This window comes from Equus caballus, chromosome 16, assembly GCF_041296265.1.
Source record: "Equus caballus isolate H_3958 breed thoroughbred chromosome 16, TB-T2T, whole genome shotgun sequence".
Lineage (NCBI taxonomy): Eukaryota > Metazoa > Chordata > Mammalia > Perissodactyla > Equidae > Equus > Equus caballus.
In genome coordinates, this window is record NC_091699.1 from 29,344,068 (window position 1) to 29,414,701 (window position 70,634).

Consider the following 70,634-nt stretch of genomic DNA (forward strand, 5'->3'; position numbering starts at 1 on the left):
TGCCCGGCCCGATTTATCACTCCAGCCACAGAGCTCCTCGCTAGTCCTAGAACATGCAGGCACATCTTGCCTCAGCACTTTGCCTCTGCTGTTCCCTCTGCCTGAAATGCTCTGCCTGCTGATATGCACATGGCTCCCTTCTTTACCTCTTTCAGGTCATGGCTCAAACGTCACCTTTGTATTGAGGCATCTCCTCACCACTTATTTAAAATGACACCCCCCCTCTTCTCTACCCTCCTGCGCTTTTGATTTTTCTCCGTAGCACCTATCACCATCTAACAGACTGTATCATCTTTCCTAGTCACCTAGTTTGCTAGGTCCCCCTGTGCTAGAACGTAAACCCCATGAGGAAGGAGATTTTTGTCTGTTTTGGTCACTGCCCCTGGGATAGTGTCCAGCAAATAGTAGGTGCTCAAGAAATCCTTGCCAAATGAAGGCATGGCTATTGGCTGTTATGATCAGGAGGCCGGTCAGGAAGCTATTGAGCTACTCCAGGTGAGGGCAGGCTGTGCGTAGAGGTTGAGGGGCAACAAGCTTAAGAGAAACATGGGCTGTGGGATCTGGTGGGGGAGGGGCAGTAATGATGCCTCCTGGTGTTCTGGCCCAGGGGAAGCAGTTCCACCCCTGGAGACACAGGAGGAGGAGCCGGCTGTAGATGGAGGGGAAGATGGCGTATTAGTATGGGATAGGCTTGAGATGCTGCTGGGATGTCCTGGTGAGGTCCAGGCCACTGAGAGAGATGAGGACTGGAGGGGTAGGGAAAAGTTCAGCATGGAGGAACCCTGGGAACTCCTGAGAGTGGAGAGAGCAGAGCCTCTGGGCAACGGACAGTGAGGACAAAGAAGGAACAGCAGGAGTCACTCACTCCCATGACCACAGGAGTCAGGCAGGTGACATTAGGGAACAGTGGGGCCTGTGGCAAACAGAAGTGCCCATGCCTCTACTGGAAGATGACGTAGCCTCCCTTGGCTTCCACTGGCTTGTTACCACGTGGGATGACAGGCCCAGGGTTGTAAGAGCTTCTGGTTGTCTAGGGAAGCCAGAAATCTGGATATTTATGTGAAATTTCTTGTTTTTCTGAGACAGCTCATTTGAACTTTGAGAAAGTGCTCTATGGGCAAATAATCTACATCTGCGAGCTTGATCCACCCCACGGGCAATCAGTTGACAACCTCTGGGGTAAGGTAATGAGGTAAAGGTCTGGGGGCAGAACCTCAGGGGAGGGGGTCGCAGGGGTGCTGCCTGGCCAAAGGCACAGGAGGTGGGAGTTCTAAGCAGGCAGCTGGTCGGAGTGCTGAACATCGTGGGGAGGGCCATGAGTTTGAGGACAAAAACTGGGCCCTCACAGGTCACAGGGCCAGAGCAGGTTTGTGCAGTGGGTTTGGGAGCCATCCTTTCTGTCCCAAAACATTTCCACCTTCCTTACAAGGGACACTGAAGGGGAGACCAATGGAAGTTTCTTTGCTTCAGACCAGGGCTGCCCCTAGAAGAGAATGGGGCTCGGCCAAAGCATCCAGTGTGAGGCCAGCTCCCCCAGCCCACGGCAAGGGAGACTGAACTGTGGACATCTCTCGGAGGCCTCCTGGGATATTACGAATCACAGTCATTTTGAAATTAAACGTTAATGATGTTCAGAACAGAAGAGTAAGTTTCTTTGCTCCCAGCCCCACCTCTGTACCCAGTGCGAGGCCTGGGGTGGACGCCCCGGCCCCTCCACCTGCGCGTGTTGCTGTGGAAGCCTGTAGCGCTGGCCGGTGGAACTCCCCATGTTGACAGCAGTGCTCTCCATCTGGGCCACCCGATCCAGTAGCCACTGGCCACATGCGGCTACGAGCACGTGAAATGTGTTTAGTGTGACTGAGCAGCTGGGTCTTTTATTTTATTTAATTTAAAATAATTTAAATTTAAATAGCCTCGTGGGGCTAGCAGCCGCCCTACTGAACAGGGTAGGTCTAGAGAGTTGGAAGAAACTGTCATGATTCTAGAGACAAGACTCTGCCCTTTTTCAGGCCGCCCGCAGAGGAGGGAAGCCAGTGGGAAGCAGCTTTCTGGGGAGCTGTCAGTCACATGGGGTGGCTCCCTCCACCCGAGGGCTAGAGAGCCAAGCAGAGGCTGGGCCTGCCTTCCTCTGGCCTGCGTGGCCACCTCGGCCTCTCTCTCTTCTGTTTCTCACGGATGTCTCTGCCACTCCGGTCTTATCAGGCCCAGCAGACAGCTGAACATAAGGCCTGGGCTCAGTGGCCTGGAGAAGCCCTTGTAGGTCATGGGCCATGCCACATGCTTCAGCTCAGTGGCCTACCCCAGGCCTCTGCCTGCCTGGGTACCAGCCCAGCTCACAAGGAAAGGGCCACTTTGAGTTTTCCTTCCTGGTCTCTCACGTGAGTTTGCCTTCCAAAGGGCCCTTCTTGGACAGAAGTGTGTATGGCAGAGGGAGAGAGAGTGGCTGTGGTTTGGCAGAATCCAAGGATTCCTGAGTTCCTAGAATGTTTACATCTAATAAGGTCGCAAATCCCTAACAATGGGTATTTTCTTATTTTTGCTTCCGGCATTCTAATTAAAAAAAAAAATCATGTATAAAGTATAAACACATTCCGTTTGTAAAAGATTAAAATAATTCAGAAGTTTTTCCCGTAGGTAAAATTGCCTATGGTCTTCCTCCCTTCCTCCCAGTCTACCTTCTGTGTGTACCCTTCCCCCCTCCCATGGGTGGTTTTCCCCCTAAAAGAGATCCTATTGAATATATTATTCTGTGACTTTTCTCACTGACAGTGCCTATGGGACTCTTTCTGTATCTGTTAATGGAGATAGGCCCCACTCCTCTTTAACTGCTGTGTAGTATTCCACGGTACCCCGTGTGGTGTGGTTTATTTAACGGCTCCCTGTTGATGGCTATAGTCTGCCCTCCATATCCCAGGTTCTGCAGCCGTGAATTCAGCCAAAACGGATGGGAAAGCCTATAATGACTGCATTTGTACTGAACGTGTATAGACTTTTTTTTCTCGTCATTATTCTCTAAACAATACAATGGAACAACTATTTACATAGCATTTACATTGTATTAGGTATTATAAATAATCTAGAGATGATTTAAAATATATGGGAGGAGGGGCATAGATTATATGCAAATACTATGACATTTTGTATGGGAGACTTGAGCATCCCAGATTTGGGTATCCAGGGAGCCCTGGACCCAATCCCTCGAATACAGAGGGACTACCGTATTTGGGGTTTTTTCTTCAGGTTTCAACAGCACACACTGTGTTGCAGTGAACATTCTTGCACATACCTCTTTGTGCACGAGTGTGAGCATAAGCAGACACGCACACACATGACAGGGGTTGTGTAGACTGCATTACCCATCTGTAAGCATTCACTCCACCCCTACTCCAAACTTCACGGGAGGTGTAGGCCTCCCTGCCCCACTGACACCGGGCTTGGCCACAGGACTGGCTCTGCCCAATGGAATGGGGGCAGGCGTGATGGTGGCCAGTTCTGTGCCTAGGCCTTCAGGGGCCTGGAATGTTTCTGCTTGTCCCTCTTGTGCTTTGGCTATCACCAGGAGAACAACATTACCCAGGGAGCTACAGGTCCCAGGAGGACAGGAGACAAGGCCTGGAGCTCAGCCCAGCCATGCCCAGCCTGGATCAGCCCCGCCTGCTGAACTGCAGGCAAGTGAGCCAGAAAACAAATGCTGGTTCTGTGCAGCTGAAATTTCCAAGTTGTTACACAGTAAAAGTTGCCTGACACAGGAGCGAAAACTGGGAGAGCTTTTAGTATCTATCAAAATGTTTAATGACATGCCCTTTGACCCAGTGTCCTAATTCCAGGTGCTGGGCTACTGGAACACTCCAGCTCGAAACATGTGAACAATGATCTTTAGACCGACTCCCGTGTGGTAAGAGACGGTGTGCGCCCTGTCCCATGTGATAGATGGGGCTGTCCAGGCATTGAGGCGTGAAATCACTTAGCAGGTCACACAGGGTGCCCCTGGGGGACTAGGAAGACTCCGGAGCTGCGCTGCCCCTCCACTGGAAGCAACAGCCCCAGGGGTCAACAGCCCCCATAGCAGCATGTGTGTGGGCACCACCTGGCCTGTCTGCGGCCACAGATCATTGACTTGAGAGCCCCGCCGTTTTATCATCTTGGGAGCCTTTTCCAAGCAGGACCCACAGCCCCCCTACAAGCAGCTCCAATCCCCAGGGGGCTGCCAGGGGCTTAAGATTGGCTGTGAAAACTCGTAAGATAGAAAGCCCGGGGAAAGAAGAATTTCCCATCGGATTGAAGTTGACTGTTTTCCATTCAGCCCTCAGACAGCCAATCTTTTCACCAAAGAACTGCATTTTTCAAACTCTTTTTTCCCCCTGGTCCTCCAGCGGCCTCTTAGATGGGATGGCGGGAAAGCCTCCCTGGGTGAGAAGATGCTCAGGGCCAGTGTTGGGGTTCGCCACCTGGGCCCCCCACCTCCTTCCTCAGCCACTCATGGAAGGCCAAGGGGAGGAAAATTGACTTAACACAGGGGCTCCGTGGACACCTCCGCAGAGAAGTTCGTCTTTTGTTGGGGGGAAGCCCAGACCGGATCTCGGAGCTGGGAAATAGATCTGTTTGCTCGCTGTCCCCACTCGCCTCTCGGTTCATCTGTCTCTGTTAGCTCAGTGCTGATAATTCTGTCGAGTTGGAGCGCTCGCCTGGCTTGGCAGTGAATTGAGTCGAGAAGGTTTTTCCATGAAGAAACATAGATGCCGTTGTCAGAGTTGGGGCGGGGGAGGGGGAGGTGGCTTCACGTAGTGGGTTGGAGCCATCGGGGTCTTCAGGCCCAGCAGAGAGGATGCGCACCTGTGCATCAGCTTGTGGCACCTGCTCGCCTGCAGGGAAGAGATGAGCTGAGAAAACGGTACTGTCCTGGCTGTCTGGCTGGAGAGAACCACTGCATCTTTCTGTATCAGGCATTAGAGGAAGGCCTCATTCATTTTTAAACTGTTGCAGAGTGTTCCATTGTAGGCATGTGGTGTGGCAGCCATGATGGCATAGGAGGTGGCCATTGAGTGAATGAGTGTGGGCACAGGGCTGGTGGTCCACAGGCCGATCAGTGATTTAGGAGGTGCTGAGCACAAAGCCTTGCCCAATTCGTATACCAACATTCACCTCCGGGCCAGCACAGTCTCTTCCTACAAGGCAGGTGCTGTCACCATTTTATAGATGAGTAAACTGAGGCACAGAGAAGTGAAGAAACTTGCCCAAGATCACACAGCTAACAAGTGGGAGAGCCAGGATGCAAACCCAGGCCTGACTGACCCCAAAGACACCCATGCCTGTAACTACCGCCTCTCTAGATGGCCCAGGACTCTGGAAATTTGCCCAAGTCATGCTGTGGATAGAGAAGATAAGAAAACGTGGAGTCTCTTGGAGTCCCAGGTCTTACGGTAACCTCCCTGTCCACACTCAACAGCTTTAAGTGGCCAGGGTGGGACTCTGGCTGTGGTCAGCAGCCTGATCTGAAGCCCTTGGCTTTTGGTTCGCTTTTGCCTAAAGTAACCAGATAATTGCAGCTGAAGCGAGTCACTCAGCTGGAATTGCAGAAGCCAAGTGCCTCCCTACTGGACTTGCTCTTCTGCAGTCTTTGCTCTTCTGTTACCCTCTCTGGAATGATCACTGCCAAAGCCAGGACCCAGGGCCCCAGCATCATCTCTTTGTCTTGGGGCACAGCTCGGGGTACACATGATGCCAACTGAGTTCTCCCCAAACTCTGATACAACCCAGAGCTGGAGCCAGCTGGGGTGGTCCCTCTGCCTGGCAGCTCCTGGCAGACATGCCGCTTGGGGCTCCAGCACACTCACTCCTCTGCATCCAGCACTCCTGGGCTGGGCCAACACTAATATTTACATTTGATGGCAAGGCTGCAGCCCAGGGCCGCTCCCCAACCCTGTGGTTCTCCTGGGCACAGGGGATGGATCTGCAGAGTCGGGGGTTGGAGACAGCTTATGTGGGCTGAACGGGAGTCATGGGGGATGGCAGGCAGGAAATTAGACCCAAGTCCTCAAATAGCAAAAATAACTATACTGATAACAATAGCAATTATTTACAAAGTACTTACTATATGCCAAAGGCTGGGATAAGTCTTCCCTATGCATTTTCATCTTAGTTCTCATCCGAGTGCTTCAAGGCAGGTGCATTATAGTTTTAAAGGCTAGAAAACAGAGGCAAAGTCAGTGGCATGCCCAAGGTCACACAGCTAGTAAGCGATGGGCCTGGATGGCCAGCTGAGTCAACGAGCCTTGGGAATTCTAAAATCAAATGCTGACGGGGACCAGGCATTTAATGCAGTGAGTGAAGCCTGGTAAGCTTAAGACGATAGGGAGTGGTGGGGCCTGGGGCACACTGGAGAGGGACCCCCTTACCTAATGCTCAGTTCTAGCTAGTTGTTGCCACAGGGAAATGCAGACCTAGTGGGGCCAGCTCGTCTGATTTTCAAGAGAAAATCTTAGCATGTTTGTTTCTATAATCAGGGGGAAAATACATATTTATACATCTACAGGTCTTTATTTGAAGTCTTCCAATTTTTAAACGTTGGCAACACATTCTTTTTCTAAAAACAACACAGTGGGAGCCAAGTCAAACACGGCTTCGGGTGGTACCTCTGCTCTCTCTGCAAAGCCCAGCTTGTTCACCCCTGCGCTCTGCTTCCTTCATGCAGAAAGCAAGAGGGAGACTTCAGCTCAAAGGCCTTCTGTCTGGACCGTCACCCTGGAGCCACTTTCGGGGTGGATACATGGGGGAAACGTCACCCTTAGAGCCAGACATTCAGGGCCCCACTGGCCCCCACGCAGCAGAAGGCCTTGCTCCGGCCCACCTCCCGCGGCCCTCCTTCCTGGGATGAGGAGGTTCTGCTGAGGCGAGGGCACGTGCCCACCCAGAGCTCACATCCCCTCCTCTGCACCAGCCTCCGGGCCCTGGGGACCCCAGAATTCCCTGCCCCAAAGCCTCGAGCCCTCTTTCAGGACCAGTGGATCAGTTTTCCGTTGCTAGAAAGGAAACCACTTAAACTGCACAGTGTGAAACCACTATCATCTCATTGTGAGAACTCCCTCCCACGGTCCTGGGCCTGTCGGGGGTTGGGGGGGTGGGTGTAATCATTCTCCCCTGGGTTGCTCCTGACGTCCAGTCGGACGGTGGCTGGGGCCACAGCCATCTGGAGGTTCTTCACCCACACGTCTGCGGTCGATCTTACGGTCGGCTGAGGCCTCCGCCGGGGCTGCCGGCCAGAACATCTGCGCATGGCCTCTCCATGGGGCCCGTGCTCCCTCACCTTGTGGCCAGTGGTTCTAGAAACAAGTGTCCCAGGAGGGAGACCCAGGAGGAAGCCGAATCACCTTTCAGGACCCGCTTCCAGAGGCCCTTCTGTCATGTTATTGGTAGAGGCAGAAACAAAAGTCTGGCCAGGTCCGGGGAGGGATGGGGGCAAGGTTGATGGCCGCGGGGCTAGGTTACACGGTAGAAGAGTCCACGGCGTGGGAGATGTTTCTGTGGCCATTTTGGAGAATATTTTCTGCCCTAGCCTGCATGTTTCTCTTCCCCCGAGCACCTCCCGAGGATGCAGGGCAGTGGTGAGGCCAAGGGGCCGCCGCAGGGGGCTGGGAGTGGATGGACGGGGCGCAGGCTGGCTGCGCACGCGCGGCGCACGCGGACCTCGACCCTGCCGTTAGGGACAGGCTGTCTGGAGGGCGGGGCAGGCCCTCTGGATTTGCTTTGAGGAGTCCCCACCGAGAGCCACACGTGGAAAGGCAGAGGTCGGCTCCTAGGGGATCCGAGTGACAGCCGCTGCTGAGCAGGAAGGGCCCGTGGGGAGGCGAAGAGAGATGGAGATAAATGACCTGCTGTGTGTGCACCAGCCTCCTGGCGAACTCGTCTTGACAGTGTGGAAAGGAGGTCAGCACTCGCCGGGGGTCGTGAGGGAAGCTAGGTGGTGCTTCCTCGCAAGAACTTGGCTTTGCTCGGGGGACAAGACAAACACACACAAGCCAGCCATCAAGAAGCGAAAGGCACAGGGTAAACGTAGGTCAAACTACAGGCCTTCGCAGAAGGAAGAGGTCGGAGGGCGGGTTCTCAAACCTGCCTGCAAATCAAAATCACCTGGGGAAGCCTGAGGACATCCTGGTGCCCAGGGTGCCCAGCTCAGAATTCTGATGCAGTCCGTCTCTTCGGGGCCTAGGCGTCGGGCCCCGGGGGGGGGGGGGGGGGGGGAGTCTTAAAAAGCTCCCCGGTGATTCTACTACCCAGCCGAGTTTGCAATTCACTGAGCCAAAGGAGAAGCAGCTGGAGGGGCAAGGCCCCCAGGCCTGGTCCAGGGAATAGCTGGAAGAGGGAGGAGTGGGAAGGCATTCCAGGTGTGCAGAACAGCTGGTGCAGGAGCGAGGGCGCGGACAGTCATTGCAAGATTAGGATGTAGTAGCTAAGGGTGGATATTCTAGGGTGCTCGTATGATTAATAATAATAATAAAAGAAAACGGCCGATGGATGCCTGCCACCATGTTGTGAACTTACCCATACAATCTCGTTAGGTCCTCACTACAACCTTGTGAAGTGGGGATTTTCATTCCCGTTTTGCAGATGGGAAAACTGAGGTTGAGACAGACTATCTGACTTACCTGGGGCTAACCCAGAGCTGGGATTTGAACCCCTGACTCTCTGATTCTGAAAGTGGTGCTTAGAGGGTCCTCAATACAAGCATGGGAAATTCTGCACTTGATCTAGAGGTAACAGGGCACCGGTGTAAACTGAGGTCAAGCAGGTGGTGTGTTGGAGTGGGTACCTGTGAGGTGGTGAGCACGGGGGGGGGGGGGGGGGGGGGCGGCCAGAATGTAGGGAATGTGTGTGTGTGTAAGAGAAAGCGAGCCAGTGAGCGAGAGAGAATGGTGGGGAGGTGTCCTAGTGGAGTGAGGGTGGCTCCTGGTCCCAGCTCTGGGGGCTGGAGCAGCCCCTTTCAAGCTGTCGCTCCCTTTGCTCAGCTGAGGCCTGGGCAGCTCCCCAGCATGGGCAGCCTTACGGAGCATCTCAAGTCTCTGGCCTTTGCATGGGCCGTTCTCTGCCTAGAACTGTCTTGCCCTCTTCTCCATCTGTCCCACTGCTGCTCACCCTTCCACGTGTAGCTGGGACATCGCTTCTTCAGTACAAACTGAGTTTGAGTTTGAACTCTGCCACTTATTAGCTGTGTGTTCTTGGGCAAGTCACTCAACCTCCCTGATTCTCAGTTTGTTCATCTGTAGAACAAAAAAAGTAAAACTAGTCCTTGTCTCAGAGGCTGCTTTCGAGGGTTCAGCATCACCACGTATGTAAAGCTCTTAGGGTGGAGCCTCCTTCGCTCGAGGGCTCCCAGAGGTCAACGCCCATATCTGCATTACAGCTGCTGTTTGTCTGTCTCCGTCCTCCTCGAGACTGTAAGTCCCTGAGCAGAGGCTGTCCCTGGCCTCCACTGGAACCCGTGCCCAGCAGGATGCTTGGCATGCATGGCACTTGGAGGGTCCTTGGTGCAAATGTGGGAGATCCTGCACCTACCTGGAGCTGGCCTGATCTAGGGATGGTAGAGATTGCTAGGTGCGATCCCACCCAAATTGCTACCCCTTCTCCCCTCCATGTCAACAGAACCCCAGTGTTGACGGGAGCAGTAACGTATCCGTCTCAAGGAGCGCCCTCTCCAGGATCTTGCAGCCCATGTGGCCCCGGGATGCAGTCTGGCCAACAAGCTGCCTTAGGTTGGGTTCCCAGAAGCAGAATCTTTAAGTCCGAGGTTTAAGAGCTGGCACTTTATTTGGAAGGTGACCCAGGAAGGATTTGTGGAAATGAGACAAGGAAGAGAAGATGCCAAACGCAGAGTGTGTGAGTGAGCAAGTGATGGCTGGAGCCAACTGGGGCTTGATCCCGCTGGGAACCTCTGAGACATGGTGTAGAACAGGCCCCATCTTTTCCCACCTGGGCTATTTATCCACCACCTGCTGTCTGTCATTGGTTGAGACTTCTCCCAGGTACCCTTAACTCTGCACTTCTGGCCTGGTCTGTGTGGTGACCTGAGCAAGCTCCTGGGGCAAAAGGAAGGTGTTTGTAGAAGGACATTCTGTGGTGCCCAAATGACGAGTGCCAAGGGGACACGGAGGGGCAGGCACCAACAGTGTCTGTGACAGAAGTGTTTAGTGCTAAGACGTTGCAAAGGACTTCCAGAAAAGCCCATGAAAGGGAGGTTGACTCAGCTGATGTGGGCCCTTTTGCCACTTTTCCTCTTTTTCATTTTTATTTATTTATTTTTTTGGCGAGGAAGACTGGCCCTGAGCTAACATCTATTGCCAATCTTCCTCTTTTTGCTTGAGGAAGATTGTCAGTGAGCTAACATCTGTGCCCATCTTCCTCTACTTTGTGTGTGGGATGCTGCCACAGCACAGTTTGATGAGTGGTATGTAGGTCCGTGATCGGTCTGTGCCTGAAATCCAAACCCGTGAACTCTGGGCCACCAAAGTGGAGCACGTGAACTTAACCACTATGCCACTGGGCCGGTCCCACCACTTTCCACTTTTTCAGACTATAGATTCAATTGCTGGCACTGTGGCAACCATCATACATCCATGAGGCAAAGGCCACCAGAACCATCAAGACCTCTCTGTTCTGACATCTTTTAGTTATTAAACAAGTTACTACTGGACCTTATGTTATACAAGAAAAATAAGCCCTCTCTTTACAGTTTAAGGCAGCCATTGATATTTGGATTATGTTACTTGCAGGCTAACCCAATCTTAGTTCAATAGATAGTAAATGGTGAAGAATGAATGAATAAAACCTGGGCAGGGATGGGTAAGACGGAGACTACCTTTTGCTTACAGAGATGCCCAGCACGTCAGACAATATTCCTAGACTGTAAGTTCCCGAGGGCTGGAGGATGATCATTTTAGCTCGTTATTTTATCCTCAGCCTGTGCAGAGGAGACTTGCAGTAATTGTTTCCTGAATAAATGAATGGCCAATGATCCTTGGAAAGGAGAGAGAGCCACAGATGCTCCAGACACAATTTATTTGAGTTTACGTTTATGAAAAGTCTTTTCATACACCAGATTATTGTTCTTTTTTGCTAGAGGGAGAAGGGTTGGGGAGGGGAGAGAAGGGAGGGCAAAGGAGCCAGGATCAAGTATTAAAAATTGAGTAGGTTAGACTTCCACTCTCTGACCTTCAGCTTCCTCATCTGTAAAATGGGGCTAATAACCATACCAAACCGAAGTGTGTTATAAGGATTCAATGAGATAATGTATGACCCATGATTAGCAGAGTCCCGGGCACATAGTAGGTCTTCAATAGAGGATACTTTATTATTATTATTGCTGCTGTTGTGGTTGTTGTTACTAATAGGTACCTCTACTGGGCTCTGTGGAAAATGAATACAACATGGTCCCTGTGCTCAGATAGCCAACTATCCGATAGGAGGGACTCGCTGTATTATGAGGGAGGATAAATACAATGATTTCCATTTTATGGCTGGAGATGTAGATTCCGAGGACTATAAAATGTACCCAAGATCAGCTGACTGATTTGTGGTGGGATTCTCCCCCTGCGCCATGTAGGGACTTGGGAGGAACACAAAAAGTGCTATTAACCTTGGGGCGAATTCAGCAGAGAAATTCTGTGATTTGGTCTTGTGCGCAGGGCCAACCTTTGGCTGGGGTTCCAGTGGGCTCTGAGACAGTGGCTCCAGTTCCATCTCTCTGTACTTAGTTCTCTCCTGTTCTCCAGGCCTCAGAAGCCTCCAGGGGCCCATTCCAGCTCTGAACTTGAAAATGCATTTGTTAAAAGGAGCCAAATTGGGATGAAATGACTAAGGAAGGTGCCCTTTTGCAGAGCTGTGGATGGAAATGTCTTCCAGATCAGGACGAGGTGCTCTATTTTCCAGATTGGTCCCTAGAAGCTTCTTGATTCTCAGGATTGTCTTGGTCTGCTGATCTCAGAGTTATTTTCACCAAGACTCTGGACCACCGTGAACTCTCAGTGGCCGGTCCCACTCGCTGATGGGGAAAGAGAAGAATTCCCCTGTCACCTGGTTAGGAGCCTTTCCCAACTGGGTGAAGATGTTTCCAAAATATTTCTATGGTAATTGATGGAGTTATTAAGATTTATTGAGTAAATAACGCTCCCATTCAAAAGAAGCTCAGGCTGAAAGCACATCTAACTTCCATAGGTGGGCTTCCTTGTTGCGCATCAGAAACCCTACCAATTCCCATGGTCTCCATCACAGACTCTGGGACCACCACACTGTCTCGTGGGTAAAGTGACTTCCCTCATGGCGGAGGCCTCAGAGAGGAGATGGACGGGGCAGTGGGCTGAGTGGCTTGCTCAGTCTCAGTGTGGAGACATCCGTCCCAACCCAGGCCATGCTGGGCTCTGCGTTTCTCCCAGCATCCCCTTTGATAGCTGGATGTCTTGGGGCACAAAGCAGGGTGCTACTCCCTCCTCCAGCATCTGACCCACACCCACGGGCATAGCTCTACTTTCGTGAAACAAATAAACACAAATCATCATCACAAGTCTTGACATAACTATTTGAGAGCGTGTGGTGGGATGATACATGTTTTTGCTCCTGGTGTTCCCACCTTGCCCCCTCCTCCATTCTGCCAGCTGTGCATCCCCAAGGCGATGAGTCAACAGAAACTCAGAAGACAGACTGTCAGCTCTCGGCTCTGGAGTTTCAAAACCTTTGGCCTCAGGGGGATGAGAGGGACTGAGGCATAAATAATGGATGTGGGAGGAGAGTCGGGGAAGAGGGAAACTTCTGCACCTGCAGATGGAAAGGATTCCCCTGGCTGGGGGAAAGGAGAGAGATGGAGGGGAGGCAGGGCCACGTGGGCACAAGCGGACTCAGCTTCCAGAACCACCCGGCTCCCCGTGGAGGGAGCTCTTCTGTCATCGGCCAGGGGTGCCAAGGGAGCTCAGTCAGCACCTTCACATCTGCAGTCTCTTCTTGTGGTCACTGCACACCATCCCCACAGGAGCTACGTGGGTGTCCTTCCTGTGGATGGCAGGTGAGGACCTCCTTTTGGGGTGGCCAGCACACTGGCCCAGAGGGGCACCTCCAATAGTGTCTGAGGGCTTGCCTGTCGCCTAGTGTTTATCCTATGTGGATGTTCCCATTTCAGTGTCTCAGGACATGTGTAAACTGTAGGGGTGGGTTAGGGCCCTGGACACCTGCAGGGGTAGAAGTGATGGAGGAGACAAAGCCGCTCATCACTCCTGCCCCATTGGAACTGGCTGAGGTGCACCTGCTGAGGTGGGGCAGGGTGACCCCATGGCTCTTAGAAGCTCTTTAGCTACAGAAGCTCACAGCGTGTGGAGGGAGGGACGAGATGGGCTGTGGGCTCATGCACGTCCCTTAGTTCCAGCTGTAACTCCACTTTTTCTGTTACTGTTTGGAAATCCTAACTGGGTGAACTGTGAGAGAGAAGCCATTTCTTCCTTCCTCCCTTGCGGAAGCTCTGGGGACCTGGTCTGTTTTCTCAGCTCTGCCACTTCTCCCCGGGGACTCTCCTCCCCAGCCAGGCTGCCCAAGGGGTGGAGCCTCCCACCAGCCCCTGCCCTGCGCAGCTCCCCACCCCCCACGCAAGTTCACAGCCTTTCCATTTAAAGAGTTCATTGCTGCAGGAAACAGATGGGAGTAACAAAAATAATAAACAGTGAGAATTTCAAAGGTTCCGGAAGCTTCGAGTCATGGTCTCAGGCCTGTAGTTAAAGACTTCCTTCTGAGATGGGTCCTGAAAATGACTGCAGCCATGGTCACTTGAGCTCCTGGCATGGCCAGGCAGGTACTGGCAGCATTGCAGGCTGCCAGCCGCTGGACTGGTCTGGAATGTCACGGTGGTCCTGCAGAGGGACGGTGTCGTTCCTGCCATTTCACACATGTGAAAATTGAGCTCAGAGAGCAGGATTTGGCCACGTGATTTACGGGGCCCACTGCAAAATGAAAATGCAGTGCTCTTGTTCAAAAATTATTAAGAATTTCAAGACGATGACAGCAGAGCGTTAAACCGAGCACGAGCCCTTCGGATCGCGGGGCCCTGTGTGACCGCGTGGGACAGGGGTTGTGGCAGAGCCATTAGACAGCTTACCCAAGGACACCAACCAGTGAGAGGCAAACCCAGGTTTCTCTGCAAGGTCGAGCACAGCCTGAAACTGAATTTTGCCGTCTCCTGTTTACCTGCCGGCATCTCCACTGCCTCCTTCCCACCCACCACAGCTCCTGGAGGCTTGGCTGTGACCCTTATTTCTATGCCTTAAAAAGAACAGTGAAAAGCAGAGCATGACTTGAAGACACGGACACTACACAAATCCTGGTGTTGTTCCGAGAAGCCCTTTGGCTTGTGCTAAAACGGGAGCCGAAGACACGATTGGGCATTGCCCCATCGCTAGCCTTCGCCATTCAATTAACTTGACAAGGAAACATTTTTGAGACAGATGATTCTCATTTTCAATGCCGTTTGAAAGTCCCTGGGGGCAGGAAGAATAGTCAAGCTTACTCACTTCAGGAAGTGGTGTCTTCACTTGGATTTATGTGGACTTTATTTTAAGGGACCGCAGCGGGCTCAGCCCACGTAGATGCGCCTCCCTGGTGGGACGAGTATAATAGGTTTACAATATACATTTGATGCAGTAGCTTAAAACATGTTATGAGAGCATATATTGGTATTTTATTCTATAATCACAGTGGTTCTCAATGGAGGGAGTGACTTAACCCCCCAGGGGACATTTGGCAATGTCTGGGGACATTTTTGTTGTCATGGCTGGGTTGGGGGAGCTGCTACTGGCTACTAGTGGGTAGAGGCCAGGGATGCTGCTAAACCTCCTGCAATGCCCAGCACAGTGCCCACAGCAAAGAATGATCCAGCCGCAAAGGTCCTAAGCCACAAGGCTGAGAAGCCCTCACCAGCAATCACAACTCATCTTGGAATTTTCAAGGAAGGAAATAGGTCTCTAAGCCTCAGACCCCAGTTTGTAAAAATCTACCCTTAGGAAAAAAAGTTTTGAGAGATGCCAACTGAATTTGTGACCACTATCTAAGAACTAACTGGGCCCCGAATCAGGAGTCAGGTGAACCTCGGGTAATCCTCCCAACAACCCCGAGAAGTTTGAATGGTTACCCCATTTTGCTGATGTAAAAACTGTGGCTCAGAGAGGTTGTTAGGGAAGGACTTCCTGGAGGTGGGGTTCCCCCCAAGATGCCGTCACAGCATCACACACAATGGCGGTTTCTTTGGCCCTGAGAGATCCATTTTTGTCTCTTGGCCCTCCACTTGTTTTGGTCACCCTACCTGGCTCCGGAAGCCCCCTCCTTGCTTTTGCTCACAGCGGCTCCTTTTTTTTCCTCTGCCTCGCACCCACCCATCTCTGCTTCTTGAGTGTGTGTATTCACAACACCTGGACTACGCTTTGAGGGACCCACACTCCTCCTAGGAGCTTGGGAAGAACTGGGGATGGGGCAGGCAACCCAGGTGACAGCACCCAGTGTATTAATGGTCCCCAGGGACCGATTTGGGATAGTCACATGACCAATCTAAGCCAGTGAGAAGCTAGGAGAGGTTTGCTGTCCTCTTGCCACAGCAGGGGACCCAGCCTAAGGGGGGGCCAGACACAATACAGGAGGCCCAGGTAAATGTGAATTTCAGATTAACAATAAATAAAAAAATTTTAAGTCTAAGTATGTTCTACTAAATATTTGGGACATGCTTATACCAAAAAGTGAGACATATTTAAACTGAAAAATTTTCCTTTTTATCTTCAATTCGAATTAAACTGACATTCTGTATTTTTATTTGCTAAATCTGGCAACCCATCAGAGGAAGCTAAAGATAGGATGGTTCCTGGTGAGCCGTTAACCTTACTTAAAGCCAAACTACCCAGAGACTTATAGCTGAGTGATTGGTAAGGAATTTTCTGGACTTTCTCAAAGTCTTGGCCTTAGGGGGCATGGAAAGAAAGCTTCCGAAGGGTGTCCTGTGCATCCTTCTGTCCTTCGCAGTGCTCAGTGTCCAGGGACAATAAAACCTCCTTGACTACAAGGCTCTGTGCTTGGCTCCCTTATACCACGGACCTTTATTTCTTTTCTTTTCTTTTTTTTTTTTTTTGGTGAGGAAGACTGGCTCAGAGCTAACATCTGTTGCCAATCTTCCTCTTGTGTTTTTCTCCTCCCAAAGCCTCAGCACATAGTTGTATATCCTAGTTGCAAGTCATTCCAGTTCTTCTATGTGGGACGCTGCCACAGCATGGGTTGATGAATGGTGTGTACGTCCGTGCCCAGGATCTGAACTGGTGAATCCTGGGCCGCCAAAGCAGAGAGCGTGAACTTAACCTCTATGCCGCTGGGCCAGCCCACTACCACCTTTATTTCTTTGAGCATCTACTCTGTGCCAGACCCAGTACTGGAGCTGTCACTGAAATTACTTCCCACTCTTCAAATGTGTTTGATTCCGTTAACATCACACCCATTTCACAGGTGAGAATACAGAGGTCTGGGAAGGTGACATCCTTTACTTTAGAGCACAGGCTGGAAGAGTGAGAAGCAGAGAGCTGGAAGCAGGTCCTCATGACTCGGAGGCCTGCACCGTGCAGCCTGCCACCTCGCGGCCCCCACAGCTTGCCTGCCCGTCAGCCCTTGGGAGGAACCCAGTGTTATCCATGACCCTACCTTCCTCTTTTAGCCCCTGAGGACTCCCATTAGCTGCCCTCCTCCTGCTTGAAACAAGCTGCTGAACATCTGGAAGCCCTAGGAGGCCATTTCTTTGACAACCTTCGCTTTAAGGGGCTCTTGGAAATTCTTGCCCCAACCGCCGTGACGTGAGCAGCCCAGGTACACAAGCCTCTGGAGGCCAGACAGGGGGCAGGCACCATCTGCTTCCTATTACCCTGGGGAGGGGCCTCACTGCCAGCCGCCGGGAACAGGAGCCCCTGGCCTCTGATTTATGGCCCATTTGGAACGAGGCCTCGGAGCAATTACTGCTGGATGGAAGGCCGAGAGCTTTGCAAAGCAGAAAGCAGATCTCAACTGACTGCTCCCTCCCTGGGCAGATGAGAACCATCTAGTGAGTTCCTTCTTATTTATTTAAATTGCCAGACTTCTGCAGACCTGCTGCCTTCAAGCTAGGGACTGTTCTAAGCCCTTCATGAATATTCACTCAGTTAAGCTCCTAGGAGGGAGATGCTATTACCATCCCATTCTACTGGTGAGACCCTGGGGCCCCCACGGAGAACACAACTTGCTCCAGTCCCCCAGCGAGGAACACGGGCTCAGCTGGGATTTGAATCCAGGCACCGGGATGGCTGATCTTTAAAACATGTAAACAAGATCGCCAGAGTGCCCGCTCCGGAACCCCAATGGCTTCCACTCACAGTTAGGCTAAAACCCAAAGCTCTTAAGCTGTAAGGACCTCTGTGACCCGCCCCAGGTTGTCTCTCTAATTAACATATCACAAAACTCATCCATTGAAAGTGTACAGGTCAATGTTTTTTAGTTTTTTTCATAGTTGTGCAACTATTGCCACAGTCTAACTTTAGGATATTTTCATCATCCCCAAAAGAAACTTCATCCTCGTTACCAGTCACTCCCCTGCCCCCTTCTCCCCAGCCCTTGGCCACCACTGATCCTTCTGTCTCTGCAGACTCATCTACCCTGGACGTTCCATAGACAGCGAGTCCGACAATACGTGCTCTTCGTGACTGGCTTCTTTCACTTAGCGTAAGCTTTCAAGATTCATCTATGTGGTATCGTGAATCAGTACTTCAATTTTTTTTTGTGGCTAAATATCATGCTGCTGTATGACATACCACATTTTTTTTACTTGTCCCGTCCTCAGGCGGCGGGCATGGGCTTGTTTCTGCTCTTTGGCTGATGACTGAAGCCACCGTGAACTTTGCGTGTAGTTTTTGTGGACCCTTCTGGGTTTGGACATGCTGAGCGTGCTGCCCTGGCTGGGCCTTGGTCCTCACAGTTCCTTCTTTCTGAAGGGCCTCTCCCCAGACCTTCCTGTGGCTCCACGCCTCGCTTCACAGCCCGGCCCACACGTCACCTCAGAGAGGCCCTCCCTGACCACCCTCTCTGCTCGGCATGCCCCTCCCGTGTCCTGCTTTCATTCCCTTTGGTGACCGTGTCACTCCTGGAAATTGCTTTATGTTCTTTGAGCCCTTGATTTCTCTGTCTCCCCACCTTGAATGGAGGCTCCATGAGGGCAGGGGCCTCCCTGGCCGTGTTCACTGCAAGACCCTCAGTGCCGGGCCCACCGCGGGTGCTCTACCGGCAGACAAGGCCTGACCCAATGGACGGAATGGAGCGCCCACGACTCGCTCCAAGACAGACCCAGTGACTCTGACTGGTAACCAGGGCTGCTCTGATGACTGGCCTACTAACACTGTCTCAACTGAGGCTGGTTAATTCTCTTGTAAGAGACGGGAGAGACGCAATAATCCAACAGGTGCTGTGGAGGAAGCGAGAACGGTGTGGCTTTCGAGAGAGGGGGCTTTGGCCGGGAGCGCCTGGGTTATGACTTGTTCTGAGCTCTGTGACCAGGAGCAATTAGTTTTATTTTCTGTGTTCAGTTTTCTCAACTGTCCGATGGGACTAAGAATGTCGCCATCTTTACCAGATAGTGATGAGGGTTCTTCAGAGAAGTAGAACCAACAGGAGATTTATGATTTATTATAAGGAACTGGCCCATGTGATTATGGAGGCTGAGTCATCCCAGGACCTGCCGTGTGCAGGCTGGAGACCCAGGAAAGCCAGTGGTGTTCCAAGAACTGGAGGCATAGCGCCTGAGGACAGGGAAGACCCAGCTCTCTCAGCCCAGCAGTCAGGCAGAGAGAGCAAATTCCCCCTTCCTCGGCCTCTCAGTTCTCTTCAGACCTTCAACGGATTAGATGAGGCCCACTCACACTGGGGAGGGCCTCCTGCTTTACTCAGTCCACTGACTTAAATGCTAATCTCTTCTGGAAAGACCCTCCCAGACACACTCAAGAAGAATGTTTAATCTGGCCACCTCAGGTCCCAGTCAAGTTGACACAGAAAATTACCCATCACAAGGGTAAATTGAAATAATGTGGGTGAAATGCTCCACGTATGTATGTTGGCTATTTTTATGTGGATGGATATAGAGATGAGGAGAGCAGAGGGAGCGAGGAGGATGGGCAGGTAAGAAGGCTAGAAGGGAACCTGAGAGGGAGTCAGTGAGGGCTTCCTGGGGGAGGTGGCTTCTAAACTGGGGCAAGGAAGAGGCACCCTGGGGAACATGACCTTCCTCCTCCTTCCTCACCTGGATCCAGATCAGGGCTCCAGCTAGCCAGTGGAAGACTCCCGGCAGCCATTCCACCCCCTTGGCCTGGCTGCTGGCAAGCCTGCCATTTGTGGGGAAGACTTCCGGGAGAAGAGGCACCACACCATGGTGGTTAAGCTCAGAGCTCAGGGCAGATCGGGCCACGTGGTGTTCAAAACCCCTGGCTTCCTGACTGGCTCCCTGTGCGTCCCTGGGCAACTTCCTGAACCTCTCTGAGCCTCAACATCCTCATCTACAAACGGGGATGGTGGCGACAGCACCGACTGCAGAGGAGTGTCATGAGAAATCACCGAGCTATCGCACAGGAAGCATGGGGCAGATGGCCCTTGGTAGGTCAGCGTCAGCGTCAGTAGGTTCAGTCTTGGCCGAACCCCTCTCTATACTCGCAGTCCCCTTGCCTCGTCTGTCTTCCCAGAGCCATAGCAAAGCGGGCAACTCTGCAACCCGGGCTGCCGGTTAAAGAGCTGGAGCAGAGGTTGGGACCATTATGTGCGGGCCAGGCTTGAGCCCGCTGTGTGGTCTTGGGAGAGTGAATGGTCCCCCCTGAGCCCGGGGGGTGGGGGAGGCTGCTGACGGGCGCAGGGGAAATGAGATAAAGGAGGTCGAGCCCTTGCAGCTTCCTGTCTCCCTGGGAATCCCTGAGAACATTCCCCAGCCTCCTCCTCTGCCCTCAGCCCTCTCCCGGGGCTTAATTGGGCAGCTGCACTCGCTCGGCACTTAACCTTCTCCCCATCTGCCCTCCAGGGAGGGAATTAACGCTAATCCCCGGGCGGCTGCCCTGCCCGGCAGGAAGCGCGTGCGCGAGCGCAGGGAACCGCAGTGGGCTCGCCGGGCCCCCCAAGTCGCCCAGCCCAGCTCCGGGGCGGCCGCTGCCTCTGGTCCTGGAGCGGAGGGCGACAGCCCTGCCAGCCGCTGAGTCACCTTCCCTCCACCCCTCCTGTCCCTCTGGCCCAGCTCCGTCCAATGGAAACACAATGTAAGCCACCTAAGTAATTTTCAATTTTCCAGTGGCCACATTAAAAAAACTCTTTTAAAAAGATGAAATGTTAACAACACATTCTAGTTAACCCGATATATCCCAAATGTGATTTTTTTCCCATGTATAACCAATAGGTGCAATTACTCACGAGATACTTCTCTTACACCAACTAAGCTTTCCAAACGCGGTGTGCGCACACATACTTTGACGGTGCCTGCGTCTCAATTTGGACGCTACGTTTTCACGGGAAGACTTGATCTGTATTTAGATTCCTTAGAAGTTTTAGTTGAAAAAGCAGATTTATCCACCCAAGTTGTTCCAGACCCACAGAAAAGTTTTCCGATAACTGAATAGGGGAGCTGTTTTTAAATTTAAATGTAAGTTGATTAAAATTAAATATCATGGACAAGTCAGCCTTCCAGTGCATTAGCATCACGTTGCTGGGGCTCACGTGTGGCAGGTGGTTACCACATTGGACGAGCAGCTCTGGCCTTGGCTCCTAAGGGCCGGCGGCTGCTCCTCCAACAGTGGCCTCTCAGGAAGGCCTGTGGAGCAGTCAACTAGAAGAGGGGGCGCTCTGCTTCCAATTTGCTGTGTGACCTTGGGTAAGTTGCCTGCCCTCTCAAGGCTTTTCTTTTCCCACCTGTCAAACCCTTTCTTCCAAAGAAACTGAGCGCCTACAACTCACCACACTCTGGGAGTGCGCCAGACAAGAGCGCACAGGTCTGCTCCTCACAGAGCTTCATGCTGTGGGGATGATGGTAATAACAACAACAGCTGACACCATGGGGCCCCTGCTGTGTGCCAGGTGCTGTTGGAAGCCCTCGACATTCGCCATCTCCTCTGATCCTCATGGTAACTTTATGGGGTAGGTGCTAGTGTCACCTTCTCACGTGGGAAAACTGGGCTGCAGAGAACAGTTAAGAAACTCGCCCAAGGTTGCCCAGCCAGGAAGGGGCAGTGCTGGGATTTGAACCCAGGCTGTCTGGCTGTAGTTCGAGGGCTTTCATCACCTCCTTCTGCCTCTAATGAATACAGAGTGGCAACGAGGAGTGCTGGGAAGAGAAACAAGGCAGAAAAAAAAGGGGAGGGGCTGTTATTTTAGACCAAAGGGAGAGGGGCCACTCTTTCCTCCAGGCTGACCAGACACTGCCATCCCTGGCAGCTTGATCAAGGGCGCATCTGGCCCGGCCTTGGGGGTCTGAGGGAGGGCCCCAGGCAGAGTGTGATGGACGAGACTCAGGTGGTTCCTGGCTCAGATCTGCCCTGCAGCAGGAGGGGTTGGGCACCAGGGCTGCCAAGCACAGCTCAGCCCTGCCAGGCAGGTGTGTCACGCCAGCTGGGAGCCAGTGGCCAACAGCTGCCAGGCTGCAGCAGGTCTGTGCCAGGGCCTGCTGTCCAGTGCACAGCCGGCCCCCAGCATGAATGGAGCACATATTTTCTTTCCTTCTTTCTTCTTTCCCTCTTTTCAGCTCTAGCCCCCTCCCCTTCTTTCTCTCCTTCCCTCCCTCCTTACTTCCCATCCATCCACTCACCCAGTTTACTGAGGACCTACTATGTGTCAGACACTGTGTTAAGCTCTGGGGACACGGCAGAGAATAAGATGCTCCTGTCCTCAAGGGACATTATGGACAAGTTGGGTGGCACCGTAAATAAAAGTGCAATGTCAGCTTAAGAAAAAGATGTGTGCTCTTCGAGAATACCACTGAGGTGAATTTGGGGAATTAGATCCTCTTTGCAGATGGAAAGACACTTATAGACAAAATGAAAAGACCAACCACAGGCTGGAAAACTCTTGGCCAGCTCTGGGACGCACAGGGAGCTCGCACCTGTGTGCACAGCATGTGGTTCCAGGCTTGGCACCCAGCGCCACTCCCCTCATGCCAGGGCATGCACTCCTGGTTTTTCCCCTTTTTCTGTTTTTTTTTGCTCGTCTTCTATACTACATAAAATAACAGTGCCCTGTGAGTACATCAGGGCATTAACCTCCTGACTCAGTGATTATGGTGTAAGGTCAATCAGGAACAAGAACCTTCTGGGGTCAGTGCACTCATCCAGTCGTCGACAATTGATTGAGCAACTCTGTTCCACAGGTTGAGCTCCAGTGTTGAACAAGACAGAATTCCCCACCTCAGGTGTTTTGAGTCTAGTGTGGGGGACAGACAGGACACTGAGCAAAGGCTGTTCGGGGTGATGGGTGCGAAGAGGTGGGATGGGTGCTGGGGAGCCTCATGGAGGTCACTGCGGCACAGACTATTGGGGACAGGAAGGGACAGTGAGAAGAGTGACAGCTAAGGAGAGCCCTGAAGCACGGGGAGCAGTTAGCTAGGTGAAAAGGGAGGGGCAAGTGTTCCAGGCAGAGGGAAGTGCTGGAAAAGCTTAGACCTTCACACACGCACATACACTGTGGACACAAAGTGGTTCCGTCTTGCAGGAGTCTGAATCAGGGAGTCCCAAAAGATGGGGGTGGAGAGGTAAATGGGTCAGATTACAAAGGGTATAATAAACTACGCCAAGGAGGTTGGATATTACTCAAAGATCAATGGGAAGCCTTTGAAGAATTATAAGCCAGAGAATAGCTGTTTCAAATTTGTGTTTTGGAAAGATGATGTTGGCCACATCTTGAATAATGCAGTCGGGGAACCTGAAGCCAGAGAGACCAGTTATGAGGCTGTTCTGAGGGGAGAACTGATAGTGGCTTAAAATAGGGAAATGGCCATGGGGATGGAGAGAAATGGATGAAAGTCAAGGTCAAGATCAAGGTGAAAGACCACAGAGACTGCTTATTGTGGGGAGGGAGGATGCAAGGATGACCTCAGCTTCGTGGCTTGAGCACGCGCAGGGGCTGGCGGGGCTGTTTGGAGTGGGGACGCTGGGTGGCACAGTTTGGGAAGAGGAAAGGTTGGATGTTCAGGTTCAGGTTGGATGTTCAGGTTCGGGTTGGATGGTGAGTTCGGGGTCCTTGTGAATCTCGCAGTGGAGGTGTTCACGAGGCAGTGTGAGCCATCGGAAGCCGAGGGGGAGGATGAGGCTGCTGATCTAGAATTGGGAGGTGCAGGCTGACAGGCAAGTCCTGAGGCCTCCGAGCCCCTGCAGTAGCTCAGGGAGACTGCATCCTATGGAGAAAGAAGGAACCAAACATTAGACAGTGGGCTGGGTGTGCGGAGCAAGAGCCAGGAGACTCCTTGTCTCTGTCACCTGCCGGCTGGGTGAATTTTGGCCGGTCATGTCTCTCTCGGCTTCAGCTTCCCCAGCTGTGAAACGCCAGGACTCGGATAAGATCGTGCTCTCCTGCTGTCCCACAGCTCTCAGAGTTCCTGGGAAGTCCTCCAGGGGTCGAGGCAGGGGCTGAGGTGGCGTTGGGTGGCTGTGGCTTGGGACAGTCACCTCCTCTTCAAGCACAGTAGTTCTGCTTCGATGTGTTTCGTCATTTGACCCTCTGACTAAGCTGTGACTTGAAGAAAGGGCTCCATGACTGAAAAGCATTTGACAAGGAGATGACCTGTCCTGTTCCCTCTGGCAGAGGGCAGGGCTACACCCAGTTGGAAGTTTCCCTGATGCTCAAAAGAGTGACGTCTCCGTGGGGTTGGAGGGAATTAACAACTCCAGACCTTACAGCACTGTTGGTGCAGGCTCCAGATCTGGGAGAGTCATGATCTCTGCACTGGGCAGCCCCAGGGGACTCATCTGGAGGGTTGGCATCGCCAGCCCAAGGACTCCACGGATGACAGATGAGATTTAGCTCTAGTGACACTTGCAGAGGCTGCCTCTCAGGATAAAGTGCTGTGATTGATTGGCAATGTCTGCTCTGGGTGGCAGATGAGGGGTAGTGGTGTGTGTGCCCTTCTCTGCTAGCTTTGATCTAATCTTTGCTCGTAACAAGGACATGAACTCTCCTATCCCCTTCATTGCCCCCGGCTGCTCTCTTGTGCTTTCTCCTCTTTCTCCTCCTCTTGCTGCTGAGTACTTCAAACGTTCATCCTGGCCCACTTCCCAGTGGACCAGTCATTTCAGGAAACAAATGGACTGCTCTCTGGAGGAAGCCAGATCACTCAATGAGTTCCCATTTCTCCAGAATTAGATGGTTAGTCATACCGACCAGGGGCAGTAGGTGGGCTCACGGCCAGGGAAGCACAATGCCTCTTTGCTGAACCCCAGGGCGTGGGCCTGCTTTCCGAAGATCTCCAAGGCCACGTTCAGGAGGCGCTCGACACCCCCTGGATCCTGCTGTACTGTGACGGGGGCCTGCCAGCACTAATAGTGGGGGGGGGGAGGGGCGGGAGTGAGAAGGGGGCACTGCACTCCAACTCAGGAAATTCCCTGATAACCCGCTGTTATCTTTAACGTTTTAAAACAGTCATTTTCATTGCATAAGTAAACCATGTTTCTTACAGAAAAGTTGAAAAACATGGATAAGTGAAAACTACCTACCATCAGAATACCTAGAGAAAAGCACTCTTTCAACAAGTTGGTGTGAGTCTTTCCAGACCTTCACAGCGTGGGCACAAGTCCATCCGAGCAGGCAGCGGCTGTCGCCTGGGCTGAGTGGGGCCCCTTGCTGTGCCAGGCATTAACCCTCTACTTCTGGATCATGGGACGGTCTCGGGTGCTGGGGGTGGGGCCAGGGCAGGTGGGGTGGCATCCAAGGGGCCCAGGGGGCAACTTTTGTCAGCTAGACTGGGCATACTTTCATTTCTAACAACCTGAGCTGGTTCTCTACGGATGATTATCAGTGGCGTGCATCCGTGCTCCTCGGCGGTGTAACTGGATGTATGGGCTGGATGCCGGCCTGGGCTTAGGGACACGACTGGTGAGTGGAGTTAGGGGCCTCACTTCCCAGTCAACATTTCTCTTTGGAGCTTTGTTGCTTCTGGAGGGTGAGCTGGGCTCCATGCCCCTTTATCTTTTTTTATTAACAATTTTTTTCCCCCACAGAGACCAAGGACTTGCCTGGGAGAGAAGAATCTAGCATTCTGGCCTTCACCTTGGAATTCAAAGGAAAAAAACAACCTCACCTTTTGGGCTTGGCTGGCTTCAGTCAAGGCCAGATAGGCAGAAAGGACCATAGGATTCTGGAGCAGATGCTTAGAAGGGAAGGGAGAGCCTGAACAGGAGGCGGGACTCGGCACCCAGGCCCGGGGAGATGGAGGCAGGGGTTTTCTGGGCATGGGTTGAGGCTGATACGAGAACGATCCTGATGGCGCCACCCCCGCTGAGTGCGGACCCCACAGGGCACGGCTGTGCGTGAGGATTTCAAGGCTCTCACTCTCAGAGGCTCAGGTAGTGTTGCTGTAGGGCGCTGCCCAAGTGCAGGAGCCTTCACACCCTGGTCTGAAGGGGCAAGGAGGCCTCCCTAGGTGTGGGGGCCGGGCAGGAACCGCAGATCTCACCCAGCACAATCAGATCAGGGAGGGCCAGAGAAAGGCATAGAACCAGCTGCAGCCGCTGCAGGGTCTGTCTCGAGGACTGACATTCTCCATCTCTACCAGGTGGCAAAGATGCTCAGGACTTCTTTGACAAGTACTTTAACTTAGTGGTTAAGAGCACAGATTCTGGAGCTAGATTGCTTGGGTTTGCAGCCCATCTCTACCACTTATCAGCTGTGTGACTTTAGGCAAGTGACTTAACCTCTCTGTGCCTCAGTTTCCTCATCTGTAAAGTAAGGAACACAGAGTACCTATCTTATAGAGTTGTTATGAGAATTAAATTAGCATGTAAAATTCGATATAACTGATTGTTATAATTAATGGCAGACTCACGCATGTGTCCCTGGGTGGTCTTGAAGACACAGCATTTGGGAAGGGGTGCCCTGGGAAAAGCTGGAAATTCTTGTTAACTTGGGAGGTGGGACCTTGAACTTTTGCATTTTGGGGCAGTGGTTCTCAAACTCGAGAGTGTCTCAGAATCACCTGGAAGGCTTGTTAAAGCACAGATTGCTGGGCCCACCCCCAAGGGGTCTGGGCTGGAGCCAAGTGTGCATTTCTCACAGGCTCCCAGGTGACGCCCCTGCTGGGGGGCCACAGACCACACTCGGCGCAGCGCTGGTTTTGAGACTGTTTTAAAGGCGCTCCATTTGCTCCCCCAGGTGTGAAACCCATCACATGCCAGTTGCACATCTCTTTACTAAAGTGGGATCTTACTTGACATTCTGTAACCAGACCATAAATGTGACAGGGACAATGAGCTCACTCCCCAGTGAATAGGGAGCATCTGACTCATAGGAGGTGCCCAATAAGAATCTGTGGAAGGGAGGCAAGAAACGTGCCTCCTGCACTCAACAATATCCTTGTGTACATTTTTCCTGTTAATAAATATTCATCCACAACATTGGCTGCATAGTTCTCCCTTGTATGGATGTGAGTGAGAGAAGACCGTGAGCTTGCTGGAACAAAAGCGGGCAATGTCTCCTAGGAGGCACAGAGCCTCAGCGACCAGAACCAGGGGCTGCAGGAGGCTGAGAAGCCACCGAAGAGCTTTCCCGTTGTCTCTCCTGTGGATCGTCCTGTGACCTCTTTGTTCCCTTTCTTTAGCTTTGGCTACGACTCAGCCCACGTGACACCCAATATGGCCGCCCACATCTCCCAGTTCGGCCACGTGCTGCCTCAGTCTGTCTGCCTGCCCCCTACTCTCTCTTCTAGAAACCCCAGCAAGGACTCTGGCCCTTCTGGGGTTAGATGCTCCCTCCTCATCCAATCAGGGAGAAGGGCCACACTGTTCACATATGGCCTCCAGGGGCCCCTGTGGGGAGGGGTACAGCGCAGTGGGTCAGGGTGATCCCCAAATGATCCGTTCAAGTGGCCTTCCATTCGTCTCTCCATCTCTCTACTTAAACCTGATTTCGATTTCAATCTGGTGACCAGGATTTGGTTTCCATGGACTTTTCTGGGCTCAGAGCAGGGATTTGACTGACTTAACCCCATATCCCATCCATTAGCGATAATGGCCTGTGGTGGTGTCGTAGGTTTGTCTGATGTCTTTGTACGTTTAATCCAAACAATGTGATTTCGAGGGAGGCAGGAGGTTTCACCCAACGAGGCCCGTTTAGCACCAGCAAGTCTGTTCATGATCCGAAATGCAGCTGAAAAAATAAATAGAATTAAAAAGATAACTCAGGCCAGCGTTCCCAGAGACTCTTTTTCCACGGGCGCATAATGAATGCTAAGCTCGGCACAGCGGTGCCAAAAAGCAAAATAAATTCTCGGAGTTGGTCTGTGTTCCCTGCCTGCAATACATTTGCTTGTTCCAAACAAATATATTTGTCAATACAACACAATTAGGAAGGCTGAGCCAATCGGACCATCAAATAGCCAGAGAAGCAGAACGTGGCTCCCATACGCCCTGCTGGAGGGAGCCAAGGTCTGAGCGAATTATGAGCAAATCAGCTACGGCCCGGGCAAGCCTTGCATTCCCTGCCAGGACAAGCTTTCTCTTTTCGCCTGGTTACCGAGAGACTTCAATCTCTTTTTTCTTCTTTCTCAACGTTACTCATAACCCTTGAGGCAGGCTCCCCTCGCCTGCCCCAATCTTTTAGGTTAATTTGCTTCATTTTTTTTGCCAACAGCTAGAAGCAACTGCTGACGTATACAGTTTTTAGAATGAGGACCAGCCAAAATGGTACTAATAATTTGTTTTGATAATAGCTACCATTTATTGCATAGATGTCAGGCTTTTGACATTTGTGGTTTGTCCTGATCCTCGCAACAACCATGGGATAGGCATTATTAGTTCCATTTTATAGACGTGGAAACTGAGGCTCAGAGAGGCCAAATGACTTGTCCAAGGCCACACAGCTAGTGAGTGGCTGAGCTGACATTCAAACTCTGGTCTCTTTGATGCCAGAGCGCCTTTTAGGACTACTGGTGTTGAGATATAGAATCCAACTCAACTTGGCTTTAAACAATAATGGCCTTGGTGAATTGATAGCCCAGATGTGGGCTTCAGGCAGAGCTTAATCCAGCCATTCCTATGATGTCCCCAAGGACCTGGTTTTTCTCTATTCTGCCTGCCTTCCTCCTGAGGCTCCATGCCACTGGGTTTACAACCCACTGCCCTGCACTCTGCCCTCGTGGAAGAAAATAGCTGCAGCAGCTACATTCTTTAAATCCTCAAGCCACAGCAGCCTGAGCAAGAAAGAACTTCTCTTCTGGGAGCTCCCGTAGAAGAGAGAGGAACTTCTCTCAAAGTCTTGGTATCCCATTTGCTTGGCTTGAGGTAGGCACCCATCCCTGAACCATCACACCTAGCTGAGGGACGCGACTTGCTGACTGCCATAAGCTGGAGCGCGGGTGGTGTCAATCTCCAACAAGCCACATGGCTGAGCAGGGGATGGGCAGCGATCCTAGAGCAAACCTAGGCGCTGTCATCAGAATAGGGGGAATGGCCTAAATGCTTAACCAACTGGCCTGGCCCAGGCACTGACCGATCAGAACTGACACTGGCCACAAAGACCTGTTAAGCATTTGCTACCCAGAGTGGGCTCCCGGCTGAGCAGCACTGGGATAATTTGGGAGCCTGCTGGGAATGCAGACCCTTGGGACCCAGCCCTGATGTACTGAATCAGAATCCGCATTTTAACAAAATCCTTAAGCCTTGAGCAACATTTGGCAAGTTGGAGACACACCGATTTAGCAGAGTGGTGCCACAGGAAGGACAGGGTTTCTGTGTCAAACACATGGGGTCCTCATCCATGCTCCATCACTTACTAGCTGGCTGACTCCAAGCACGGGGGATACCACCACCATCACACAATTGTGGAGGGGAATGAAGGAAATACCTTTCGTAGAGTGTCTGGCATGTGGTGGGTGCTTAGTAAACAGGATCCCTTCTCGCCATCCCAAATGTTTATAGATGAGGAAGCTGATCAGAGAGGTCTCGGCTTGCCCAAGATGCAGACCTGGACCTTTGGTGCCCTGTGCGCTTGCCTGGGGCTCTCCTCTCTCAGTCCTGCCAATTCTCAGCCCTGGCTGCACGTTAGAATCACCTGGGGAGTTTTAAAAAATCTCGATGCCCAGGCATCTCCCCAAAGCAACTCAGCCCGGATCTCCCAGGGGAGATCCAGGCATCAGTACTTTTTTATTCCTCTGGGCAGCCAAGGTAGGGAACCAGTGCCTGCCACTTTCCTGTCTCCTGAATGAATTTGGCTGTAAGAAGGCTCTGCTTTGAGCGCTTCTGAGCAGCTGGCTGCACACCCACTGCTGGGTGAGGGGTCCTGCCTTCAAACTTGGAGGCTGAGCGTGTGCTCCGGCTTGGTGCTGAGGGAAACTGGAGGAGGGAATCTGTGCTAGCTGGGCTGGCTCGCGCTTCTCAGACGTCCAGCCAAGGTTCAGCTTTGAGCCAGGGAGCCGGTGGGCTGGACCTGTGGCCTCCACCCCTGGGATCCAGTGAGGCCAGGGAGCAAGGAATATCTTCGGCCTGAGTGAGAAGGGGATAGACCAGAAATTCTAAACTTTTGTGTGTTATGGACCTCTCAGCATCCCGTGAAGCCCCGGGACCCTTCTCAGACAGATGGTTTTATTTTACCCACTAGGACTAAGGAAAGAAAGTGTTTTGAAATACAATTATCAAGATATTAAAATGAAAAAGAAATTGATTTGGAATATACGTGCTTCTTTATGAACATTAAATGAGATCTAGCAGTAAGTTTAGCAACTACCAGAAGTTTGAAGTAGCAATGAGCGTGCATAATGGTTTGAGATCTGCAACAACCATCCTGCGTGTGAAAGTGATTTCTTTGGTGACAAAGTCGCAGGTGCCGCTAATCCTGCTGTGAGTTCTCGCCGACATTTGCAACGGAGGCAAATGCTGAATCTTGGTTAGAAGTTAGTGAAAGAATAATCTAGTTTTTTTCCGCCCAAGCCGGCTGACCCCTGAATTCTCACAGATTCTTTGGGTTCTGTGGCCCCAGGTTAAGGGCCCTTGGCACCAAGGAATAGGCTGGGGGCAAGTTGCTGGCTGCAACAGTGCTGCGGAAGGTGGGTGCCCTGCAGGGTGTGGCGCCGTGTGTCTCTGTCTGAATGTCTCCCCTGTTTTTCTGCTGAGTCCTGGATGCTGAGGCCCCAGCCAAAAAGGTGTGTGTCCTGGAGTTCGGGATGTGGAAGAAAGAGGTTCAGAGCGGAGCATGCTAAGGTCCTCATCCCAGCTCTCCTCTTCACAGATTCTGTGACCTGTGCATGCTTAACCTCTTTACCCTTCATTTTCTGAATCTACAAAATGTGGGTCCTAATACTCACTTCAAGGATTTCTGTGATAATGAATGAAAAATGCCTAGCACAGTAGCAGCGAACCTACAGTTAAGTGTACTGGCTGTGTGGCTTTAGATAGGTCCCTAACCTCTCTGGGCCTCAATTTCCACATCTGTAAAATGGGCTGCTGCCAGTGTCTGTCTTACTGTAAGAATGCAGTGCCTGGCACCAAGGGAGCATTTAATAACACTGGCCATTAGACCAGGGCCTGGCGCATACACAGCCTGCTACATACAGTGGCTGTTCAGCTGAGGGCCTCAGATGTCCCGTGGGACTCCAAACACAGCAGCCCTGGAGCCTGCTTCTTCAGATGGACTTCTTGGCCTGCTTCCCTGGCTGGACCATGCAGCTGCCAGTTGAAGGGTGCAGCCCTGGATGTTGCTCTCTGACCTTAACTGTGAGGCCAGCACCCTGTCCCTGAGGTGAGGGCCAGGGCTGGGCGTATGGGGCCCGGTGGGCAGAAATGAGGTGGGAACCTTGCAGGAGAGCTGGCGAGCCACTGCAGCTAGCCCCTCCTTCCAGTTCTCCCATGGCCGGCCCTCTCTCCACTGGGCTGGGTTTATCAGGGCCCTGTGCCCCTCCTGGTGGTTTGGCCCTGACTCAGCTGGGTCTTAGGGACACTTGGAGCACTGGCCAGCCCAGACTTCCACTGGTGGGGACTGGGGCCCTGGTTTTCTTAGGAGAGAACTCAGCTGCGGGCACCCCCTCCCAGTCTCTCTGTCACTCTGAGTGTGTCATTCTCTCTGTTTCTTTCTCTTTCTCTCTGTTTCTGTGAATGATCCTGTGCCTTGCTCCCATTTGTCTCTCTCTTGGTCTATCTGCCTGTGTCTGCCTCTTTCCCTCCCACCTTCTCTCTCTCTCCCTATGTGTCTGACTCTCTCTATCTTTCTATCGCTTTCTCTTCCCGTCTTTGTTTCTGTCTCTGTCCCTTCCTTTCTCCATCTCCTGCCCCCTTGCATGCATTGCAATCATCTCATAAACCCCCACAGCTCTCTGGTGCACCTGTGCTGAGTCCTGCCCATTTGACACGGGGACCCGGGTGAGTTGGGGGGAAAAGCATGCTGAGTTTCCACGCACCTCCACTCAGGAGGCAGTCTCGACAGGAGTAAGTGGGACAGGACATGTGGAGTGCCTGGGGCTGTGAGCGTGATAAACCTTAGCTACTAGAACTCCTTGAAGACAAGATCTGGTCTGAACGACCTTCGAATCACCAATAACTAGCACAGCGCCTGCTATGTAGCTGATGTTCAGCAAATATTTATTTACCTGAATAAGTGATAGAATGCAAGAAAGCACTTACAATATTTTTCTATCAAGTAAAATTTACCCATGACAATTTTTAGCTGATGGTACTTCATTGTAATTTTAAGTGAGTGTCCCCTCAGGTACTAAACTCTGCAGTTACTTCTTTATAATTCCTTTGCTTCTTTAATTCTAATCCTCCCAACATTCCCCCCTCCTCTGCAACCTCACGTTCCAGAATATTCCAGAATGTGCCATGCTCTTTTTGTACTTCCAGTTCTCCCTGCTAATGTCTATTCATTCTTCACATTTCCTCTGGGATGTCCCCTTCTCCAGGAAGCTTCCCTGACTGCCAGGCTGGGCTAGGTTTTCCTCTCCTGTTCTCCCACAGTAAGCCAGGCGCACACTTACTTTATCCTCTTCTGTCGACATGCCCCCTCCCCGCTGGACTGTAAGGTGCCTGAGGGGAGGGAGGGGCCCTGGCGCAGGCCCTGGCGGGTACCACCGGCATCCTGAGCAGGGGGACATGTGAGGAGTTGCCGGGAAGTGCCTAGTAGCTAAGTTGTGGTCCTCAGCTCTATTTCTGGTTTTTAGCTGTTCAAAGACAATCCTGTCCAAGAATGAAAAGACCACACAGAAGGCAGGCAGAGAAGGCCAGTCTGGGAGGTCACTCGGAGGAACGCCAAGCTGGCTGTTGACGGCACAATAGTTACCTGACCTTCAACTTCCACTTTTGACAGGTTGGTTCTCAGCCAGGCTGAGCCCCAGGCAAAGAAACAGCTACCTGTTCAGACCAGCGGTTCCGCCCGCCCCACTCCCTCCCCCCACATCCCCTGCAATATTTTTCCAATAGGAGGAGGTGAAATGAATTAGTTATGAGCCGTGTGTGTTCACAGGCGTGCATTCTGTCGCCCAGCTCCTGTTCTTGAAATGTGCAATCCCGATGGCAAAGGAAACTCTCCCGTCCTACCCCGAGCTCGGGAGCGTTTTCATAACAGCGTCTTTGTGGGCTCCTTGAATGTCTGCCATGCCAGGGAGGCCGCGCATTCCTCCGGCGGCCTCGCTGGGCTTTGAGGAAGTCTGCTGGCGGCGGGCCCCACTTTGCCGGAGGTGGGAGGGCATGTCGGAAACGCTGCTCTTAATCTGCCCATCTCCCCTCCAGCCCCCAGCAGCCCAGGAGGAGGGGCTGAGATAAAGCCACAGGCGGCAGGCAGGAGATTAAGAGCTGCTGTTTTTATCGCTGTTCTCACAGAGCCGCCTGGAACGGGGGCGTTAGCAAGCTGGGCGTGGGGGGCGGGGCGTGCGGGGGCACTGGGAGGATGCTGGCGCCACCCGGCCCTGCAGCCCCGCGGGTCCCTGCCTGGAGCCACTTGTGGGCAGCTGTGACGAGGAGTAAAAGACAAAAATGATCCTGGATGGTGTGCAGGGGCTCGAGTGGCGATGTGAAGGTGCAGGAGTATTAAATGGGACTGTGATGGCATTAAAGGCAGGAACCTTCCCCGTGCGCTCACCATGTTCCCGCCCTCGATGAAATGTTTGTCACCCATTACCCTCATTGATCCTCGCGGTAAGTCTGTGCTGGTGGTGCTGTTCTGATGCCCATTTTTCAGACTAGGAAGCTGAGCCTCCGAGGTCTGGCAAGAGTGAGCAGGGGCGGTGGGATTTGAACTTGGGTGGTCTGACATGAGTGCCTACACCCTTGCCTGCTGTTCCTTCAAACCAGAAGTGACTGTTCAGAGGAGAGCACATGAGACTTCAGCCTGACACAGAGCTGCACTCAGCTTCCAGCTCTGCAGTTTCCGGGCTGGGCATCCTTGGTGGGTTCCTTCACCCCCCACCTCCTCCCCCAGCCTCCGTTTCTGCACCTGTGACACCGGGAGAGTCTCACCTGCCTTGCAGGCTGCTGTCGGGATTAGAGGACATGACATGTGTCCGGTGCCTATTTCGGGCTGAATTATCTGCCCCCCCAAAAAGATGTGTTGAAGTCTGAACCCCCAGTGCCTCAGAATGGGACCTAATTTGGAAACGGGGTCAATGCATTGTGATTAGTTGAGGTTGTATGGAGTAGGTGAGCTCTTAATCCCATAGGTCTGGTGTCCTTATTAAAGGGGGAAATTTGGTCACAGAGGTAGACACACAGAGCGGAGATAAGGAGAAGACGGCCATGTGAAGACAGAGGGAGAGATGCTGCCACAAGCCAAGGAATGCCAAGAATTGCTAAAACCTGCCAGAGGCTGGGGGAGGCGCGCAAGGGCTTTCCATAAAGACTTCAGAAGGAGCCTGGCCCCGCGGACACCTTGATTTCAGACGTCTAGCTTCCAGAATTGTGAGAGAATAAACTTCCATTGTTTTAAGCCACCTGGTTTTGGGTACTTTGTTACGGGGGTGACGGAAACTAAGACAGCGCCTCATCGTAGTAGATGCGGTCAGTGCCTGTCCAGCTTCTCCGGGCTGCCCTGGAACTCTTCTGCAGCGTGGTGTACACAGTGGGGGTCTTCACGGGCGCCAGGGTCTCTCTGGCTGCAGGCTTTCTCTGAATGCAGAAGTCAGCTCAGCTGGGCACAGAGCGGGCTGCAACTGCGCAAGGATTAATGCCCCTGGGAGCAGCCCACAGCCAACAAGGGCTGGGAGTCACTGGGTAAACACCCAGCTTCCTCACCCCTGGGTGGGACAGTTTTGAGCTGTGGGACACACATCTCTCAGATGTGTCCAGTGGGACTGAGCCCCATTCCCACAGTGGTAACCTGTTTGTTAACGTTCCCTTAATGGGCGTCCTCCCATCCTATCTCCCTTCCTTACTGTCCTGCTGGTGCTTCCTGGGATCAGCTCCTAAATCGACAACTTGTATCGTCTCGGGTCTCATCTTAGCTCAGCTTTCCGGGAGACCCATGGAACGACACTCAAAGGGCAGCTGCTTTCTCTTCCTGGTCACAAAGAGAAGGTCAGGTGTTGGCATCTTCGAGCTAAATGGACCAGTAGCTACTCCTCGACCACGTGGTAAATTTTGAAGACCATGAAGGCCCTCAAAAACTGACACAGCATCTCAAGGAGAAGATGACATCGGTGACAATGAAGGTGGAGAAAATAGTATTAAGCAGAATTCTTGGGCACAGGCCTGGGGAAGCCAGCCAGTCTGGTGGGACTGCTCCCCCAAATAATAGGGAAGACAGGTGGTTACTCCCAGGGGCCCACTTGAGGTGGGAGTCATGAGCTGGGAGCCTGGGCTCTTGGGAGGCAGCAGAGGCAAGGGGACAGGTGACAGAAGGCTGGGCTGTGGACACAGTGATCCCCCCCAAAGACTCCTCTTTAAGTCTTCCTGAAAATCATGAAACCACGAAATCCTCGTATGTGACAGGATTTCTTGTGAAACAAGTGATGGGGCCAAGGTCCATGCTCAGTCCACACTGAACGGGCACAGTAGACTCAGGAGTGGGGAAGTAAGGTGGATAGTCTCCTGAAATTGTGCAGAGGGGCTGGGAACTGCGCAGGCTGGGATACAGGGCTCTGAGCCAAGTTTACCCAAATCCCAAGGGATAGAGTAGCCTGGAGCACACACTGGTCATTTGTGACTGCCCATCACCCAGGAGCCCTCTCCCTACATTCTGGGTAATTTCCCACATTTTGAGTCCTGCCTTAATCAAGACAGAAGGAAGAATAAACACATTGTTAGATTCCCTTGCATTCTGGAACATAACTTGCAGAGTTCTGCAAAGCCGATGCATCCGTGGGAGCCTAGGGTTCAGAACTGAGCGCCATGAGGAAGTGGCCGCACACTGGGAACCTGTCCTCCTGGCAAGCACGGTGACCTCAGGGGCAGCAGTGTGGAGCCCCTGGCATTGGTTCTGAGTCTGAGGAGCTTCTGGCAATGACAGGAGAGGGATGTTTTCTCAGGGGAAGTCCCTACGGTGTGGACATTGCTCCTGGTGGCAATGCTTCAGAGTGGCCTTCCTTATCCCTCCCAGGGATTCTGGGAGCCATCTGATCCCCTCAAATGAATTCTTTTCTGCTTAAGGCAGCCCGAGTGGATTCTGGTATTTGCCCCTAACAACCCTCTCCTCTACGGGCCTGAGCGACTTCTGGGTTTCATCAATAATAGCTAACCTTTCCTAGGGGGTTACTGGGAGACCGGCTGTGCCTGATGCCCTAGACGTGAGTTATTTCTGTAAATCATCCCAACACCCATATGGGATGGAGTGGGGAACTGATGGGAAACTGAGAGGCAGACTCAGGTCTATTTGGGTCCAAAACTTGTGTTTTCCACCTTCTCGGGACCATCGGATCTCCAACATTCCTCATGGGCCACAACAAGCGGCGACCACCTACGTTATTGTATGTACAAGAGCCCAGGTGAAAATTACCCTCCCTCTTTTTGCCCCCCTTTTCCATTCCCTGCCCTCAGGACGAATTCCTTCTGCTAAAAGAAAAGGAAGCCTGGGTCCTGGGCCTCGTGCATCAATTGTGGGAAGGAGGAGGGTTGGAAGTGGGGAGGAGGTTGCTCCTGGAGAATCTTCATTTAGCTGAGTAGAAATAATGTCAAATGAAGTCCTGCTATCCCATATGAATCCCCCTTCCCCAACACCCCCCAAATAGGCCATAATCAATACTCCGGTGGTCCCATAGAGCGAGCGTAGAAGCGGTTGTTTCTGAACTCTTTCTGAACCGGCAGTCCTGCAGACACACTGAAGATGATGTCAATTTTTAGATACACCAGCAATTTAACAATAGCATGCAGAGGATAAACAAAAAGAAATAATCGCTAACATATGCTGAGGGCCTACGACCTGCCAAGCGCTATGCTCAAACTCTCTTTCATTTATTGTCGATTTGGTCCTATTATTAATAGCCTCGATTGACAGATGAGGCACCTGAGGCCTCCAGAAGGGGTGTGGTTTGCTCAGGGCCACATGGCGGGAAACAGCAGAGCACGGAGTGTGACTCCACAGCCCGGACTGTGGCTTGCTCCTAACCCTCATTCTGGAACATCTCCCAAGAAATACGACCTTCAATCCTCCCATTGATTTTAAGTCACATCTCCATTTCCGAAACGTTACCAAATGAAGAAGCGCGTCTCAGAGGTGAGGAAACACAGAAGCTCCCAGCTCATGAGGAGCCTTGGGAAGCTTCCCATAAGTCACCACCCCTCCCCTCCCCCTTCCTGAGAGGAAGGAGGCAGGATGAGAGCAGAGCCGCATCCGTCTCCATCTCCCTCTGAGCTACTGCTCGTTTGGACTGCATCGACCCTCGTGATGAATGCCGGCGGCTGGTGTCTCCACCGGACTGGACCCTGCCGTTCAATGCAGAAGTTTTCCTTGGGAGATGCAGTTCCCGGGTTCTGCGCTGTGTCTAAACCCCCAGAAAGGCTCGTCAAGGGGCTGAATCGCACTCCCCTTCTCTTTTAATTATTCAGGCCTTGACACGCTGACTGGGAATACATCACTCAGAATACATGGCTGGTAAGATTAAATATTAGAGGAAACTCTTTTAATTAATTTTTAATGTGTTCTTTAGAACAATTCTTCATACCTAACCACACACTGAAACAGAGTACTTAAAAGAAAAATTAACGTTTAGGATCTCAGAGGCCTGTGGGTCTGGACAGCCCCTATTTGGGTTGTCTCTGAACTACATACATATCAGGATGTACTGGGGATGACATCCATGGCATAAAAGTGCGGTGACCACATGTCCGGTTTTATTGGACAATCCTAGTTTGTGCCTGTTGTACCAGTGTACTTATTAATAGGTGCCCCCTTTTCCTTGCCATAGAATTTCAGTTTGGATGTTAAATTATGTGATCACCCTACTTAAAGGCCACCACTCTCCCTTCCCTTGCCAGTGACAGACATCACTAGTTGATCACGGCACCATGTCCTTGCTGATTCCATACGCATCCTTTAAGGCATCTCAATACAACCTTCCAGCCAGCCACTCAAAGCCATTAAAGTTGGCAGCAAGATGAACCCTGTTTTTCTTTGCTGAGAAAGCAGTTTACATCAAATCCTTATATTTTTATTTCATCTTTATCTTTAAACCACTTTTCCATTCAGGCTCTTCATTTTGTGCCTTGCTTTTCAGTGGGAGCCCTGTTGCCATTTCCTGTAGGGCAATTCATTGTGGGTGGATATCTCAAGCATTATAGGACATTTAATACATTCAGTATCCCGGGCCCCATGGACGTTAAATGTCAGTAGCACAATCTCATCCACCCCCCAAACCTGGTCACTGTGACAAACAAAAATATGCCCCCAATGAACACATACTTCCAGAACTGCCCTGGGGAGACACCACTACCCCGAGTTTGAAATAAATGAAGGTATTAAGAACCAGAGTAGGCCAAAGATTGTTGCTTTGATTATCTGTTGTTGCCTGGTAACCCCCATATCTCCCTCCCTCCCAAGAGTTCATTGGCTTAAAACAACAACAACTTGTTTTTTAAAATTTGCTCACAGTTTTGCAATTTTGGCTTGATGGAGCAGCTCAGCTGGGGCAAGAAAGCTCCCCCACACAGCAGAGAGATTGGTGCTGGCCGTCCGCTGCAAGCCCGGCGAGGGCTGAGCCTGGCCTTCTAGTTCTCCATCCTGTGGGCCTTGTCACAGGCTGCTTGGGCTTCCTTGTAGCATGGTGGCTAGGTTTCAAAAGGGAGGAAGCAGAAGCTGCCAGTTCTCTTAAAGGTTAGGCCTGGAACTGGCGTGAAGCTACGTCTTCCCTATTGTACTGGTCAGAGCAGTCACAGGCCCAGCCCAGAATCAGGGGACGAAGGAAATAGACCCCACTTCTCAGTGGGAGGAGTGACAAAGGATTTTAATTCACCACATGTTCCTTCATATTATCTCATCTTGAGAATTGAGATAATCTTAAAAGGTAGAATGGGCATGAATTTCCCCACTTTACATGGGGTGTGGCTGAGGCTCAGAGGGTTGGTGTGGCTTGTCCATAGCAGATAGGTAGTTCATAAGCTTGGACTTGGGACAGAGGAAAGGGTGGTGACAAGCTCTGAAGGCTTCCTGTGATTTCCTTGGAACTAGTGTAGTGAGAACCAAACCAGACAGAGTCAGAGGGTGTCACTCGGGTGAGGACCGTTTCTCAGAAGCGTCACTCTGACAGGGCCCTTTGCTGTGTTAGACACATCAATCGTGCCCGGGTTCCTGCACAGCCCCAGAGCCTCGGTTGTTTACTCATTCATCACATATTTATTGAACATCACCAGGGGCCAGACACGGTGCTAGACCCACAGGAAGGCAAGGTGAATGAGACAGAGATGGCCCTGGTATCCCCACAGTCTCGAGGGGAGACGACAGTGATGTAATTGCCCATGGGAGGGACCTACAGCTCTAAGAAGTGCTATGAAGAGAGAGTACAGGGTGCCATGGGCATGCATCAGATGGGAGCTGACCTGCAGCGTGTCAGGGAAGGTGTCCCCGAGGAAGTGGCACCTCCGCTAAGACCTGAAGGATGGGGGCAAATAAGGAGGCAAAGAGAGAGGGCAGGGAAGGTGTTCTAGGCAGCTCCTATCTATCTGCTGTGGTGGCGCTCTGCAAGGAACCCAAGGAAGCCAGGTGGCGGAATCAGAGAGTGGTGTGAGAGAGGGCTATGGAGGAAGGAAGGGACCTGAGTGGGCAGGACCTCGTGGGCCAATGAAAGATGCTCTCCTGCTTGTTATTCTTGTGTGATTCTGATAACAATGGGAAAGCATCTTGTTTTGGAAAGATTGCTCCAGCTGTCACTTGGAGAATCGATTGGAGGGACAGAAGTGCATTTGGGGAGATCGGGTGGCTCAGCTCCTGCTGAGAAAGCAGCCTGAGACAGTGTGAGCCTGCCAACAAGGCCATTTTTCCACACACTGGCCACAGTGACTACCCCCCACCCCCACCTCTGCCCCGCTATTTGACTTGCAATGATTGAGATGGCAGCTCTGCTCTGTGATATTAGCAGAGGCTCCCCCGTTCCTAGGGTGTTGCCCTTCTCCACACGGTCCAACATGCACAGCCAGGAGCACAGTGAGGTGCCTGGGGAGCAAAGGTTAACAAAGCATTCATTCTTGGTCTGCATCGTGCAACCCTGAAAGTAAGCACCTCCTTAACTTTTGCACCCAGCATGCTTCCCTCACCTCCCTCTAGTCCTTGCCAGGCCACCATGGCTTATCTCCAAACTCACATTGTGCGGGCAGGAAAGGGGGGCCGGGGGGGCGTGCCCCTTCCTTGTAAGGGCATGACCTGCAGTTGGCCATATCACTTCCCACACATTCCATTGGCCAGAAAGGAGTCACTGCCCCGTGTAGCTGCCAGGAAAGCCACGCGTGTCCTCTCGATCCTGGGCAGCCGGGTTCCTGGCTAACGTTTTGGAGTTCAGCAGCTGTAGAAGGGGAACAGATAGCCCTGAGGCACACCTCAGACCCAGAGGCTGTGCAGCCCGCTGGTTAGAGAAGGGAGGTGAACGTCAAGGCCTCCCCGGCTGGACTCCCATCCCAGTCCTGCCAGCTCTTGGCTGAGTGGCCTTGGGCAAGTTGTTTAAATTCTAAGCCTCCACTCTTTGTCTGTGGAATGTGGATTGCGATGGGACTTAATGCACAGAGGACTAGGAAAAGTTGCTTCTGGTTATTAAATGTTGACAGTTTCCCAAGCACAGGCTGAGAGAGAGCCAGGAGCTCACCTAGTCAGCTCCGGCACTTTACCAGGGAGGATGCTGGGGCTCAGAGAGAGGGGGCTTGCCAAGATGGCACATGAATGGAGGGTGGGGAACTGGACCCCCAGCTCCCGGGGCACCTCGCTTTCCTGAACGCCCATTCTCTCCGCAGCTCCTGTATGGAGCAGCCCCAACAAACTCCTCCAGAGGGACAGGGCGCTCCGGCACATGGCATTCCTGTGGGAAATGAGTGGGCTTTCCGTCCCGCTTAGAGGTGGGTGGGGACAGACTGGGGAGGAGTTAAGAGGGACACTTGGAGACTTCTGGCTCCAGCTGAGTTCAGAGGTAGCTCTCCCCTCCTCCTTCCCCGGCTTGTTCTCCTCCCTTCGTCTTGTTTTCCTCCCTTCGTCGCTCCTCCTCCTTTGCCTCTTCTCCCCCTCCTCTCCCTCCTCCACCTTCCTCTCCCCTCTTCAGGATTCTCTTTCTACTTCTCTCCCCTGCTCCCTCCCCCATGTGTCCTTTGGTCCCTCCCTGGCATTGGTGACATCTGAGGAATGACCTGTGATGGAAAGCCCCCAGCATAGCGCCTTGAGCAAGAAGAGCCCTGTACCTCCCGCAACGCGGCGCCCGCTCCCACCTCCCCATCAGCACCCAGACCCAGGGCCGGCTTATCGCAGGGCCCTCGGGCCTCAGGTTTTCCATGGGCCCCTGCTCTGGGCAATGCTCCCCCCCCTTTTCCTCGTCACCCTCCATTCCCTCGTGTTCCTTTTCCTCTCCACATCCTTTACCCCTTGCCAAGAACCTCTCTGGTGAGAAGATCCGTACAGGGAAACCCAGGATGTTGGAGAACTGGGGAATTTAATACAGAGCTGTCTCAGGCTCCATCCTGGATCCCATTTATGTTCTTTGAGAGAGTAAATATTGCAAATTCTCTTTGGATTTTGCTTTGCATGCAGCCCCAGGGGCTGGGGGGGGGGGTGGGTAGGGGGGCAGGGAAGTGAACCTGGTTTCAAAGGGAAGATCCTCCCTCCCTCCCCCCACCTCCTCCCTCCCCCTCCCTTCTCCTTCTCTCCTCATGGGGTTCCTCCCTTCCCTCCCTTCCTCCCCCTACTTCCTCCTTCCCTCCTCATGGGGTTCCTCCCTGCCCCCCTCCCTCCCCCACTTCCTCCTTCCCTTCCTCATGGGACCATGGGACTCCTTCCTCCCCTCCCTCCTTTCTTCCCTCCATCCTTCCTCCCTCCCTCTTTCTTTCCTTCTTTCCTTCCTCTCCCTTCCACTGCCCTCCACTATCTCCTTTTTACTTCTTCCCAGTAGAGCAGCTTGCTTGCCTTTTAGTTTTCTTTCTTCCCTTCCTTTTTCAAAATGAAACATACTAGCAGACATTGTGCGGCCCGCACCATGTTAAGCGCCCTGAATGTCTTGACACGTCTAACCCTCTTCAGAATCCTGTGAGGGGGTACTATTAATATGCTCATTTTGTAGATGAAGAAACTGAGGTGCAGGGAGCTCACGTCACTTGCCCAGGGTCACACAGCTAGGAACTGACGGAGCTGGCATTTGAGTCCAGGCAGGCCAGCTTTCCTCCACACCCCCTCCCCCAGGGCTGCCCTCCATCCACGCTCTCAGAGCAGAGAACGCCCCTCCAGCTTTCTCCTACTCCTGGCCCCCCCCCCCCCCCTTTGGTGTCTCCCTGTGGCATCTCACGTACCATGATGATTTCTGACCACCCCTCCTTTTGCCCCTGCCTGATCTGGTGCTCCTTAGGGGCCGGTCTGGGGCCACAGTTGTCTTGTGTCGGCTCTCAGAGCTTTGGGCAGAGCAAGTGGCTCATCTGTAGAAATGAGAAAGACGCCAAAGGAAGCCAGTCCTCGCCAAGGCCTTGAGTGACAGAAATTTCAGGTCAGGGTCAATCCCCGCATGCTCCATGGAAGGACTAAGGAGAAGAATGAAGAATAGGAGGAAGACGGACGTCATAGGGCATCAGTCAGGGCCAGCAGCCGACCACCAATAGAGCTATTAAGTATGTGCAATGAGGCCCGTCCGAGTTCAGCTGTGCTGTGAGTGTAAAATACACACTGCTTTTGAAGACTAGGTTGGGAGAAAAGAACGTAAAATAACTTTAACTCATTAATAACCTTTTGTATTGATTATTTGACAAAATAGCACTTTGGATATATTAGGTTAAATAAAATATAGTAAAATGAATTCCAGCTGTTTCTTTTTACCTTTTATTTATGGCCTCTAGGAAATTAAATGTTTCTTGCATGGCTTGCATCTATGGTTTATGTTATATTTCTATGGGTTAGCATGGGCTTAGGGTATTTTGGACTGCAAGAAAATAAAAGCCTGATTCAAGTGCTTTCAACAATAAGGAATGCTCTATTTCATGAAAGCAAAAATCTGGAGATAGGATGGTCTTGATTTGGTTCATTTAGCAGCTTACTACATCAGCAAGATCCAGGTTTTTTCCTACTGTCTGTTTTGCTACCCCCAGCATGTTGATTTCCTTCCCCTCATTGTCACAAAGTGGCTGCCATAGCTCTAGGAAGCTTATATAGACATGACAACAGCCAGTGGGAGAAGAGAGGGGGCTCTTCCTGCATGTTTCTTTTTGTTGATCCAACACGCATCAGCAGACTTGCCCCACCACGTCTCATTGGCCTGAATTAAGTTATAGGCCCGTGCTCACACTGATGCCTGGCAAGGGGATGGAACCACCATGAATAGTTTGGAGAAATCGTGCTCTACTCCGTCCTGCTTGGGCTTCAGATCTGCCTTTGGGAGCACCTGCCCTTGGGAGGCAGGTGAAGACCTGTGAGTCAGGGAAAGGAGGGGCGGGAGGTGGTATGGGCGTCAACAGCCTTCTCCATGACAGATATTTTGGGCATTTGGGAGAAGCATCTCGTTGCCTCTGCCAGGCTAAATGTCTCCTTTTGAAGGCAGCAATGCATGCTCTCATATTCTGTGGGGTTAATATGGATGACCCAAGGGTGCTTGTGGCATAATAAGAAATATATATTTGCTCTACGTAGATTCCTGGCGCACAGCTCCTAAATCCCTTGGAATCTCTAGTGTGATGAGTGTCTTTTGTATGCTGATGAGATGACTAGTGGTTGGGGGCCCCCATGTAGCTGCAGGGTTGGGACTGGTTACCAGAAAGACCAAGGTGTGATTGGAGCGTTGGAACTTTCAGCCCCACCCCCAACCTCTGGGAAGGAGAGGGGGCTGAAGATGGAGTTCAGTCCCCACTGATTTACTCAGTTGTGCCTCCGTGATGGAACCTCCGTGAAAACCCCTGAATGACAGGGTCTGGAGGGCTTCTGAGTTGGTGAACACATCCAGGTGCCAAGGGGGTGACAAGCCCCAAGAGGACAGGGAAACTCTGTGCACACACAACCCCTGACCCATGTACCTCTTCCCTTTGGCTATTCCTGAGCTGTAGCCTTTATAATAAACCAGTGTTCACAGGTAAAGCACTTCCCTGAGTTCTCAGAGTCCTTCTAGTCAGTTATTAAACCCGAGGAGGGCGTTATGGGAGCCCCCTTGGAATTTATAGCCAAGTGACAACCTGGGACTTCTGACTGGCATCTGAGGCGGGGCAGTCTTGTGGGACTGAGCCCTTAACTGTGGGATCTGACACTAATTGTAGGTAGATAGTGTCAGAGTTGAGTGGTAGGACACCCAGCTGGTGTTGGAGAGTTGGCGAAATGATGTTGGAAAAGACACCACTCATTTGTGGTAGAAGTGTTGTAAAAACAGCACAGAGCACTTCTGTCATTTCTGTTTGTCCAGCATCTTTTCATCTTGGAAAAGGCAAGGGTCCCTCTCCCTCTTGGCAAGGCTGTCAGTGACAGTCTCAGAGATGGGTGTGACCCACAATTGCCGGTTGGAGTCCCTGGTCAGCCAAGAGAGCATGCTTATTTGCTCCAGGAACAGCCGCAGTCTCAGGGAAGGCTCTGAGTGGCCCAGCCTGAGTCGACAGGGGAGGCTGGGCTCATGTGTTCCACATCTTCATCCCCGGAAGTTGTGATTTGTGAAGACTGTGGGAAGCCTGCCCAGTCGCCACAAGCGCGGCTGGGATAGATGAACTTCTCAATAAACACGTGGCGACTGAATGTCTTTTTAAAGTCCATCCTGGCAGGAGCCAGAGACCCAGACTAGAAAGGTCAACTGGTCTCCCCCTTTTTTGTGTCCTCGCAAGTTGCAGATTTTTTTTTTTTTTTTTGAGGAAGATTAGCCCTGAGCTAACTGCTGCCAATCCTCCTCTTTTTGCTGAGGAAGTCTGGCCCTGAGCTAACATCGGTGCCCATCTTCCTCTACTTTATATTTGGGATGCCTACCACAATATGGCTTGCCAAGCGGTGCCAGGTCCGCACCCGGGATCTGAACCAGCGAACCCCGGGCCACTGAAGCGGAATGTGCGCACTTAACCGCTGCGCCACCAGGCTGGCCCCGCAGATTTTTCTAAGAGCCAGTCAACCAAAAAAATAAAGATAGAGTCTAGATTTTGAGACGTTTGACTGAGGTGTTTCTTCTCTGTGCCTCCAAAGCTTCAGAGCTTTTGCTTTTGCGTTTCTGCTCAGGACCAGCTAGTTTGGGAGACAAGGGCAGACGTCAGCTCTGGGAGGCAGGTGAGTGTGCTGGTTGAACACTTCGTCTCTAGAACCTGATGGCCTAGGTTCAAAGCCTGGTTTTGCCACTTGCTAGCTGAGGCCCTTGGGCAGTTTACATTTCGTGCCTTAATTTCCTCTTCTGTAAAACGGGGAAGATGATAAAGGTGACTGTCTCACGGGGGAGCTGTGAGGATTAATAAGTATCAGCGCTTAGAACCACGCCTGGCCCTCTGTAGGCTCTGAGTCAGATCTGTGACCTTAGGTGGCTACTTAACCTTTGCTATGTGCCTAGGTGTCTGAACTCAGGGATCGTGGCAAGGGTTAGATGAGGTCATGTGTGAAAAGCACCTGCTGCGTAGTAGGTGCTGGGTAAAATGGATGAAGGCGAGAGAGCTTGGGCATCAGCGAGGTGACAATGACAGGGTTCTGACGCAGCAGACTCACCTCCCCACACTCCTGTTTCAGCCCCCTTTCGAAGCAGCCCGTCCCTTTCTCACTCACTTCTCTCTCCTCTCAGACAATGAGCTGCTTGCTTAAAGGGCCCTGGCTGATTGTTCACGTGACAGCATTCCATTACGAAACTCTCTGCATCGCTGTCCTGCGGGGAGAGACATTTCTGGTAGGTTTGAGGGGGAGTCACTGATTTTGAAAGGAAAGGGAAACAAAGTGCTTTTATTCCTCGTTGAGTGAAAAAATACTTCCAAGGCTCGATGTCAAATCGTTTCCTCGCTTCCTCCCTCAGCAATTTGCCAGGGACCCTGGCAACGAAATACTCACTCAGACTCACTGTTCTTTCTGGTGGAGATGTCTCCTGTTTGACCTGCATCTAAACGGTGGATCCTGTCAGGAGGAAGCGCGTGGATCTGTGAGGGTTCCTGCTCTTCTGTCTTAGACCATCTGCTCTGGGTGAAGAGAGCAGAGTCTGCATTCCCTCCAGGGTCCCCCTTGGAGACGCAGAGGCAGAGAAGGACGTCTCCTCTGGGCTGGTCCTTCGGGAGAACGGGGAGGAACTGCGTCCCTGGAAAGTTTCCTGCTTCCACCTTCGCCCAGCCTGCCCTTGAGGTGGGAGAGGCGGGCGCTGTTGCAGCTTCCAAAGGACCAGAGATGGCAGATTTGTACCTTGAAGCTGGCTTGGGCTCCGTCCCCTTGGCCAAGTTGCTTTTCATTTCTGGTTTCCACATCTGTAAGAAAAAGCATCTGAAACTTGGAAATAAGGCAAAAGGATGACCATGTGTCCTTTGAATGCCATACCAGAGCACTGACTGAGAGGCCCGCCCAAGGGTTATCTAATTCTTGAGGGCGCAGGCCAAATCTGGCTGCCGCCTGTTTTTGTAAATAAAGTCCTGTTGGCACACAGCCACGCCCATTCATTTACATATTGTCTATGCTGCTTCCACTTTACAACAAGGCCGAGTCCAGTTGTTGCAACAAAGGCCAGATGGCCCACAAAGCTGAAAATTATTTACCGTCTGCCCCTTTTATAGAGGTTTGCTGACCCCTACTCTAGGGGATCGTAGCATTGTTGGATTTACTATTTATTACTCATTCAGGCCCAGACACTGGAAAGCATGATGCTAATTTGTGGAAGATTGATAACTTGCAAATGATTTTGGTCCAGCAGTCATGAAAATGATTTCTGTGCCGTATAAAAGATACCCCCAAAGAATACGATTTTATTGACCTGTAGGAGGACATTCATCATTTCTGTGTCCAACTTGGCAATCTTATTCCAGCATTCTTTCTGTTCTCCACTGTATTGACTTTGGTCTCTCCCATAAGCCTTTGAACCAGCTTTCCTATCCTGTTGGCTTCCTCATTAATAAATTAATAAATAATAATAATACAAAAAGGTTAAAGGTATCCTTGCCATGTGCTCATTTTCTATTTGTGTGAGAGTCATGTTCTTAACTTTTTAAAAATTATTCTTTGACATGCACGATGAGGACGTTGGACCAGATCAGCGGTTAGCAAACTGTGCTCTGGGGAACCCCAGTGTCTTCCGAAGTCCCTTAGGTGGATACTAAAGAGATAAGGGAGGAGAGAAGTCAGGGTCCCTTGCCTCTTCACCAACCAGCGAAGCTCCATTTATAAACCCGCCTTCTATTTTGAGGCTTCCAGCATAACATTCCTTGAGAAAAAGAAAAAGCATTCTGCCACAAGAAAAATAAATCTTGCACGCACCCATCGAGGGGATGGAGAAGTTTTCAGCTCCCTGAGAGTGGTGCATGGAGCTTCAGGGCTGTGCATTCCGGGGCCGGGCCTGTAACAGGTTCCTGGCCTGCCTGCGGCAGGCCGTCTGGAATGCAGTGTATTTCTGCTCCTTCAGAGGAGGGTGAGGCCTCCAGGGACCAGCTTGAATACCAACAATTCCCCCAGGTGTCAACAAGGGAAAAAAGCGTGCCTTTCCTTCCTAATTGTGCTTCTTAAACAAACGTAACTGCAGTTGCACAAAGCATGGTCTGTGGTGCCGGATTATCAACCGTTTCTCATGAGAACATTCCAGAAACCAGCAGGTCTTTGTGCACACCAGAGAACTGTGGGGCTCACGGAGTGCTGGGCGGGTGTCTGGGACCCCGTGGGCCTGTGAGGGGCGAGGTGAGGGTGGGGGGCGAGGAAACCCGTCCGAGCTGTGTGAGGGTGCATTTCCCCTTTTATTTGGGGGCTGAGTTATTAAGTGCAGCTTCAGGGGAGGCGAGAGAGCGGGGCGGGTGCGGTGCAGCCACTGCCTTTCTGGGAGCGTGCCTGCCTTCCCCCAGGCTGCCCCAGCTTCCTCAGAGCAGAGCTGAGGTTGGTATTAGCTTGGGTGAGCCTGGTATGCGGGCCTTTCCATCCTTGCTAGATTTAATTTTTCTTTTTTGATTGAGGTGAAATTCACACAACAGAAAATTAGGCATTTTAATGTGCATGGTTCTGTGACATTTAGTGCATTCACAATGTTGTGAAACCATCACCTCTATCTACTTCTAGAACATTCCCATCCCTCTACAAGTAAATACCCGTTAAGCAGTCACACCCTATCCTCCACCTCCCCACCCCCAGCCCCTGGCTCCCACTAATCTGTTTCCTATCGCTATGGATTTACCTATCCTGGATATTTCATGTAAATGGAATCCTACGCTACATGACCTTTTGGGTCTGGCTTCTTTCCCTCAGCACAATGTTCCAGAGATTCCTCCGTATTGTGGCGTGCATCAGCACTTCATTCCTTTTTATGCCTGAATAATATTGCATTGTGTGGCTAGACCCCAATTCATCCAGCCTTCTGGGGATGGGCATTTCGTTTGTTTCCACCTGTCGGCCGTGGTGAAGAGTACTGCCCTGGAACCCACCTCAGTCCCTCAGCAGTCCGAGTGCTCACACGGTGACAATTCCCACCGTGAAGTCTCCCCCCGGTATTTCTGGGCATCCCTGGGGGTGTTTCACATGACAGGCGCCTGGGGGCAGCCTCTCCTGCCAATGCCCTCTGTGGGCAGACAGCTCTGCCACCCCTAGCTGGCATCACTGGAGACCTGAGCCCCCTCCCGCCGAGCCTGTCCTGGGATGTGCTGCGTGCAAGGTCTGCGTGTGGGGCAGGACCCAGTCACCGCTGGTTTCCTTACAAGATGGGGACCTTGCTATCCATGCTCTTGCTGAAAGAGCATTTCTTTCCTCCCTCTCAGCCTGCAGGTCTTGCTTCCTGGGCTGGTCACTTTTCCCAAGAAGGAATTTTCTGGTCTCAGTGGGATATAAGAAGGGTGACAACTCATCCTGCTTTACCCAGGACTGCCCTGGTCTTAGCACTGAAAGTCCACCATCCTGGGAAGTCCCCTCTGTCCCAGGTAAACAGGGACAGTTGGTCACCCCGGGTTTCAGCCTGGCTCGGGAGAGGCTCACCATCCAGAGTGTCGAGTTTCACCTAATCCTCCTGTTCGAATCTGACGGCTGAGCTTGGCCCTCCATTGTGCCTCTAAGCCCCATCCAGAGCCTGTTTGTCCATAGCTGGCTAGAGGTTAAGCCTCTTTCTTCTACGGGATTGGTTAGTATCTCACGGCCTGGGGTTGGAGGAAATCTGGAGATCTAAATTCTCTTCTAAGGATTTTTTTTTTAAGATTTTTTTTTCCTTTTTCTCCCCAAAGCCCCCCAGTACCTAGTTGTATATTCTTCATTGTGGGTCCTTCTAGCTGTGGCATGTGGGACACTGCCTCAGCGTGGTTTGATGAGCAGTGCCATGTCCGCGCCCAGGATTCGAACCAACGAAACACTGGGCCGCCTGCAGTGGAGCGCGCAAACTTAACCACTCGGCCACAGGGCCAGCCCCTCTTCTTAAGGATTTTTTAATGCATCCTTTTGCTTTCAGGGCTCCCTGGTGCCTCTGATTCTGGATGACGTTTCCTGGGGTCCTGGGGACACAGACCACCTTGTCTCCAATTGTCTTCTCTTACGCTTCAGCTTTCTCAACTCTGCTACATGAATTAGCCCTCATCTACTAACTTTTCAGCTTTCCCCCCCAATTTTTTTTTTTTTTGGACGTCTCTTCTTGCTCTTCCCTCCTGTTCTTTTTCTTTGTCAGCTTATTTATGACTTAGAAAAATTCTTTTTACTCTCATGTTAGTGATTCTCAGGAAGGAGCAGAGCAAAACACGTGTTCTGATATTTTTAACAGGAAGTCTCGTTTCCTCAACATGGGAGGCAGACTTGGGTTTCCATCTTGGCTCATCCTCTCAGCTGAGTGGCTTTGGCCGAGTACATTGACCTCTCTGAGCCTGTTTGATTTAGAGCCCTGGGGCCCCTTTAAAGTAAGAAGAATGGAGTCGGGTAGCAATAACAAACCCAGGATGCCACGCGTAGCCTTGAGCCATGAGGAGAACATCTGAAGACACGCGCTCAGGCCTCATGTCTCCTAGGGTCTTAGACAGACTTCCTCAGCCTCTTGTGTCCTCCCCCACGCTCTTATAGGAGCTCGGAGCCCATTCACCAGTCTGAAGGGGACACACGCCCTCCGGTCCTCCGCTGCTTTTCAAATCCATTTCCTCTAGAACTTCAGAGGGAGACCTCCTCTTCCTCCTGCTGAGGGCCTCGCCAGCCCACCCTTTCCTACCACCTCCTGGATTGGGCTCAGCTGGACGCCTGTGCCTCAGCTTCCCAGCCTCCCCTCTGCCCCCGACACATACTGTCTTTGACCTTTTACTGCCAAGCTCAAAGTCCTCTTCCGCTGGGAAGCCTTTCCCAAACTTGCCGGCCTCCACAGAGGCCCCTCCCCAACACTTACCATTCGGGGGCAACGCCGTGGGGCACAGTGGCTAAGTGTTCAGGCTCTTGGGGTCTCAGCTCTGCCACTTACCAGCTGTGCTGCCTCGGGCAAGTGACGACACTGCTCTGAGCCTGTTTCCTCGGGAGTAAAATAGGCGCTGATCAGAGTACCTCACAGTCATGCATGGGACTGGATCATTCCAGAGATGAAACGAGGTGATGTAAGTAGAGAAAAGACAGTGACCAGTGTGTATGTGGAAATCCTTGATGAGAGCTTATTATTACTTCTGCTTCTGCCATATTTTGGCTTTGATTTGATGCAACTTCCAGGCTGTCTCTAGGGGTGGGGATGGTCTCCTTCCTCTTTCTATGCCTTGCAGCCCGGCCTTGGTGGCCCGGCACGTAGGAAGAGAGCTGAAACAGGAGACCAGAGTCCTGTGGGTCTTGCCTCTTCGGTGGAGCAACCTTGAGCAGGTCACATCACTCCTCTGAGTCATAGCTTTTGGAGGCAGCTAGGGACGAATTCCTGCTGAGGCTTGCAGAAAAGAAAGTGAAAAAGAGACCGTAGTTTTGAATGTATGTTTCTTCCCTTTTCTGGCAAGTTTATCTCCCACCGGCTCGGAGAGCCTTGTTATCACAGTGTTGGATATCCTTCAGGGTGCCTGCCCCTCTGGCTCTCAGTTTGGGCTTTACATCAGGATAAACTGGGGAGATTTCAGAAGTATTCATTCCAGAGCCTGACCTGGGATCAAGGAAACTGGGATTTTGGAGGATGGGGTTTGATTAGAGAGGTTTTTCAAAGCTCCTTGATGATGCCAGAGCTTTTGGACCAACGCCCACACTTTGAGTATCAAGGCTCCACACAATCCCCTCGTTCTTCGGAAGCATCTGTCAGGCACCTTTGTGCCAAGGAGAAGGTCCAATCTCCCTTCACAAAGCGCATCCATTGAGCTTTGGCTTGAATTCCTCCACAGACACAAAACCCCCTCTCTTCCGAGGCCCCGTTCCATTGTCAGACAGCAGCTCTGATAAGCGGCAAGGTTTTCTTTTCGTTGAGCGGAAGCCAAGCTCCCTGGAAAGCCCATCCCTGCATCCTCGTCGAGGGTGGCTCAGCCCGGCTCAGAGAAGCCACCGCACAGCTGAGCTGCCCCTCATCTCAATGGCTCTGGCGGGTCAGACATCACGGTCACTCAGACAGCAGGATTCCAAAGGCAACCATGTGTATTTCAAAGTGCCCTGGATCCAGAAGAGAAGCCATCCTCTTCAGCAGGCATCAGTCTAGTGTTTTCCAAATATGCCTCTGCTAGAATTTTCTGGGCAACTTGTTTCAAATGGCCCACTGAACTAGAATCTCCAGGGGAGGGTCCCAGGAAGCTGTTTATTTAACACTCGCCCCACGTGAGAGTTGTAATCAGGCAGTATGGAAAACACGTTATAAGTTGATTAGATTAGCCAGTTTGGGCTGTAGAAGTTTCCAGGGAATAGACTCCGACATGGGGAAGAGTCTGGGGCTTAGCAGGGGTGGGGAGATGGGATGAGGGGGTGGTGGTGAGCAGATGCGGACAGAGGGAGTCTAGGCCTGGATGGGCTCCCACCTGGGCCTGGGGCTCGGGCGGGCACTCTCCCTGGGATGATGTTGGCCTGTGGCTGTTGTACCAGAATCCTTTGCTCCTTCTTTGCCCGAAGGGGTCCTTCCCTTTCGTCCTCAGTTCTCAGGAAGATGGAGCAGACGATAAAGGCCATTTATGTGTCACTCATGCCTACAGAGTTCTAGGCTCTGGGAAAAGATTCAGTCTTTTAGGGGCCAGTGCCCTGTTTTGTTTTGTTTTGTTCTTGACTCCTAGAATAAGAAAATTAGTCCTTAATTAAATAGTGCAGTCTTCTCCATGAGTCTGCCAGGGCCGCCATGACAAAACACCACACATGCGGCGGCTTGGACAAAAGAGATTTATTTCTCACAGTTCTGGAGGCTGGAAGTCCAAGATCAAGGTGTCAGCAGGGTCGACATCATTCTGAGGCCTCTCCCCTTGGCTCGAGGGTGGCGGCCTTCACGCTGTGCCCTCACACGAGCTATCCTCTGTGCTCATGCATCCCCAGTGTTTCTTTGTGTGTCCAGTTTCCTCTTCTTATAAGAATCCAGTCAGATTAGATTAGGGTCCACCCTTCTGACCTTATTTTATAACCAGATCACCTCTTTAAAGCCTTCTTTCCGAACGCAGTCACATCCTGAGGTACTGGGGGTTGGGCCTCAACGTAAGAATTTGAGGGAGAGACAATTCTGCCTGTAACATTCTCCTCGGGCTGTTTAAGCGGATGACTGATGACAGTGTTGAAAGGAGGCCTGGGTGGAGCATTCGTTAAACAGGAAGAGGGAAGAAGCAAGAAGCAAGGTCTAGAAAGCACGACCACATCAGCCATCTCATTGGTCACTTAACCCGCCTGCTATCCTGTTTTCAATTTCCAGAGACTCTCTCTTATTCTCTGTCATTTCTGAGAGAGTACCTTGTTCTTGTTTAAAGGATACGTTATCTTCTCTTTCTGAGGGTGTTTTTAAGAACATTCTTCTACTCATTGCATCCTGTGAGTGACTTTTTCTCCTTTCATCTATTTGGATTTCTGTCTGTCAAGCTAAAAGTTCTTTTCGAATGCCCGGGGTGTGTAACAGTCTGCTTGGAAAACTGGTAGGGTGGGCCCTTTTTCTAAGGTCCTCCAAACATCAAATTCTCTAGGTCTTTGCTTCTGGCTCAGTCAGCTTCCCTGGAGAAGAAACTTCTGTATATCTGCTTGGGGCCGCCGTGTGTGTGTGTGTGTGTGTGTGTGTGTGTGTTGATGAGCTAGACAATGGGCGTTCTGGAGCTGACTTAGGTGAGAGGGTCTGAGCCTCACCCTTCAGTGGACAGACATTCACTTACTCTTTCATTCCTCAGGACTCTATGTATTTCAATACAGCTCCTCATTCTTACTATTAGTGGCGTCTGGTGTCCCCCAAGCCAGTGTCCCTGGCATAGTCTCTCCCGAAAGTGGACTTCTCATGCACAGAGGCCAAGCTGGGACATTTGCCTGGCAATGTGGGCCTGAGAGAGGGGGCTAGGGGTCTAAGCTTGCATTGACCTTTCAACCCACCCTCCTGTTTCAGCGCCACCCCACATGCCTGCCTCTGGAGGTACCTGGTACCTCCAATTCGTGCACCTTTCAAGATTCTGCAGTGCATCATCTCCACAGGCACTTGGCAGCGGGGAGAAAGCCAAGGTCCAAGTCCCTTGTCGTTGCCTGTCCGTTCTCCGTCTTCCCAAGCTGTCTTGACTCTTCCCATTTGCTGCTGTTCCTTCTCCTGTCTGCTTTCTTCTTTGGAGTTTCTAGCTTTGCTCTTCCTTCATCCTCACTCTCATGAGTTCTGGGGACTGAGCAGAGGTCAGCATCTGCACAATTAGCTGGAAGTCAACTTTCCCTCTAAGCCGCAGCCTCCTCGTCTATGAGATGGGGCCGAGATTAGTTTCTGCCTCACAGTTTGTAGAATTAAGTGAGACAGGGCCTGTAGATTGCTCAGCATGGGATCTGGCAAAAATATCCAATAAATACTGGGGAAACAACTAAATAAAATTATGGACCTTATCCGAGGGCCCTCGGAAATCCTTGGAAACGGTGAGGTAGGGAGAACGACAGAGAGGAGCGTCTACCTTCTGAGAGGACCTTCTGTTTGCTAGCCTCTGATGCTTACCTCTTCCTCCCATTGCTGAAGAAAGAAGCAAAACTTGGCATTTACCCATGTAGACTAGGCATTTACCCAAAGAGACTGGAGTGATGCCTCTCAGACTTTACTGTGTGTACCAATCCCCTGGGCTCTTCTTAAAAGGCTGATTCTGACTCCATCATTCTGGGTTGGCTCGAGAATGTGCATTGCTGCTGGTCCTGCTGGTCCCAGGACCGCACTTTGAGTAGCGAGAGACTAAATGGTAGAAATGTACCCAGTTGGCCAGTGAGGAGCAGGTCAAGGAAAGGTGTCCTCCTGGGGTTCCTTTGGGTGGCGGCCTTTAAGTGGGGGCTTTTCTCCTTCAGGACCAAAACCCAAAGGGAATAGTTTGGGTTCCTCTAAGTGACCACAAGATGTCATAATGTCATTATATGAATTCTTCCAGAAAGGTTCAAGTCTGGGTGTCAAATTACATCCTTTAAAGCAGGAAATGGAAAGTGGCAGTCGTCTTATCAGTGCTGCTTCAGGGACCAGCCCCGAGTTAACCCTCTCCCCTCTGGGTCCAGGACACTGGTCAGGCTGACAGCAGAATCTTTGCCTTACCCACCTCCTTCCACTCACCTTGTTCTTGGTGTCACAGGAGAGTCACTAGAAATGAGCTCTGTCATGAGAGGACACTGACCTTCTTAGAAACACAAAGTACAGTATTTCCCACAGGGTAGTTCCCAGAACCACAATTCGGAGAGATGCTTTGCACAAAGATCCTCCCAAACAAATCAGTGGGGTAGCTGCTTCGTGCTACATCCCCACCCAGAGACTTCAAGAAGTCCATTAGCACGTCAATGGCTTTGATAAGACCTGCAGGGAGCCAGCCTGTTTGACAACAGTTACTCTGTGCTTCTCAAACATCCTCAAAACATGCCACTCCTGCCCCTTCCATGAATGCTGGTAAAACCTAGAAAGCCCCAAAGTAATTTTACCAGGAAGCCAGGGTTGCACGTTTCTTATTGGAAATGAAGGTTGAGTTGGTGCATTCCGGGTGTTAGTCAGGGTAGCAAAGAGAGATGAGTGTGAGGCCACCTGGCTGGCATCGTTAGCTGCCTCAGAAGATGGTTTCAGAAGAAGCATCAGAGAAACTAAGTCAGCTCCACCGTGATGCTGGCCTTTTGTACTTTCTTCTTCATATCAGAGTCATCTGTGTTTATTTGATTTCCCCAACTAATAGGTGGAACCACATGAAACTGCCATTTATGGAGGTCCAGGTGGTCACATATCAACAATTTCCTGTGGTTCCACCTAGATCAGGAGTCAGTAGACTGAGGCTCCTGGGCCGAACTTGCCCCACCCCCGTTTTTGTGAATCAAGCTTTATCAGGGTGCATCCACCTTCATTATTTATTGGTCGTCTATAATCACGTCCATGCTACAGCAGCAGAGGTGCCACATATGCCTTCTGACCTGTAAAACCAAAATATTTACTATTTGGTCTTTTGCAGAAAAAGTTGCTGACCCCAGTCTAAGTGGTTGCTCCTCGAAGAGAATCCATCGATGAGTCATTTGTGTAGCTTCTCTGCTCCCCACCTCCAATGCCACAGCCTGTAAATAGCAGGTGCTTAATAAGTATTGGATCTGGAAGATAACCATGAGCCCGGTTCCTGGAGAAGGACAATATCTGATCTGTCATCTGCTTCTCCAGACCTTTGGCTTCTGTGTGGTGACTCACTCTCAGATGCTTGGCAGGCAAGCTCTTGCTGCTGCCAGCGAAGGCAGCTTCCCCTTTTTTGAGAAAAAAATTCTTCAGAAAGTTTCTGAGGGCCTTCGGACATCAATCAGCTAGCTCTTAGAGTCGTGTGGACGAGGATACATAAATGAAGCAAACATATGGATTATATTTCCATCAAAATACTGCTCGGCTCTGAAATTCAGTGGGAAAGTGTTTGGTGGGGTCACTCCATTGCTTGGCTGTCTCCAAACTGTTTAAGGAAAGTTTGATATGTTTGATAAACCTCAAACACAGTGGGGAATTAACCTTTCTTTCCCCAGACTATGGGGAAAGTTCAGAGGGGGCCAGTGGAGGTCCACCAAGTTGAACTACTCATTTGAAAGGCTTCTTGAGCCTGACTCCACAAATGATTGGCAGCTGCATAGGCCCATTTTGGGGTATATTTTTTCAGTGTCCCTTGGAGGGGCAAAATGGAAGCAAAGGTATAATTTGCTAGGGCAGTATTTTCATTTCCCCTCTGAGGCATGCCTGTTGTCATTAAAAAAAAACTTAAATGAAAAAAAATGATTACACACTGTACATGTTCACTGTCAAGCAAATGAGAAGAGACAGATGAGCACAAAGAAGAAAAGAGCAACTGGTCTGGTGTCATTTTACAGTGATAGGACAGCCACATGGTCCTATGCTTACATTTGCAAGCAGAGGTGGAAAGGAAGGCAGAGTTGGGGGGGAAATTGGGGAAGAATGATCTTGCTTACCATGTAGGATACATTTGGAAGTTGAGAAGATATGAGTGCGTTCTTGGGGTGAGGTGGTGAGCTAGGAGGGTGGATCCTGATTGGGATCCTGTTTTCAGTCTCTCAGATTGGTAATCCAAAGGATTCTGCCCTTTGCCCCAAACCTCTGTGCCATGCAGCTATGGGGAGAGCTCGGAATTGGCTCTGAGCACAAGGAAAACCTTAAATGTTGTGGGCCTGTTAGACTTTCAAAATACTAGTATTTTTGGCGGCATACTTGAAGGGACAGGGTTGCTGGCTGAATAGGGTCATTTACAGCAAAATGACCATTGGTCATTGCTGGTCATTGACCAGCAAAAGTCTCGCTTGCTCCAGTAAACACAGGAAATGGGAGGTGGCGGAAGCTGGTTTGACCCTGAGTTGTGCCTGTGCTATTTTTGGTGCACCTGGATGACCTGGCTGAATTGTTACCCTCACTCAGTTTCCAGCCTCCTTTCCCCTTCTTTCCTCCTTGTGTGGGGAAGAGAGTCCTGGATAATTCCTTCCCTGCATCCCTTGCAGCTAGAATGATCAACTGCACGTCTAGCCTGTAAATGAGAGTCTGCTGGGTGAGGCCTCTGGGAAATCCTTCTCTTTCCTACACAGATGTGGCTGATGCTATCCTTTATCTTATGGCCAGTTTCTCCCTGACTTGAGTGTGGATTAGATGCCTGGAGCTGAAGCAGTCTTCTTGCATCCACAAGAGAAAGGCCAAGAGAATAATGGAGGCTGGCCGTGAAATCATTAAAATCTGTGTCAATGACTACCTACCTCCAGACCTTCTGTTTTGTAAGAAAATAACACCCTCTCTGTTTAAGCCTTGTGAACCCACTTTTCTGTTGTTGGCAGCCAAATGGCATTTTAGCAGATACACTGCATGACCTGCTCAGCTCGGCACTGAGACAGGCCCACGTCATGTGGAAGGTGTATAAGTTGTGGCAAAATAAACTTTACCTGATGTTCTGAATTTGGTAGCTGTGTTTGGTTCTCAGCAGGGAACGGATGATGCATTCAAGCAGGGGAATTGAGGAGAGTTTAATAAAGGGACCATTTACAAAGGTGTCTGGAGAGTTGAGGGAAACCACAAGAGATTGGTCAGTGCCCCAGGCTACCAGGTGTGAGCTGTTAAACCCTTAGGCTACAAAGACAAGGGAGTAAGCCATTACCTGAAGCCAAGGAGAGAGGTGGGTGGAAAAGGCTGCCAGACAGGGCTGTGTCTTGGGGTAGAGGCATGCTGCTGACTTGTGGGGACCCAGCATGGGAATGAATTCCCCACCTCTCTCTCCTTCCACCCTCCAGCATCCTGCCATTGCGAACAGGAAGCCAGAGGGCAAAGGAGCCTGCGGATAAACTCTGTATGGGGCAGCCTCCCAGGACACAAAGCAGGCTGGAGAAAAAATGGCGGGTGGATCTGCAGGGGCAAAGGAGAGCTCTGCAGCTCAGTGGCCCACCGATGAAAGGTCTGAGGCTTCCAGGGAGCTGTGCTCCACCCGTGGAAAACCACTGCTCTAGCATCCAAAAGCTCTTTGATCTGCGTCTTCTTCTCTCCAAGAAGTGGTCTCCAGTTTTCTGGCCAGTGGCCTATGGCTGCGCCTCCAGCTCTGACTGGCCTCTGGGCTCGAGAGGCCCTTTGTGGAAGCTGTTCCTCTGGCACAATTCCGAATGTTAATTGGGCACAGGGCATCTGCATGGAGTGCTCTGGAATCAGATTGGTTTTTAAAATTCTAACTCTATTTAAATGTCCCTGGGGGTTCAGAGCAACCTAGTTAAACGCAAACCCTTGCCCCAAGCCTCAAAGACGGAGTTCTTGGGGCCGCCCTGCCCCTCCCACACTGCTCTCCTCTCTCTCACTGGGGCCTGGGATGGGGCACTTACTGGGCGGCTACTCCTGTGAATTTTCACCTCACAGGTAGCCACTGCCCCTTACAAGGAGGCTCAGAGGGATAGAAGGACTTGCTCAAGACCACAGGACTATATGGCATCAGCAGAAGGAGAATCCAGATGCCGAAGGTTCTCCTGATGCCGAAGGTTGTCTTCTTAACAGCTGGACCTCGATCCAGTCTCCTGGGAAGACCCCAGACCTGCATGGCCGGAAGCGGCTCTCCATGGGGTGCATCCTCTAGGCTTTTATGGATCTGATCTGAAGTTTGCTTGGCTCCCAAAGGACTCAGCAAAAATCATGGTAGTTGCCACGGAGAATGGTTATTTTAGAGCACTTTGAGTCAGGCTGAGCAGGGTGAGTTCTTCCAACCCTTAGAATCTCGGTTTTCTCACCTGAAGAATGGAGCTATAACTCTCTTAGGTTGGGTTCCTCCAGAAGCGGACCTCGGGACAAAGATTCTAGTGCAAGTAGCTTACTTGGAAGGTGACCCCAGGGGACACTAAGAGAGGAGTGGGGAGGTGAGAGAGGGAAGGGAAGGCTGTCCATACCAGGTGCGTTATCAAGCAAACGGCCATGCTGGGTGACCAGAGCTTAGGGTTAAGCCCACCTGGGATCCAATGAAGACCACACACAGAGTCATCTCCTCAAAGAGCAGGGGAACTGGGGTATTGATCCACTGACTTCCATCCCTCATTTGCGAGGTTGCTCTGGGGTGGGACTGTTAATTCCCTGGCACTTCTGGCCTACTGGTGAGTGGGCAGAGCCGACTGGAGCAGAAGGAAGCCTCCGGCAAAGCAGTACGGTCAATGTCAGGCTAGAGCACGCCATGTGTAAGGGTGGAGGTGGGGGCACGGCCAGCGTCTCTGGCGCCTGTGCCATTGAGATGTTGTGAGACGGCAATAGAATAAAGCCTGGCATCTAGTTAGTGCTCATTAAATGTGGCCATTATTATTACTATTATCATTGTTGTCATCACCATTACTGACTACCACTGACTCAGAGCAAATCGAGCAGCCATTTAGTCCTCGTTGTTTGTCTCCCTCCGACGATTTTTGACATCAAAGTGTTCTGCATCAGCCAAGCATTTTATTTCCCCGAGGGACCATCCACTGGGCAGAAAGCTCTGAGCTCCTGGCCCGTGGCATGAGAATTCTAGCCAGGTACGTTTCCCAAGCGCAGGAAAGAATTTGCCTTATGGGAGGAAATTGGGCCTGGCCAGGTTCATGGGGTGGGCTCTGTTTCCTCCAACTCTTCAGAGAAGAGAAAAAAGCCCCCACCCTCTGGCTTCCGTAGCCAGGACAGTCAGCCTGTTTTCCCTCCAGCTGGCAGCTGGTGCCAGTGCGCACGGCCAGGACCCGTGTGCGCTGTCTCCCCCTTGGGCCTCCTGCCCTCCTGTTGTTTCCCTGAAGGCTCTGAGACACAGAAAGGCTCTCTTTGAAGCTACAAGAGGGTGGAGTTGCTTCCTCCAATTGCCCTCCTTCCTTCCTTTGTATTTTCTGATGCTTCCTCTTCCTACCCTGCATCCCCCAGCTTGTCCTATTTCCTTGTCATCCTCTCCCCTCTGGGCTGGCTCCTTGGGAGGGGTGGCGTTTTGTCAGGATTGTTCCCACATCTACCCCTTAGAAGCCCCAGCTGGTTTTGGAGTATGTTGAGGGGGCTTCTCCCTCCTCCTTCCTTTTGGGTCTGTTTCCTCTTGTATTTGCTTTGATCTCCAACTGATGCCGACAAGTGGACAGGCCCACCCACTGATCCCATTCAGTGTGGCTGAAAAGAAGTGTTTTCATGTTCTTGGGGCTGTTGCCCTTGCTGCCTGCAAAAGAGAGGGCTGCCGGCTGGCATGGGGGCCTCTGGAGCCCTGAAATTGAAAGAGCTGGCAGTGCCTGCTGGCTTCCTCTTAGGGAGCTGAGAGTTGGTGCGTGGCTTTGCTGCCTCCTGAGGCTTGGAGGCCAGGCAGGCTGGTGGGGGCGGCGGTTGCAGGTGAAATAGGACAGGTCACCAAGAAAGTGCAGCAGGCTGTCTTGGGAGGGGCCTCTAAGGGTGGCTGTCCAGAAGCTTCTCAAGCACCTGCCATTCTGGAGGAAATGCACATGAGAAACAGGCCATCAGGACACTTAGGTTCAAGTTCTGAATCTGTTCCTACCTGGCCATGGGGCCTTGGAAAAAACACCCAGTCTTGTGCCAGCATTTTCTGACTCCTTGACTGGCTACAATGATACCTGACCCACTTAGTTTGGGAGCTTATGGTATCAGCCCTTGCTGCATAAAAAGAACCCCCGAACTTAGGGGCTCATAACAAGCACCGGTTGTTTAGCTCACGATTCTGTGAATCAGCAGTTTGGGCTGGGTTCAGCTAGGCGGTTCTTCAGTTTTGGCAAGTCTTGCTCATGCACCTGTAGTTAGCACTGGGTCAACTGGTCTAGCTGGCCCAGCTGGGAGTGTTTGTCTCTCTCCACCGGTCTGTCCTCTTCCAGCAGGCCAGCCCCAAGGGGTCTGGAGTCCAAGAGAGGAAGTCAAAGTGCACAAGGCCTCCTGGGGCCTAGACTTAGACCAGAAACATCATCGCTGCTGCTGTATTCTTTGATCAAAGCGAATCACAAGGCCAGCCCAGATTCAAGGGGTGGAGAAACAGACCCCACCTTCTGATGGACGAGGCTGCAAAGTCACATTGTGAAAGGATGTGAATACAGGGAGGGGAGTAATTTGGGACATTATTGCCAAACATCTGCTATACCCATGAAATAATAAATTCAAAGTCACTTGGAAGAGCAGAAAGTCCCTCATAGTGCAAAGAAAGAGACAGTGGGCAGGAAATCACTTTATTCCACCCCCCAGAGGGATGCATCCACTGATCTATTTGTCTGCACAATCCAGTCATTTTCTAGGCTCAGGTAGTGGTGTTTTGGCTGAGTAGGAGCCAGAATTTGAATGACCAGGTGAACAGAATTAGATGAGAACTCTTTTTCCAGTTGTCTATTTGCTATCTCTGGGAAATCTAAATCTCTTGACTTGTCCACCTGTGGATTTGCACACGCACTGATAGACTAATGAATTTAGATAGCTCGGATGGTGGTCCTGTTTCAGGGACCCTCAGCACGGGGGATGGAGTCTGGCATGGTACCCTAGATGTTGCACAGAGCATAAACATGAAGGGGAGAAGGACTTCTGGGCACTGTATACTTAGTACTAGAGGCTGCCCTAGCTCCTGGTAGCATGTGTGTCTTCTGGAAGGAAGGAACCATAGCTGTCACTTGAAGAGGGGCTATCTAACTCTGATGCTTTGGGGGCTTAAGCTACCTTGCTGTGTGACCCTTCCAAGTGAGTGTAGCACAGAAGACATTCATTCATTTGTCCCACATGGTGATGGGAATTGCTGGCCACCAGGAACTGGTGCCAGTAGATATTTGGGCTCCAGAGGAAGGTGGATTTTCAGCTCCACCAGTGCCAGCAATGAGAGCACAATTTTGGTGCAAAGACCATGCCTGAGGCTGTAAAATCGTGGACATGCTAGCACCTGCCTGCCTCTCATTCATGGACACATGCGAGCAGTCTTGGAGCCCGAACTGGCCACCAAAAATGTCAGCCGATTGTCGTCCTCACCAGCAATCTACTAGAGTGCCTATTTCTCTTCTGCTTTTGCCAGCTGTGAACATTCTCATTAAAAAAAAAAAATCCTGCATGGTTTCAAGTGGAGTCTATGCATACGTACATAGAAGCTGAAGTGTCCAGAAGCCATTCAGACTGGGAATCTATTTGGAAGATAAACGATGGCAGCCACCTTGTGGGACATTGCCAGCTGATCGCCATCCTACTCAAGAGAGTCGTTTAACCCGCACACGTTTGAACGCTCACTGGGGAAAGTCCTTCTCTCTTCCTCTCCAATCACCCTGTGTAGGTAGGTGGTACTTGTCACTCACCAAGGCCTGTCCAGCCCCGGACGCGTTAATTGCTCCACGCAGCACCTGTCCCAGCAGGAGGCGTGCTTGGCAGTCCGGTGCTGCATGTGGCCTGCCCCGTGGGTGGCACATCCCGCCCTCACGGGCTGCCGGCTCTGCTGTGTTTTCGTTTATATTGGTTCCATTTCAATGGAGCCTACAGATGTGGTCAAACCCGAGACGGGTGAGGGGCTGGGGGCAAAGAGGGAATAAAAGAGTCAATCATTTCTGATATAATCTGATCTGGCTAGCCCTTTTTGAGGGGGGCAGTGAGAAAAGCCAGGCTCGGGCTGGGCCCCTGCGGCCTTCCCTCTGGGTCTGGGTCTCCATCCCAGCCAGAGAGTGGGCAGCTCCGGGCTCTGGGAGACCGGAGCCCACCTAAGGAGCTCAGCGGCAGCAGCTCCCATTTCCAGGGCACAGGGGGCACGGCTTGGCTCATTTGCCTCTTCTCCTCGCGGGGCTCTCTGGGACCCGCTCAGCCCTAATGAGAGGAGACAGATGAGAGAGGCAGCCGGCCTGACAGAGAACTGACTTCCCCTCGCCCGCCCGCTCAGACTTTTCACCTGTCAGCTGAAGAGGATCCCAATTAACCGCCTCAGCAACGCAGAGCCGGCAGGCTCCCAGCCCATCCTGTCACCTGCCTTCCAGGGTGGCGGAGGCAGAAGCAAGACCCTGGGGGCTGCAGGAGCTGTGGGGGAGGAGCCAGTCCCGGGAAGAGGCTGCCCCCTCTCTGAGTTTCCTGGCCTGCGGTCAAATCACCCAGTGTGTGCACAGCCTCGGGCCCCTTCTGGAACTCACCGCTACTGATCTCTGGCCCAGCGGGCTTTGGGGAGGGGCCATAAAGGAGTTCAGAGCCCCCTATCTCACCATTCTACCACCTTCCCTCTCATTGTTTCAGCTGGCTCCCATTCCTTCAAGGGCTCTGGTGCCTTTTCCACAGGGAGGCACCCAGGGCCCCACCCCTGGTGACATCTGCCAAGTACAAATAGTTGCTCAAGTTATGTAGTGTATTCTCACGTCTCCTTTATGTCACTGGTGTTCCCTAGGCAACTTCTAGAGGCTCTGCGCACACAGGAATATGAAATGGCTCTTGCTCTCTTCTCATTTGGGGGCATCTCAGAGTAGGGTCCTCACACTGGGAATAGTTATCCTCACTTCTTATTTGAAAAGAAAGCAGGGAGAGAAATCTCATAAACCTGCGCCCAGAAGTTTAGGAGGTGGCAACTCAGGGCCTTTTGCTGAATTTCTCTGGATGGGCACGCAAAGGCTACAGAGAAGCCACTCTAACTGTCCGACCCTTTCCACCCAAACCTTCCCACGGGAAGGGAGCGGCTGTAGGAAAGAGAAGGTGCTCTCTTTTCTTTCTGAAGGCAATACAGACACACAAATATGGAATCATTATGTTGTATACCTGAAACTAATATGATGTTATAGGTCAATTGTATCTCAATTTTTTAAAAAGTATGGACAAGCCAACTTTATTTTAAAGCCCCTTTTCTTATATAAGCAAGACATTTCTTACAAAAAAATTAGAAAATATGGATAAGTACTAAAAAAAGGGGAAAACCCCATCCAAGTTACTGGTAAGTCTATCACCCAGAGGTAATCACATTTAACATTTTGGTTATATGCATATGTTTGCATAAAAGTTTTTAAACAAAAGTGGAACTCGTGCAGTGTTTTAAAATTGCTTTGAAAGGTATACTGTAGTATAAAGGCCTCTCCAGGTGCATCTCGTGCATCTACACTGTCTCAGATGGTACCGCTGCTTTATCAAATTACCCCCAAACCCAATGGTTTAACACAGAAGTTCTCAAACTTTTTTGGTCTCAGGACCTTTTTACACTTTAAAAATCGTTCAAGACCTTAAAGAGCTTTTGTTTATGTCAGCTATATTTATCAATATTTACCGTATTGGAAATGAAAACGGAGAACATTTGAAAATCAAGAATACATGAGTACAGTCATACACTGCATAACAATGCTTCAGTCAACGATGGACCACATATACGCCAGTGGTCCCATAAGATTAGTACCAGGTAGCCTAGGTGCGTACTAGGCTATGCCATCGGGGTTTGCATTAAGTATATTCTGTGATGCTTGCACAATGACAAAACTGCCTAATGATGCAGTTCTCAGAATGTATCCCCATCATTAAGCGATGGGTGACTGTATCTATTCCACTAGCTATCAAAGTGGTGATGTCATCACATGTCCTGTGGCCTCTGGAAAACCCCACCGTACACTCATGAGAGAACGAGAGTGAAAAGTCGAATAACATCTTCACAGTATCACAAAAAGAGTTCTGACCTTGTAGACGCTCTCTAGACCATACTTTGCGAACTGTTGAGTTCTAAAATTAGTATCTACTATTGTTTACAAGTCCTCAGGTCAGCTGGACGTTTCCTCAGGACTTGTCTGGGCCCACTGATGTGCCTGCAACCAGCTGCGGCTGGGCGGGCGGCTCTGCTGATCTTGATCAGACTCTCTGACGTGTTTGAAGGTCAGCTGGTTAGAGGCTGCTCTAGGATGCCCTCAGCTGAGACGTCAGGACTCTCTTCCGTGTGGTCTCTCATCCTCCAACAGGCTGGCTGGGCTTGTGCACAAGGTGGTGGCAGGATCCTGCAAGAGACAGAGTGTTGAGCAGGAAGATGCAGCTACAATCTCAGATGAGGATTCCCATTGTGTGGAGGACGACAGACATGGGAACAATGCCAACCACCAGAAGCAGGAGCCCACAGACCTGGCCCGCTGCATCTTCTAGGGGTTTGGGGTGGCCAAGGAGAACGCAACCCACAAGGCGCTGGTTGAAATAATACTTTACTCACAGACAGGAGAAGACATGCAGCAAGACCAGCGTCCGTGGTGTGCGCCCATCTCCCATGGCTAAGGGTCCCTTCCGACAGCCGACGCACAGTGATGGACTGAATGTACCCCTCTTGTCCTGTAGGCGAAGACCCTGTTTCCTTCCTGCGGGGGGCAGGTATACTGGTGGGGCTGGCCAGGTGCCACATGACACACACTTCAGCAGGTCTCACGATGACTGCTTCCCCAATAGAGAGAGCCAGCAGGAGAGCTCAAGGTCTCTTGAGGCCTAAACTCAGAAGAGACACACTGTCATTTTCTCTGTATTTCATTGACCAGAGTGAGTCATACGGCAAAGGGGTTGCAAAACAGACTCCTTCCCTTGATGGGAGTTGCTGCAAAGTCACATTGCAAAGAACATGCATGGAGAGAGGAGAATCGCTGTGGACATTTTTGCAATCTACCACATACTTCGTATTTGTTTAATGTCCCTATCACCTCTATTGAAGGGACATGCTGTAATCGACTCCAGCCTCACCCATTGGACTTTGAGGTTGATTTTAATTTTCTCGTGATATAAATGAGGCTGGAACAAGCATCCTTCTGCATTTGTCTGACTCTTTGCTTAGGACAAATTCGTAGGAGGGAAATTGCAGCAATGAAAGATATGAGCATCATTAGGGTCCTTGATGTGCACTGCCAAATCCCTGTCAGGAGAGCTCACGCTACTTGAACCTCCTGCCAGCAAGGGAGGAGGGCCCTGCCTGCCGAGACTAGTCTTCCGGGGTGTCTGTGCGTGTGCACGGGTGTGTGCGATCACCTGTTACAACCGTTCTTTATCCCTCACCTAGACGAGGCCTGCGGTCGTCAGTAATGAACGTGGCTGAGCAGAGAGCCGCTCTCAGTCTTCCGCCCTCCGCAGAAGTGGCCACAGCTGGAAGAGATGCCGAGGAGGAGGGAGAGCCTGTTCACACACCGCCGATTCTGAGTCTGTCTAAGGGCACTGCTGTCCTTCTAACCCCTCACCGGCCTTCATTAGTTACTCATTAGAGGGTCAAGATGTGCCTCTTCCCAAGAGGAAAAGAATGGGTTTTTTAGTTGATCGAGAACAGCGGCACGGGTGACCCAGTCAGGAATGCAGTCCTGGGTCCTTGGGGAAACGGGCCGTCCCTGGCTGCCAGGCGGTGAGGCTCTGAGTATGGACCAGCTGACTGGTGGCAAAGCCCACGAATCTGAAGCCATCTCCTGCCCGCCTTGCCTCCGCTCCCCACCCTGCCACCCCGCGGCCTCCCAGGGTTCATCAGTCAGCAAACTGCCTAGTCCACAGGGCCTCGTGGGATTTTTGGCTTCATGTCTTAGCAATGCCCCACATGCCTCCTTGACCCTATGTTTCTGCCAAACCATTTTCCTTAGTTTCCAGAAGAAACTCTGGTGAATGGCTCTCACTTCTGGACTTCTGCTTCTGTTGCTTCCTCTGTCAGATCCCATCTCCACACTCTGTCCATCTCATTCTTCATCTTGCTTACTCATGAACAACCTTCAAAACCGGCATAAAAGAAATCAAAAAGTTGAATTCAGGCCCTGAACTGACACCTCTAATGACAGCAGCTTGGGCTGAGATGGGAAAGCTCTGGTTCTTGCTGTTTCCTAGCTGTGTGACATTTGGCAAGTCAATTGACCTCTCTGGGCTCCAGTTTTCTCTTCTCTAAACTGAGGTTGATGTCAGGTTTATATACCATTCCCAGTTGCTCTGATGAAGTGCATGCCATGTCCATGGCTACAAATGCAAAGCAATATTGTTATTAAAAAAAAAAATTGTTCCACCTTGGGTTCCCCTAAAAAGCAGAGATGAGAAAAGAGCTTGTGTGCAGATAGTTCATTTTGAAGCAGTGATTCTTGGGAAAGGGGGTGTGGGCTCTGGGGAGACCGACAGGGAAGGCAGGTGGGTCAATTCAGGGCGCATTAATGAAGAAGGTCGTTGCTGTGGGCCTGGGACCCTCCGAGGGGCCGTGCAAAGCACACATCAGCACGGTCCACCAAGACACGCGGAAGGGCAGTATTTGTTCCCGCGTTGGTTCAGGTTGCCCTGGGGCTTGCACTTACATATTTGCTGGGGGCCACGTGGCCAAGCAGCCTCCTGGGGCATCTCCATCACAGCGGGGAAGCCCTGCAGAAAGCAAGAGACACCCAGGGCAGCTGAGGCGAGTTGCCCTCAGCTGCCACAACTCTGGACAGGAAGAAAACGTGGCCGGCGAGGGTCAGAGATGGCCTGGAAAGGGGTCCGACCCGGGAGCACAGGGTGCATTTGCCATCTCTGAATCTCTGCTTCTGGGCGTGGCGCCTGGCACAGGGCGGACATGAAACCAAGGGTAAATGAGGAAAGGAGGGAAAATTCCTGCTGAATTTGTTCATGGCCCTCAGCCTCTGGTCACCGTGGCCAAAGGCTCTTACTCCAGGGTGTTTTATTCCCTTCTGGAGGCTGGATGGAGGAGGGGCTCTGCTCACTGAGTGAGGCTGGTGAGCTAACCTCCAGGAAGGGACCGGGTTACACGAGGGGTTTCCAGTTGTGTCCACCAGGGACCCGTGGGAAAGGTGCAGGGAGGGTGGGGTGGCCTGGGTCCGTCAGGAAACGTTCCTTCTTCCTCTCCCATCCTTCCATCCGGCGCTGTGCTCCGTTTACTCTGAACTGAACTCCTGAGAGTCATCTGAAACAGCAGCAACCAGCACTTGCAAAGCACGGTGTCTGCCAAAACGTATTCCAAGGAATTGTGGTCCCATGTCCACCTCCCCTTCAACCACAGCAGGTCCACCCTTCCCTCTCTGCTATATTGAGATCACGTATGTGCCAGGTGGGATTTGGGTGCAATCAACAGAAATTCTCTAACTAAAGAGAAAAGGAATTTAGTGGAAGTGTACACAAACGAGAGATCCGTGGGCATAGCAGTTTCGAAAACAGAGGGTTGAACAGAGTGAAGTGGGTCTGTCCACGGCAGGACTTCCCAGAATCTTCTAGATGCCAAGGAAAGTCTCCGTTGCAGAGTTTGCAAAGTTTCCCAAACCTGTTTCTTCACTGCCAGGATGCGTTGATGATAGGATGAATCGGTAGTTTAATAACAGCTTTCCAGGATTCAAAACAAAAAAAGGAAAACTATCCCAAGAGGGGTACAATTGATTTTCAGAAGCATCCTGATTTCATAACCTTGTTTGTTTTAAGGCCAACACACGCAGAGTACTCACTGTGTGCCAGGTACTATTTTAAGAGCTTTTATGTAAATCGACTCAATCTTACCTTTTGAGATTGGTGTGGGGCTGGGAGGGGCCTGAGCTTTGCTTCTCAGCCCTATTGCTTCTGGGAGCACGAGTGACTGAGGGCCCCAGTGGCTGTGCTCTGACTCCACCCGCGCCTGGGCGGAGGCCCGCTTCCTACAGCTGCTCCCGGCCCAGCCCGTGACGAGTACGTCTGGGATACTGAGGCTGGCCCCTTCCTGGGAGACGCAGGAGCCCTCTCACGTCCGACTTTGACTCAAGTGCTCCTCCAAACGTTGCCAAAACTTTCTTAGAACTGCAATCTAAGGCTTTTTCTGCCTTTCCTCTCTTTTTTGGAGGACTTGGGTCTGAATCAAAGTTTCACGGTTTTTCCAGCCTCCTCCGGCTGCTCTCTCCACAGGTGTCTCCCTCAATACACATCTCACACATCTCACACATCTCGTCCCATCTTGACATCTACTTCTTGCAGAACCGGAACTAACACAGTTGGGTCTTCTATTTCATTCTCAATCTGTGGATGGGGCAGCTGAGGCCCAGAATGGTTAAGTAACTTGCCCAAGGTCACACAGCTAGGAAAGGCAGAGCTGGTACTCGAACCCAGGTAGTCAGACCTCAGAGGACATGCTTATGACCACTTCACTACACTACCTTTCATTTAACAATATTATGTGAAAAGATAAGAAAACCCGGGGCCGGCCCCATGGCTGAGTGGTTAAGCTCACGTGCTCCACTTCGGCAGGCCTGGGTTTCGCTGGTTTGGATCATGGGTGCGGACATGGCACCACTCATCAGGCCACACTGAGGTGGCGTCCCACATGCCACAACTAGAAGCACCCACAACAAAAATATATACAACTGTGTACTGGGGGGATTTGGGGAGAAAAATCAGGAACAAAAAAAAAAAGATTGGCAACAGTTGTTAGTTCAGGTGCCACTCTTTAAAAAACATTGAAAAAAGAAAATGCATCGTAGGATCTAGAAAATGAGATGTTTGATCATGGGACTTATTTTTTCGAAAGCATCTTGTAGGACTAGCATTCAGGGAGCTGTGCCTTGGGAAACGCTGGCAGAGTGCTTTGCGATGCATATCTGTTATCAGGAATTGAAGGTGTCGGGGCGCAGGTGTGCCTGCTTGGACCAGCTCTCGTCTGTGGACAGGAAGAGCAGAGTCGAGGACTGCTGCCCTGACAGAGCCCTCCAGGACTTGGCTGCTGCTGCTATTGATTGTGATGAGAAGCATAGGAGAGAGCCCAGCATGCGCCTGACCCCTGCATGGCCCCTCAGCTTAATTCTGTTGTCTGTTTGTCTCTCAAATTCTCATGAGCCCGCTGCCATGGTGTGGGAGAAAGGCCACTGCCCCAGGAGGTCGGAGGCCCGAGTTTCAGACCATCACTAAGCAGTGCTGGGGTCCTGGCAAATCTGTGAACTTCTCTTGCTTTGCTTTCCTCATTTGTACAAAAGGGATGGGACGAGATCAAGCGTTTTCAAGCTAAGCTCTTTTGGGCCCCAGGAGCACTTCGGAGATAACAAAGGGGCCACTGTTGGAAGGCACGGGAGCGCAGAGCTCCAGCCGCCCCTCTCCATTTCAACGGAGCATCTTCACTCTCATCCGTGTTCAATATCGGGATGCCACGCGTATCTGAAAGCATTACTGGTTGCAAGCTATGGAAACTGACTCTCCCAGCCAAAGAGAAAGGAAGCTTATTAGAAGGATATTCAAACCAAGGACAGTTAATTATTCAAAGATTCAATAAGAGGTTGGACCAGGCTTGGGGTCCGGGGAACGACACTGAGAAAGTTACGGAAGGCTGCTCCGGGGAGCATACCGCCATCATGAAGACTGCCTTCTGACCAGTCCTCTGGCCGCTGGTTTCTTGTTCCAGATTGAGTCCAGGAAGAAGGCATTCAGTTGGCTGAGTTTGCCTCTGGAGCAGGAAGGGGGACACGGCTCTTTGGAATTCCAAAGTGCAGTGGTTGCCAAAAGCTCCTTCCAACCACAGCCTCACAAATAGGCAGCACAGAGTATTTTCCAGGAGGTAAACCAAGTTCTCTAGGAGAAACGAGGGGATGCTCCACTATGCGTGTAATTTTGTTTGCAGACGAGTTCCATTCTAACACTGTGGAGAGGCCCTGGGCTAAGGGCCTGCGTGCACAGCAATCAGAGACGCTCACCCCATCCAGCTGTCTGGGTTCCAGCTGGGAGAGGAGAGAGCAGCGACTCTCTGGTTTCTTGACCACAGAACTGCTACACGTGCCACTGAAAGCCCCATTTCTCCTGACAGCTGGTGGGGAGAGGGCAG

General features: G+C 51.5%; 2 long non-coding RNA genes and 1 other non-coding gene across 3 annotated transcripts; 1 reads left to right on the top strand and 2 right to left on the bottom strand.

The window, feature by feature from the left end:
* Positions 1-2,964: 2,964 nt before the first annotated feature.
* Positions 2,965-7,677, bottom strand: LOC102148566 (uncharacterized). The gene is made up of 3 exons (XR_288525.4): positions 7,368-7,677; positions 6,092-6,184; positions 2,965-4,862 (listed from the first exon to the last, which is right to left on the bottom strand). It is a non-coding gene; the product is annotated as an uncharacterized lncRNA (long non-coding RNA).
* MIR9170 (microRNA mir-9170) lies at positions 5,224-5,344 on the bottom strand. Its single transcript, NR_128246.1, is given in 1 exon segment — positions 5,224-5,344. It is a non-coding gene; the product is annotated as a microRNA mir-9170 (primary transcript).
* Positions 7,678-32,722: 25,045 nt separating the features above from the next.
* LOC102148599 (uncharacterized) lies at positions 32,723-35,635 on the top strand. Its single transcript, XR_288526.4, has 2 exons — positions 32,723-33,362; positions 33,922-35,635. It is a non-coding gene; the product is annotated as an uncharacterized lncRNA (long non-coding RNA).
* The last annotated feature ends 34,999 nt before the right edge of the window (positions 35,636-70,634 follow it).